This window comes from Mauremys mutica, chromosome 20, assembly GCF_020497125.1.
Source record: "Mauremys mutica isolate MM-2020 ecotype Southern chromosome 20, ASM2049712v1, whole genome shotgun sequence".
NCBI lineage: Eukaryota > Metazoa > Chordata > Testudines > Geoemydidae > Mauremys > Mauremys mutica.
In genome coordinates, this window is record NC_059091.1 from 641,125 (window position 1) to 707,319 (window position 66,195).

General features: G+C 67.5%; 3 protein-coding genes across 8 annotated transcripts; 1 reads left to right on the forward strand and 2 right to left on the reverse strand.

Moving 5' to 3' along the window:
• Positions 1 to 1,104: 1,104 nt before the first annotated feature.
• On the reverse strand, positions 1,105 to 14,583 carry LOC123353353 (ral guanine nucleotide dissociation stimulator-like 3). Of its 6 annotated transcripts, none has more exons than XM_044994369.1 (17): positions 14,494 to 14,583; positions 13,209 to 13,420; positions 11,760 to 11,971; positions 11,088 to 11,329; positions 9,964 to 11,057; positions 9,226 to 9,432; positions 8,904 to 9,007; positions 7,312 to 7,396; positions 6,866 to 6,958; positions 5,976 to 6,062; positions 5,712 to 5,744; positions 4,372 to 4,493; positions 3,924 to 4,013; positions 3,083 to 3,227; positions 2,521 to 2,682; positions 2,236 to 2,350; positions 1,105 to 1,898 (listed from the first exon to the last, which is right to left on the reverse strand). In XM_044994369.1, the coding sequence occupies exons 2-17, from the start codon at positions 13,341 to 13,343 to the stop codon at positions 1,594 to 1,596; spliced, it is 3,231 nt and encodes a 1,076-aa protein (XP_044850304.1). In that variant the 5' UTR covers positions 13,344 to 13,420; positions 14,494 to 14,583; the 3' UTR covers positions 1,105 to 1,593. The 6 variants fall into 6 exon arrangements, with proteins under 6 accessions (XP_044850304.1, XP_044850309.1, XP_044850305.1 ...); XM_044994374.1 differs by having other exon boundaries at positions 13,251 to 13,316; positions 14,494 to 14,575; XM_044994370.1 differs by having other exon boundaries at positions 13,209 to 13,316; positions 14,494 to 14,575.
• Positions 14,584 to 17,394: 2,811 nt separating this feature from the next.
• Positions 17,395 to 33,976, reverse strand: LOC123353585 (outer dynein arm-docking complex subunit 3-like). Its single transcript, XM_044994799.1, has 13 exons — positions 33,252 to 33,976; positions 32,749 to 32,870; positions 30,009 to 30,086; positions 29,078 to 29,257; positions 27,695 to 27,796; positions 27,308 to 27,433; positions 24,597 to 24,719; positions 22,531 to 22,692; positions 21,225 to 21,385; positions 20,488 to 20,644; positions 19,966 to 20,121; positions 19,745 to 19,829; positions 17,395 to 17,715 (listed from the first exon to the last, which is right to left on the reverse strand). The coding sequence occupies exons 1-13, from the start codon at positions 33,334 to 33,336 to the stop codon at positions 17,588 to 17,590; spliced, it is 1,665 nt and encodes a 554-aa protein (XP_044850734.1). The 5' UTR covers positions 33,337 to 33,976; the 3' UTR covers positions 17,395 to 17,587.
• A 419-nt stretch (positions 33,977 to 34,395) lies between these two features.
• LOC123353587 (glucosidase 2 subunit beta-like) lies at positions 34,396 to 58,211 on the forward strand. Its single transcript, XM_044994804.1, has 18 exons — positions 34,396 to 34,479; positions 35,045 to 35,157; positions 35,853 to 35,969; positions 36,725 to 36,820; positions 36,916 to 36,973; positions 37,741 to 37,858; positions 39,098 to 39,227; positions 40,105 to 40,189; positions 40,794 to 40,872; positions 42,119 to 42,205; positions 42,823 to 42,966; positions 43,674 to 43,770; positions 49,853 to 49,922; positions 54,310 to 54,399; positions 55,814 to 55,888; positions 56,396 to 56,495; positions 57,245 to 57,402; positions 57,688 to 58,211. Exons 2-17 carry the CDS (start codon positions 35,070 to 35,072, stop codon positions 57,383 to 57,385), a joined length of 1,575 nt encoding a protein of 524 aa, XP_044850739.1. The 5' UTR covers positions 34,396 to 34,479; positions 35,045 to 35,069; the 3' UTR covers positions 57,386 to 57,402; positions 57,688 to 58,211.
• The last annotated feature ends 7,984 nt before the right edge of the window (positions 58,212 to 66,195 follow it).

Below are 66,195 nucleotides of genomic sequence, written 5' to 3' on the forward strand. Positions count from 1 at the left end.
GTTCATCCCTTCCCACCCCCACCCACCCCCATGCCCCCAATCCATCCCTACCCACCCCCACCCAGCCCCATGCCCCCAATCCATCCCTACCCACCCCCTACCTGCCCCCATTCCTCCATCCATCCCTCCCCATCTGTCCCTCCCCATGGGCATCTGTCCCTCCCCATGGGCACCCGCCTGCCCCATTCCCCCTCTGTTCATCCCTTCCCCCCCCACCTGCCCCATGTCCCCCACCTGCCCCCATTCCCCCCATCCATCCCTACCCACCCCCCACCTGCCTCATACCCCCTCTATCCACCCCTCCCCATCCCCCACCCGGCCCGATGCCCTCCTCTATCCATCCCTTCCCACCCCCCACCTGCCCCAGGTCCCCCCTCTATCTATCCGGTGCCCGCTGCTGGCAGACCTGGGGCAGGGCGGGGGGTGGCTGCGGGACCCTGGGGATCTCTGGGGTCAGACTCCCAGATGGGGTCCGTCGCCCCCTCCTAGCCCCGTGCTCCTCCCCCCCACAGTGGCCTGGGGGCGAGCCCAGCGTCAGCCGTAGCGAGGGGGACGTGGGACCCCAGGAGCCGACCCCCCAAGATCCGATCCTGCTGCAGCTCCAGGCCCCGGCCTGCTGGTGGGGGGTGACTGAGGGCCCAATTCTGGGCTGGGGGGGCTGAAGACACCTTGATCCTGGGGTTGCAAAGGGCCTGATCCTGCAGTGGGGACCCCCCCACCCACCAACACACAAAGCTGCGGAGGGGAATGAGACCCCGATGCCCCCTCCCTGCCCCCGTCTGGGGGCTTCTGGCAGCCCCCACCCCACACCCAGAGCGAGGCTCATCTCCCCAGCATTGTCACGGCAACCAGGGGGTGGGGCTGAAAACACAGCAGCACCCAGCCTAGAGCCCCACCAGCTCCCCAGCCGGGCCCCCCCCCAAGGGAGCCAGGGCCAGGGCCAGCTGCTGCCACCTAGTGGCCACTGGAGGGGGGCTCAACCAGCTGCAAAATCACTGGCCCCCCATTTCCACCCCCTGCAAAAACTGGCCTGCCCCAGATCCCCCCCGGGGGGGGGCAGAACAAACCACCAGACCACGGTTTGCTCTGCTCAGGGGGGTTTATTGGAAAATCCAGGATTCAGAGCCCCCCCCCCCCCGGCTGATTGCTGGGGAGCAGCGAGGGGGGAACCCCCAGCACAGACCCCACCCCTCAGCGGGGACCTCTCCCAGGAGCGCTGGCCCCTCCAGGCCCCCGTGGATCGCCTGCCCCCCAAACCCCTCTTCCTGGGAGCAGGGCAGCCCCCAGCACAGCCGATCCTAGCGTCTCCGGTGCCCCACGGCACGCGCCGCGCTCCTGGCTGCAGGGGGGGACGGGGGGCAGGCTGAGGGGGGTGGCCCCATACCCAGGGACTGACTGGGGGGGGTGGGAATTGGGGGAGCCCAGCTGAGGCTTGTTTCCCCGATGGCGGGGTGGGGTGGTGTAGATCCCCAGGGTCCTGGCGACTTGGGGAGGGGCCAACAGCGGGTGCAGGGAGGAGCTGGACCTGCAGCCGGGGTGGGGGTGGGGTGGGGGTGGGGGCTGGGGAATGAAGCAGGGGGCTCTGGGTGGAGATCAGGGGGGAGAGGCCGGGGGAGGCTGCCGGGGGGAGGTGCTAGGGGCTGGGAGGGAGGAGAGGGGGGAGCATGGGGGGGTGCCCGGCCTGCGCGGTGCTGGGGGCGAAAAGGGCCCTGGGGGGGAGGGGAGTGGGGGCTCCGTGGTTAGGGCTGGGCTGGGGGGGAGGGGAGGGGGGGTTTTGTGGGCAGTGGTGGGTCGGGGGAGGCGGGGGCTGGGGGGGCCCTTCCGGCGCAGGACGAAGTCGAAGTTGGCGGCTGGATTCATGGCGTAGAAGGCGTTGGCCCCATCAGGGATCAGCAGCTCTGGGGGGGTCGGAGGAGAGTGTGAGGGGGGCACAATGGTACTGAAGCCCCCCCCGCTGGTCCTCGTCTCCCCCTGCCCCTCCCCCAACACCTCCCCTCCCCCCATGCCCTGATACCCCCCCACCTTTCCCCCACCTGTGACACCTCCCCTCCCCCATACCCTGATACCCCCCGTGTGCTCCCCCCACCTGGTCCTCTGCTCCAGCAACACCCCCTGCTCCTCCCCCAACACCTCCCCTCCCCCCATGCCCTCACCCCCCCACCTTCTCCCCACCTGTGACACCTCCCCTCCCCCCACCTTGCCCTCTGCTCCCCGTCCCAGCCGGGCCCCCCTCACCTCTGCCGCCCCCCAGCAGCTGCAGGAGCTGGAAGGCTCCGGGCGGGGTCCCGTCCAGGCCGTGTTTCTGGAGGCCGCGCAGCACCACGGCCGGGGTCTTGTCCTGGCTGGTCAGCTGGGGGGCCGGAGGGGGGCACAGGATCAGGGTGGGGGAGGGGGCAGCACAAGCAGGGGTGGGGGCGGGGGAGCATGCAGGATGGGGAGGGTACAGGGCAGCAATGGGGATGGGGCGGGGCCAGCATCAGCCCCGCCCCCCACAGGCAGGACCCCCCCAGCCCCCCTCACCAGGATGCTCCTGTAGAGGTTGCCGTGGGCGTTGTCCACGCTGACCCGCACGATGCACGAGTCCGCCCCCTGCTGGTTGTACAGGGGCGAGCCGGGGCAGCGGGCGAGGGGGGAGGGCGGCTCCTCGGGGGGGCAGGTGCTCACCGGCAGCTCCAGCAGGCTCTGGGCACGGGGGGCGGGGAATGGGAGCTGGTGAGCAAGCAGGGAGAGAACCCAGGAGCCCCCACCAGCTCTAACCACTGCACCCCACTCCCCTCCCAAAGCAGGGATAGAACCCAGGAGTCCGGGCTCCCAGCCCCGCCCTCCCTGCCAGCTCTAACCACTGCACCCCACTCCCAAAGCAGGGATAGAACCCAGGAGTCCAGGCTCCCAGACCCCCTCTCCCCCCCAGCTCTAACCACTGCACCCCACTCCCCTCCCAGAGCGGGGAGAGAACCCAGGAGTCCGGGGTTCCCCCCTCCCCCTGCTCTAATCACTGGAGCCCAGTGGACACTGGCCTTTGCACTGGCCCAGCTCAGCCCACCCCCAGCTACCCCGGCAGCCCCCCGGCATCCCACGGTACCTTGCCAAGGGGCCCCCCCACCTCCGGGAAGCAGGGGGCACTGGGCCCCTCATCGGCTTCGCAGCTGCTGCCGGTGCCCGCGGGCGAGATGCTGCCCTTGGCGGAGGGCAGACGGGGGGGCAGGGCCTCGGCCCCCAGCAGGAGCCTGAGGGGAGATGGGGGTGAATGGGCAAGAAAGGGGGGGGGAAGGGCTGGGGGGGCAACAAGAGAACCTGCCCCCCAGACATCTCCATCCCTCTCCAGACGCCAATTCCACCCTCCCAGAGCGAGACGCCCCCCAACACCCACCTCCTCCCCCCAGTACCCACGGACCCCCTGCCCCTCCCCCACATGAATGTGGGAAACCTGGTAATAGTTTTATGACCACTAGGCGTGCCTCAGTTTCCCCACTGATTCTGCCTGACCAGCCGCTAGTGCCAGGGGAATGACCCCCAGAGGAGAGGGGAGTGAGGCCTGGCCTAGGGCTGCCCCATGGCGCCCCCAGGATCGACCCCTCTGAGCAGGGGATGCGGGAAGCCGACGGGACCCCCCATGGGAAACTGAGGCAGGCTGGGCACAGGCAGCGCCATCCCCACGCCCCCCAGGCAGGGCTCCCGGCTCCCGGGGGGGCTGCTCACAGGCAGACGGACGCCGCGGCTGGACAGACCATTGGGATCGTCCCGTCCGGCCTTTCGGAGAGCCCAGGTCCCCCGGCCGCGGCACGGCGCTGATGGGGGCTCCCAGCTGCAGGGGGGCCGGGGGGGGCAGGGTAACTCCCGAGCTGGGGGGGCGACTGCCGAGCTGGGGGGGCCGGGGTAACTCCCGAGCTGGGGGGGCGACTGCCGAGCTGGGGGCGACTTACGAGCTGAAGCGTTTGCTGAGGCTGCGTTTGACGCGGGGTGAGTTGGGGCAGGAGTCGGCTGGGGGCTCAATGAGCCGCGAGACCCGGTAGCTGGGGGGGGAGGGGATGGGGGGGGTTAGCGAGTGTCCGTCCTGCCCCCCCCCTTCTGCGGCTACTTCGCTCCTTCCATCGTGGAGGGGGAGGCTCCAGGCAGCTCCCCACGTGATGCCCCACTGCCCCCCCACTGACCCCCAGCCTCTCTCCTACCCCCCTCCCCCACCTCCCTACTGCCCCCCTCACTGCCCCCCGGCCTCTCTCCTGCCCCCCTCAGTGTCCTCTTCCCCGCCTCTCTCCTGCCCCCCCTCACCACCGGCCCCCTCTAGCCCCTCCTCTGCCCCCCACTGCACTCCCTGCTCACTGACCACCTCCCACCTGCCCCGCCACTGCGACCCCCGAGCCCCCCGGGTACCTCTGCTCCTCGGCGAGCCGGCCGTGGCGCTGGAAGGCGGCCAGCACGGGGGGGTTGGGGCGCAGGGCGTAGCCCCGGCACGACGCCTGCAGCTGCTGGATCCGCAGCAGGATCTCGGCCTCCTGGGCCCAGAGACGGGGTTCAGGGCCCCGCTCCCGCCCCCCCCCATCCTCCCGCCCCCCCAGCTCCCGTCCCCGCCATCCTCCTCCTGCCCCCCCAGCTCCCGTCCCCGCCATCCTCCTCCTGCCCCCCCAGCTCCCGTCCCCACCCATCCTCCCGCCCCCCAGCTCCCATCCCCCCCATCCTCCCGCCCCACAGCTCCCGTCCCCGCCAACCGCCTCCTGCCCCCCCAGCTCCCGTCCCCGCCAACCGCCTCCTGCCCCCCCAGCTCCCGTCCCCCCAATCCTCCCGCCCCCCAGCTCCCGTCCCCCCAATCCTCCCGCCCCACAGCTCCCATCCCCCCCAATCCTCCCGCCCCACAGCTCCCATCCCCGCCATCCGCCTCCTGTCCCCCCAACTCCCGTCCCCCCCAATCCTCCCGCCCCATAGCTCCCGGCCCCCCCAATCCTCCCGCCCCACAGCTCCCGTCCCCCCCAATCCTCCTGCCCCCACAGCTCCCGCCCCCCCCCCCACCTCCCGGCCCCCCAGCTCCCGTCCCCCCCGCATCATCCCTCCACCCCAGCTGCCGTCCCCCCCGCATCCTCCCGCCCCACAGCTCCCGTCCCCCCATATCCTCCCGCCCCACAGCTCCCGTCCCCGCCATCCGCCTCCTGCCCCCCCAGCCTCCCGCCTCCCCAGCTCCTGTCCCCACAGCTCCAGTCCTCCCCGCCCCCCACATTCTCCCGCCCCACAGCTCCCGTCCCCCCAATCCTCCCACCCCACAGCTCCCATCCCCGCCATCCGCCTCCTGTCCCCCAGCCTCCCGCCCCGCCACAGCCTCCCATCCACTCCCCGTGCCCCCCAGCTCCCATCCCCGCCGTCCGCCTCCTGTCCCCCAGCCTCCCGCCCCCCCAGACCCCTCATCCTGTCACCCCCCACCTCCCATCCCCCCCGCCTCCCATCCACTCCCCGTGCCCCCCAGCTCCCATCCCGCCACCGCAGGCCTCCTGTCCTCCATCCCCCCCAGCTCCCATCCCCGCCATCCACCCCCCCCAGCTTCCTGTCCCCCACCCGCCCCAGCCCCCTTCCCATCCCCCCCCAGCTCCCATCCCCTGACCCTCCCCCCCAATTTCTCCCACCAACAGATCAGAGATCTCAGGAGTCCTGACTCCCAGCCCCTCCCCCACCCACTCCCCTCTGCTCTCCCAGGGTCCCGGCCAGCCCCCCTCCCCCCCACTCACCTTCCGCCTCTTTTCAAAGTTGATGAGCCCACCCTGGGGGGGAATCAGAGAGAGAACGTGAGGGGGTTGGGCCCCCCAGTGGTTACCCCAGGAAGGGGCTGGCACTGGGGGAGGGGTCCCGGCCCCCGGGGGCAGGATGTGCACAAGAGCCTCTGGGGGTCTCGGGGGAAGAGGCAGCTCGGCCCTAGGGGGCCCCTGAGATGGGCGCTGGGGGGGTGGCACAGCGAGGGTGTGAGCCTGGGACCCCCAGCCCCCTCGACTCACCTCCAGGAAATCCGGCAGCGCCGTGTCCAGCATCACCAGATCCGTCAGGAAGGTGCCAAGGTACGGGACAGTGCCCGGGGGGGGCGCCTGGGGTGGGAGGGTCCGGGTCACCCACACGGCTCTGCCGGTGCCCCTCACTCCCGACTCGCAGCCCCCCCGTTATCCCTCCCCACCCCCCACCCTGAGCTCTGCCGGTGCCCCTCACTCCCGACTCGCAGCCCCCCCGTTATCCCTCCCCTCCCCCCACCCTGAGCTCTGCCAGTGCCCCTCACTCCCGCCTCGCAGCCCCCCGTTATCCCTCCTCACCCCCCACCCTGAGCTCTGCCAGTGCCCCTCACTCCCGACTCGCAGCCCCCCCGTTATCCCTCCTGACCCCCACCCTGAGCTCTGCCGGTGCCCCTCACTCCCGACTCGCAGCCCCCCCGTTATCCCTCCCCACCCCCCACCCTGAGCTCTGCCGGTGCCCCTCACTCCCGACTCACAGCCCCCCCGGTATCCCTCCTGACCCCCACCCTGAGCTCTGCCGGTGCCCCTCACTCCCGACTCGCAGCCCCCCCGTTATCCCTCCTCACCCCCCACCCCAAGTTCTGCCAGTGCCCCTCACTCCCGACTCGCAGCCCCCCCGTTATCCCTCCCCACCCCCCACCCCCAGGTCTGCCCGTGCCCCTCACTCCCGACTCGCAGCCCCCCATTATCCCTCCTCTCCCCCCACCCCAAGTTCTGCCAGTGCCCCTCACTCCCGACTCGCAGCCCCCCCGTTATCCCTCCCCACCCCCCACGCCGAGCTCTGCCAGTGGCCCCCAGTCCCCACCCGCAGCCCAGCAGGTGCCCCTCACTCCCGACCCGCAGCCCTGCAAGGCCCTAGACCCTGGCCGGGTCCCATCGCTCACCGCTGGCTTCTCCGGGGGATTCAGTTTCTGAGTCGCTTTGCGGGCGACGCGGGGGCTGGGAGCTCCCTCGGGGACGCCCTGGGCAGCATCTCCCTGTGCAGAGGGACGGGACCGGCAGGGCCCAGCGCAAAGAAATCATTGATGGGAGCCTGCGGTACATGGAGTGAAATCCCACTTCCGGGGGCACGGTGCCCCCCCGGTGCCCCCCCATCCCCTGCAGCACAATATCCCCCGGTGCCCCCTGCCCTACACCCCTGGTAAGCCCCCCACCCTGCCCCCACAGCATGGCACCCCCAGCAAGCCCCCTGCTCACCAAGGCCCCCCACCCCCTGCTGAGCCCCCTGCCCCCAAAGCATGGCACCCCCCCAGCAAGCCCCCCACCTTTCACCGAGCCCCCTCACTCCCTGGGGCACAGCACCCCATAGCATGGCCCCAGCGCCAGGTACCTGCAGCAGGATTTCCCGGCAGCTCAGGTGATTCTTGTCATCGGAGAAGATCTGCGAGAGCTTCCGGAAGATGCCCATGGTGTCCCTGGGGGCAGGACAGGACCGAGCTCTGTCCATGCATGCACCCCTAATCCCCATCCCTGCACCCCCAATCCCCACCCCCACCCAGCCCGGTACCCCCAATCCCCATCCCCACCCGCCCCGGCACCCCCAATCCTCAGCCCCTGATCCTCATCCCCATCGGCCCCGCATCCTCAACCCTCAGCCCCCGATCCCTGCCCCCACCCGCCCCGGCACCCCCAATCCTCAGCCCCTGTCATAAACATAAAGGGAAGGGTAACAGCCCTCCTGTGTACAATACTATAAAATCCCTCCTGGCCAGAGGCACAAAATCCTTTTACCTGTAAAGGGTTAAGAAGCTCAGGTAACTTGGCTGACACCTGACCCAAAAGGACCAATAAGGGGACAAGATACTTTCAAATGAGAGGGGGGCCGGGGGGGGGGGTTGTTTTGTGTGTCTGTTCTGTGTGTTTGCGGAGACAGATCAAGAGAAATCCAACCCCTCTCGAGTTAGCAGGTATTTAGCAAGGAAACGCCTTAGATTAGCTTTTGTTTTGGCTTGTGATTTTCTCTGTGCCGAGAGGGAGGTTTAGCCCCGTTTTCTCATTTTGTAACTTTAAAGTTTTGCCCAGAGGGAAACCCTCTGCTGATCGCCTGTGAGGTTCCCTTCCAGTCCAGTCGTCCAGAGATGCTCCAGTCACCGTTTTTCTTTCTAATAAAGTTCTGGTTTTTTAATAATCTGACTGGGTTTTTTAGTGTCCGAAAAACCCAGGGCTGATCTGGGCTTGTTTATTCTCCAGCCTCCCCAGGAAAGGGGGTGAAGGGGCTTGGGGGATATTTTGGGGAAATCGGACTCCAAGTCGTCCTTTCGCTGATTCTTTCTTTGAATCGCTTGGTGGTGGCAGCAGTTACCTAATCTGAGGACAAGGGAAGGATTTGTGCCTTGGGGAGTTTTTAACCTAAGCTGGTAGAAATAAGCGTAGGGGGTCTTTCATGTGGGTCCCCACATCTGTACCCCAGAGTTCAGAGTGGGGAGGGAACCCTGATAACCCCCAATCCCCACCCCTATCTCCCCCAAACCTCAACTCCCAATCCCCACCCCCAGCACCTCCAATCCTCAGTCCCCAATCCCGGCACCCACCTATCCCTGGTTCCTGCACCCTCCTGACACTATCCCCACCCCGGCACCCTGATCCTCTCACCACCCTATTCCTGTCCCACCCACCCCCACCCACTGAACCCCATCCTGGCAGCCTCCCCAGCATGTCCTGACCCCTCCAGGGTCACCGGGACCCTCTGGACCCCACTCCCCACTGTGAGCTCCAACCCAAGAGCACTGGCTCTTGGGGGCAAGTCCCGCCCTCTGGAAGGCGGGACTTCCTGGATTAGCCCTGGCCATCCCAGCCATGCCTTCGGGGGGCACTGGTCAGATTGCATGGAGCCAAACTCACCCCCAAGCTCCGCCCGCCAAGCCAAAGGGGGGCAGGGTGTGAGACAGCCCCCGCCCCCTCCATTCAGCCCCCAGCTCTCACCGGCTGACGGCAGCCCAGGTCCTCTTGAGCCGGTGCACGGGGCTGGACTGCAGGGCGGAGATCACGGCTCGCAGGGAGGAGAAGTTACGCAGAACGCAGCAGTGCTGGGGGGGAGGAGAGTCAGTGGGATCCAGCTTCCCCCCCCCTGAGATCTACGCCGCAACCCTCCACAAGTCCAGTTACTACTGGACTCCCTCCCCCAACCCCTGCTGGCCTGGATCCCCCCAACCTCCCATAAGTGCCCCTCACCTTCCCCCACACCTCACTGGGCCCCCTCGGCCCTGCCCCCCACCCCACCCCCTCAGCTGTCCCCTGCCCCCACCTGGGCGATGGCCACCCACTTCTCCAGCAGCCGGGCTCTCTGCGGCGCACGGAGCTGCACGTCACCCAGCACCGAGGCGACGACGCAGCTGGTGACGGCGTTGAACTGGGCCACGGTGGCGCGGACGCTGGGCGCTGCCCCCTCGCGGTCCCGCTGCGACCACACGCAGCCCAGGCAGTGGAAGGGCCGCACCTGCATGAACAGCTCCTGGGGGGGAAGAGGGAGTGTGGGAGGGCCCATGCTCTATGCCCGGACACAGCAAAGGAACAGAACTCAGGAGTCCTGGCTCCCAACCCTCCCGCTCTAGCCACTAGACCCCACTCCCCTCCCAGAGCTGGGGAGAGAACCCAGGAGTCCTGGCTCCCAACCCTCCCGCTCTAGCCAGTAGACACCACTCCCCTCCCAGAGCTGGGGAGAGAACCCAGGAGTCCTGGCTCCCAGCCCCTCCCTGCTCTAACCACTAGACCCCACTCCCCTCCCAGAGCTGGGGAGAGAACCCAGGAGTCCTGGCTCCCAACCCTCTTGCTCTAGCCACTAGACCCCACTCCCCTCCCAGAGCTGGGGAGAGAACCCAGGAGTCCTGGCTCCCAGCCCCTCCCTGCTCTAACCACTAGACCCCACTCCCCTCCCAGAGCTGGGGAGAGAACCCAGGATTCCTGCCCCTCGGGCCCCCTGCCCTAACCACCGGGCTATGCTCTCTTGGGTGATCTGGCCCCGCTCCCCCAGCCCCCCACTTACTATATCCATTAGCGTCAGCTGCTCGGCCACTTCCTCCACACTGAACGACAGGAGATCGGGGGACTCCCCGCAGCCCTCTGGCCCCCCCTCGCCCCCCAACACCAGCGGACCATCCCCAGGGGATTCACAGCCTGCAGGGGAGACAGCGCAGGGCATCAGATCCGCCGGCTGCACAGAGGCCTGCGAGGGGGACAGGCGCTGAGGGGTTCCAGCCAAGGGATGGGCGGAGGAGGGGCTAAGATGGACAGGCAGAGGAGGGGCTGTAGCCAGGGGACTGGTGGTGGTGGTGGAAGAGCCAGGAGGGGGACAGATGCTGGGGGGTTGTAGCTGGGGGACAGGTGGAGGTGGGGGTTGTAGCTGGGGGTGAGGGGGACAGGCGGAGGGCGGGAATTGTAGCCAGGGGACAGGCAGAGACGAAAGTTGTAGCCAGGGGACAGGCGGAGGCAGAGGACAGGTGGAGGCGGGGGTTGTAGCCAGGGGACAGGTGGAGGCAGGGGTTGTGGCCAGGGGACAGGTGGAGGCAGGGGACAGGCGGAGACGGTGGTTGTAGCCAGGGGACAGGCGGAGGCAGGGGACAGGCGGAGGTGGGGGTTGTAGCCAGGGGTCAGGCAGAGGAAGAGGACAGGTGGAGGTGGAAGTTGTAGCCAGGGGACAGGCGGAGGCAGGGGACAGGCGGAGGTGGTGGTTGTAGCCAGGGGACAGGCAGAGGCAGGGGACAGGCGGAGGCGGTGGTTGTAGCCAGGGGACAGGCGGAGGCGGTGGTTGTAGCCAGGGGACAGGCAGAGGCAGGGGACAGGCGGAGGCGGGGGTTGTAGCCAGAGGACAGGCGGAGGCAGGGGACAGGCGGAGGTGGGGATTGTGGCCAGGGGACAGGTGGCAGTGGGGGTTGTGGCCAGGGGACAGGTGGAGGCAGGGGACAGGTGGAGGCAGGGGTTGTAGCCAGGGGACAGGCAGAGGTGGGGGTTGTGGCCAGGGGACAGGCGGAGGCAGGGGACAGGCGGAGGTGGGGGTTGTAGCCAGGGGACAGGCAGAGGCAGAGGACAGGTGGAGCTGGAAGTTGTAGCCAGGGGACAGGCGGAGGCAGGGGTTGTAGCTAGGGGACAGGCGGAGGCAGGGGTTGTAGCCAGGGGACAGGCGGCAGCGGGGGGTTGTAGCCCAGAGTCTCTTACTCTCAGGCTCCGCCTGTTCATCTCCCGGCTCCTCCTGGAAGCTCTGCAGTAGCCCTTCGGCCCGCGCACACCCCTCTGAGCCCGGGGCTGCCTGGCGCAGGTAGCCATGGAGCTGGCGCAGGCTGGGGTGCTGGGGGGGCTCCCGGAAATCCTCGGGGTGATCACGCAGCCAGAGCTCCAGCACCTGCAGCACAGCGCTGGGGGGGTGGGGGAGGGTCAGTCCTGGCAAGACCGGACTTCAGGGTTCTCACCCCGCAGCTTCCCCAGAGACCAGCCCCCAGGGCTCCCCTGTTGGGGGTGGGGGGATCCGAGCGTGTCCCCCGGGCTCACCTGTCAGGGGAGGGGGGATCCCAGCACCCCCCAGGGCTCCCCTGTCGGGGGTGGGGGGAGCCCAGCACCCCCCCCCCGGGCTCACCTGTCAGGGGAGGGGGGATCCCAGCACCCCCCAGGGCTCCCCTGTCGGGGGTGGGGGGAGCCCAGCACCCCCCCCCGGGCTCACCTGTCAGGGGAGGGGGGATCCCAGCACCCCCCCCCGGACTCACCTGTCGGGGGTGGGGGAATCCCAGCGCCCCCCCGGGCTCACCTGTCGGGGGAGGGGGAATCCCAGCGCCCCCCCCCCCGGCTCACCTGTCGGGGCCCAGCGGCAGCAGCAGCTCCAGCACGCGGCCGGGGGTGGCGAAGGCGCGGTAGGTGGCCAGGAAGCTGGGGAGGTAGCCAGGGTCGCTCTCTGCACTGGCCGAGACCAGGCCTCTCACCAGCTGGGGCAGGGTCCCGGCGCGCAGCCGGCGCAGCTTGCAGGTGCGGTACTGCACGAAGGGGCAGGGGGGGCCGGCTCCGGCCTGCGGGGGGGGAGATGGATGGAGTGAGAGAGAGAGAGAGAGAGAGCGGGTGGATGGGGATAGATAGAGGGGGGGTGGATGGGGATAGATAGATAGAGGGGGGGGTAGATGGGGATAGACAAGTATGGAGAGATTGAGACAGAGGGAATAGAAGGAATAATTACATCACCCCAGCCTCTTCCCCTCCTTCAGGACCCCAAAAGGGTCCACTGGCCTGAGATGCAGCCACCTCTGGGGTGGAGCCCAGGGGCTGTTTATACAGAGACCCCTCACCCGGCACTGAGCTGCAGCCACCTCTGGGGTGGGGCCAGGGGCTGTTTATACAGAGACCCCTCGCCCGGCGCTGAGCTGCAGCCACCTCTGGGGTGGAGCACAGGGGCTGTTTATACAGAGACCCCTCGCCCGGCGCTGAGATGCAGCCACCTCTGGGGTGGGGCTGGGGGCTGTTTATACAGAGACCCCTCGCCCGGCGCTGAGATGCAGCCACCTCTGGGGTGGAGCACAGGGGCTGTTTATACAGAGACCCCTCGCCCGGCGCTGAGATGAAGCCACCTCTGGGGTGGAGCACAGGGGCTGTTTATACAGGAACCCCTCACCCAGCACTGAGATGCAGCCACCTCTGGGGCGGAGCCCAGGGGCTGTTTATACAGAGACCCCTGGCCCGGCACTGAGCTGCAGCCACCTCTGGGGCGGAGCCCAGGGGCTGTTTATACAGAGACCCCTCGCCCGGCGCTGAGATGCAGCCACCTCTGGGGCGGAGCCCAGGGGCTGTTTATACAGAGACCCCTCGCCCGGCGCTGAGATGAAGCCACCTCTGGGGTGGAGCACAGGGGCTGTTTATACAGAGACCCCTCGCCCGGCGCTGTGCTGCAGCCACCTCTGGGGCGGAGCCCAGGGGCTGTTTATACAGAGACCCCTCGCCCGGCGCTGTGCTGCAGCCACCTCTGGGGCGGAGCCCAGGGGCTGTTTATACAGAGACCCCTCGCCCGGCGCTGAGCTGCAGCCACCTCTGGGGCAGAGCCCAGGGCTGTTTATAACAACGCTGGCAGCAGATTAGGTCTGGAGGTGAAGAATTCCAGCTCGGAGAGAAAATGAGCCAAAGTCCCAGCACAGCGCCCCCTGCTGGCCCCCGCCCCGCTCCCTGCAGCACCAGGTACCCTCCCCCAGGCAGGCGCTGGCTGGGTCCAGCCCCCTTGGCTCAGGCGAGCTGACGGGCCCCTGGCGGAGCCCCCCGTACCAGCGGGCAGGGTCCCCCGTGGGCCGCAGGCTCCGCCCTCACCCGCTGCAGGGTGACGCTGTAGATGGCCCCGTCCTCCACCTCTTCACCCCACTGCTGGAGGGGCTCCTGCGGGGGGAGAACAGACCAGGCCATGGGCCCGGCCAGCCCCCAACACCCAGCGATGGGGCTGGGGCGCTGGGAGCCGGGCCTCCTGGGCTCTGTCCCCAGTTCTGGGAGGACAGTGGGATCTAGTGGTTAGAGGGGGCGGGGCTGGGAGCCGGGACTCCTGGGTTCTCTCCCCGGCTCTGCCACAGATGGGTTTCCCCTGGGGGGGGGGTGAGGATTAAGGGGGCCCCTCACCCCACCCCCGGTGCAGCCATCAGCCTGGGGTGCTGGCAGCTCTGGGGCTGAAGGATGGTGCTGCAGTGCGGCTCCCTCCCTGCAGGCAGCCCCCGGCACGCCACCGCCCCCTACAGGCGGGTGCTGAATCCACATCCCTAGAGAACGGAGGGAGAAACTGAGGCACGAAGCTGCTTTGGAAGAGACTAGAACTCAGGAGTCCGGACTCCCAGCCCCCTGCTAAAGGGGGGAGGAGCAGGGGCCACCCACCCCCACGGGGGGGGGAGAAGCGGGCGTGGCATGTGGGGGGGGGGAGAGCACTCTGCGGCTCCGGCTACCCTGAACAACCCCCCATTTAAGGAGCCGGAGCGGAGCCGCCCAACCGGTCCAGCAGGGTCGGCCTCCCCCAGCCCCACCTCCACAAGGGGCCCTGCTGCCCCCCCGCCCCAGCTGGGGGGGGGGGCTGCCATCCCAGTAGCCGCAAGTCGGGTTCTCCCCCCCAGCTCGGGGATGTGGGGCTGGCGTCCGGCACCCTGATCCCCATGGGCCGCGGCCGCCTGGGAAGGGGGGTGAGGTCCCCAATCCCCCCGAGCTGCCCCCACCCCACCATGCCCGTTCGGTGCCCCTCGTTCGCGGTGAGCTGGGGGGTCTCGACCCAGGCCCCAGCAGGGGAGGTGCCCCCCGGACACAAAGCGCCCCCCCCCGGGCACCCGGCGTCCCCTCCTCCCCCCCGGGCACCCAGCGCCCCCTCCACTCCCCCGGGCACCCGGCGCCCCCTCCTCCCCCCCGGGCACAAAGCGCCCCCCTCCCCCCCGGGCACCCAGCGCCCCCTTCCCACCCACCCCCGGGCACCCAGCGCCCCCCGGGCAGCCATGTGCCCCTCGCTCGCAGCCCAGCCGAGGGGCCGCCCCCCAGGGCCGATGTCTCTGCCGGGCGGGGGTTCGGGCCCCGGGCGCGGCGTTACCATCGGGCGCTCCGGCGCCGGGGCTGGATCGCGGTGTCCGCCCTTGACTCGGCGGCGCCGGGAAGGTCTCTCGGCTGCAGCCCCGGGGGAGGGGCCAGGCCGCCGGGGGGGCCGCGCAGCTGGGGCACAAGGGGCCCCTCCCCCATCCAAGGGGTGGGGGCGGGAGGGCGGCGCAGGGCGCGCCTGGGACATGGAGTCCCGGCCTGAGACCCAGCCGCCCCCGGGGAGGGGACGTGGGGCGCTCAGTGGGGAGGCTCAGCCCCCTGGAGGGGGCCAGGAGTGGGGCAGCCGGGGGGACTGAGAGCTGGGGGAGGACAGGCTGCAGGGCAAAGTCTAGTAGTTGGGGGGGGGAGTGCGGGGAGCCAGGACTCCTGGGTTCTCTCTGTGGGCGCAGCAGGGGCTGGGGCAGGACGCGGGCAGGTCTCCCCTGGTCAGAACTCGGGGGCACCTGAAACCCCACTGGCCCCATCTCGCCTTCCTCCGCCTCCAGGCAGGGGAGCAGGGGCTGCGGGTCGGGAGTGAGGGGCACCGGCAGGGCTGAGGTGGGGGTCCCAGGGGTAGCCAGCAGGGGCTGCGGGTCGGGAGTGAGGGGCACTGGCAGGGCTGAGGTGGGGGTCCCAGGGGTAGCCAGCAGGGGCTGCGGGTCAGGAGTGAGGGGCACCGGCAGGGCTGAGGTGGGGGTCCCAGGGGTAGCCAGCAGGGGCTGCGGGTCGGGAGTGAGGGGCACCGGCAGGGCTGGGGGGGCCCCAGGGGTGGGCAGCAGGGGCTGCGGGTCGGGAGTGAGGGGCACCGGCAGGGCTGAGGTGGGGGTCCCAGGGGTGGGCAGCAGGGGCTGCGGGTCAGGAGTGAGGGGCACCAGCAGGGCTGAGGTGGGGGTCCCAGGGGTGGCCAGCAGGGGGCTGCGGGTCGGGAGTGAGGGGCACCGGCAGGGCTGAGGTGGGGCAGCAGGGGCTGCGGGTCAGGAGTGAGGGGCACCGGCAGGGCTGAGGTGGGGGTCCCAGGGGTGGGCAGCAGGGGGCTGCGGGTCGGGAGTGAGGGGCACCGGCAGGGCTGAGGTGGGGCAGCAGGGGCTGCGGGTCGGGAGTGAGGGGCACCGGCAGGGCTGCGGTGGGGGGCCCAGGGGTGGCCAGCAGGGGGCTGCGGGTGGGGCGTGAGGGGCACCGGCAGGGCTGAGGTGGGGCAGCAGGGGCTGCGGGTCAGGAGTGAGGGGCACCGGCAGGGCTGAGGTGGGGGTCCCAGGGGTGGGCAGCAGGGGCTGCGGGTCGGGAGTGAGGGGCACCGGCAGAGCTGGGGGGTCCCAGGGGTGGGCAGCAGGGGCTGCGGGTCGGGAGTGAGGGGCACCGGCGGAGCTGAGGTGGGGGGAGCCCAGAGCTGCAATCTGTGGTTGACACTGAATGGGGGGGGGGGGGAGGAGCTTGGCCGAGGCTGGGGGAGCGGCCGGGAGCAGATGCCCCCTGGGGGTCACAGCTCTGGCAATCGGGGCGGGGGGCAGGACACGGGCTGAGGGGGGCATGTCCCAGTGGGCCCCGCGCCCCAGGGCCGCTCGCTGCCCGGCAGGGCCCCACTCCCGTCCCCACTTCGCCACAGCTGATCCCCCTGGCCAGCCTCTCCTGAGGGGCAGGGGGTGATTTGGGGGTACAGCCGCCTGGCCCCCCAGTTCCCTTCCAGCCTGGCCTCCTCTCTCTGGCTGTGCCCCCGCCAGTGCTGCCCCGGGGCTGGGCTCACGCTGGGCGTGGGACACTCCTGCCCCCGCTCCCAGGGGCACTCGCCCGGCAGCACGGAGCCGGGGGCAGAGCCGCCACGAGCCCCCCTTGCTGACAGGGGAAACTGAGGCGCGGGGGGGGGAGCTGGGCACACGGGCTCTCAGATCAGAGCCTGGGGCCAGGCTCAGGCGGGTGGAGGCTCCTGGGGCCGGGGTGAAGCAGAGCCCGGGGGGGGTCAAATCTTTGCTGCTGGCGCTGCCCCCCCCCCGGGCCAAGCAGGGGCTGCAGCCAAGAGAGGGCGGCCCTTGGTCTCTGCAGCCAGCCCCAGGGGGCGCTAGGGGGCGCTGGGCTGTGGGGCAGGGGCTCAGCAGGGGGCGCTGGGCTATGGGGCGGGGGCTCAGCGGGGGGCTCTCCCCGGCAGTCAGCACTGGCCCCAGGGGGCGCTAGGGGGCGCTGGGCTGTGGGGCGGGGGTTCAGTGGGGGGCGCTCTCCCCGGCAGTCAGCGCTGGCCCCTGGGCGGCACTAGGGGGCGCTGGGCTGTGGGGCAGGGGCTCAGCAGGGGGCGCTCTCCCCGGCAGTCAGCGCTGGCCCCTGGGCGGCACTAGGGGGCGCTGGGCTGTGGGGCAGGGGCTCAGCAGGGGGCGCTCTCCCCGGCAGTCAGCGCTGGCCCCAGGGCGGCGCTAGGGGGCGCTGGGCTGTGCTGTGGGGGCTCAGCAGGGGGCGCTCTCAGCGCTGGCCCCAGGGGGCGCTAGTCACGCCCAATGCCCCGTGCCGCCCCCTGCCTCGCGGGGGAGGGGATGCCCATCACACTGCACCAAGCCAGGGGCTGCTCCGCCCGAGGGGCTTTATTGAATCACACGCGGCACACGGGGGTCAGCGCGGGGGGGAGGTTGGGGGTCCCAGCGCGGACGCGGGAAGCTCTGGGGCAGCGCTCAAGGCAGCAGGGAGCGCGAGAGGCCCAGGCCGGGGGGCACGATTCACCCACTGCCTGCGGGGGAGGGGAGGGGAGGGGCCCGGGCTCTGGGGCGCCAGGTGTGGTGCTCCCCGGCCTGAGGGGTCGCTGTGGGGCAGCTCCCCCTCCTCCACGACCGGCTCGGGCCCCTGGCTAGGCCACGGGGAGCCCTGACCTTCACACTGCCCCCCCCAGCCGAGGGGCAGGAGCTCTGTGGGGCGGGGGCTGCCACCCCACTAACCCTGGGCCCCCGCCCCACAGAGGGGCTAGAGCGGCCGCGTGGGGGGTTGCTGGGATCGGGGCGCTGTAGGGGGCACGGCTCCGAGGGGAGGGCCCTGGGCTGGAGCCGGCTGGGCTTTAACCCGCGAGCCCCCCAGGGCGCCCCCCGGCCTGGCGGCTACGGCTACGGCTACGGCTACGGCTACGGCTACGGCTACGGCTACGGCTTCCCCTCCTTCTTCCTGGGGCGGCCGCGGCGCTTGGTCTTGGCTTCAATGAGCTGCTGGGACTGGCGCTTGAGCGCGGCCCGAGTCACCACGTCGCCCTCGTCGCCGCTGGCGTCCTCGTCTGGGGGCAGAGACGGGGGGCGCGGGCTGGCGGGGGGCAGAGCGATGCTGCGCCCCCCCCACCCGCCTGGCACTGCCAGCCGGCCTCGCCCCCCCATCCCCGCCCCCCTCACCCCCACAGAGCCACCCCACCTCGCCCCCCAGCCCCACTCCCAGCCCCCCACCCTGCCAGCTCCCCTCACCCCCACAGAGCCACCCCACCTCGCCCCCCAGCCCCCCACTCCACCTCGCCCCCCTCACCCCCACAGAGCCACCCCACCTCTCCCCCAGCCCCCCACTCCACCTCACCCCCCACCCTGCCAGCTCCCCTCACCCCCACAGAGCCACCCCACCTCGCCCCCCAGCCCACTCCCAGCCCCCCACCCTGCCAGCTCCCCTCACCCCCACAGAGCCACCCCACCTCGCCCCCCAGCCCACTCCCAGCCCCCCACCCTGCCAGCTCTCCTCACCCCCACAGAGCCACCCCACCTCGCCCCCAGCCCCCCACTCCACCTCACCCCCCACCGTGCCAGCTCCCCTCACCCCCACAGAGCCACCCCACCTCTCCCCCAGCCCCCACGCCACCTCACCCCCCACCCTGCCAGCTCCCCTCACCCCCACAGAGCCACCCCACCTCTCCCCCCAGCCCCACTCCCAGCCCCCCACCCTGCCAGCTCCCCTCACCCCCACAGAGCCACCCCACCTCTCCCCCAGCCCCCCACTCCACCTCACCCCCCACCCTGCCAGCTCCCCTCACCCCCACAGAGCCACCCCACCTCTCCCCCCAGCCCCACTCCCAGCCCCCCACCCTGCCAGCTCTCCTCACCCCCACAGAGCCACCCCACCTCTCCCCCCAGCCCCACACCAACCCCCCCACCCTGCCTGCTCCCCTCACCCCCACAGAGCCACCCCACCTCGCCCCCAGCCCCCCACTCCACCTCTCCCCCCAACCCCGCCCCCCTCACCCCCAGAGCCACCCCACCTCGCCCCCCAGCCCCGCACCCCTCACCCCCACAGAGCCACCCCACCTCGCCCCCCAGCCCCACTCCCAGCCCCCCACCCTGCCAGCTCCCCTCACCCCCACAGAGCCACCCCACCTCGCCCCCCAGCCCCACTCCCATCCCCCCCCCCTGCCAGCTCCCCTCACCCACACAGTTGCTCCCCACCTCTCCCGCCGCCCCCCACTCCTCCTACCCCCCCACCCTGCCAGCTCCCCTCACGCGCTCTGTGCGACCCCTCCTCTCCCCCCTGCGCCAGTCCGAGCCCCCGACCCTGCCTGCTCCCCTCACCCCCACAGAGCCACCCCACCTCGCCCCCCAGCCCCACTCCCAGCCCCCCACCCTGCCAGCTCCCCTCACCCCCACAGAGCCACCCGACCTCTCCCCCAGCCCCCCACTCCACCTCACCCCCCACCCTGCCAGCTCCCCTCACCCCCACAGAGCCACCCCACCTCTCCCCCCAGCCCCACTCCCAGCCCCCCACCCTGCCAGCTCCCCTCACCCCCACAGAGCCACCCCACCTCTCCCCCAGCCCCCACGCCACCTCACCCCCCACCCTGCCAGCTCCCCTCACCCCCACATAGCCTCCCCACCTCTCCGCCAAGAGCCACTCCCAGCCCCCCACCCTGCCAGCTCCCCTCACCCCCACAGAGCCACCCCACCTCGCCCCCCAGCCCCACTCCCAGACACCCACCCTGCCAGCTCCCCTCACCCCCACAGAGCCACCCCACCTCTCCCCCCAGCCCCACTCCCAGCCCCCCACCCTGCCAGCTCCCCTCACCCCCACAGAGCCACCCCACCTCTCCCCCAGCCCCCCACTACTCCTATCCCCCCACCCTTCATGCTCCCCTCACCCCCACATAGCCACCCCACCTCTCCCCCAGCCCCCCACTCCACCTCACCCCCACCCTGCCAGCTCCCCTCACCCCCACAGAGCCACCCCACCTCTCCCCCCAGCCCCACTCCCAGCCCCCCACCCCACCTCACCCCCCAGCCCAGGTGCACCTTTGCCTCCTCCAACCCGGAACTGACCCGCCCCCGCCCCCCACTCACCGTAGTACATGTCCTGCTTCTGGGCGAGGGGCAGCTTCACCCGGACGTTGGCACTGGGCAGACGCCCCTCCAGGTTCGCGTGGAACTGCAGGAGAGGGCAGCGTGAGTGCGGCCGGGGGGCGCCTGGCCCAGCCCGGGGGGGGGGGCTGGATGGGCCCGGGGGCAGCTCCAGCGAGGTGGGGCTGGCGGGGGGGGGGAGGGGAGCCCTGTCCCGAGCCCACCTCCTCCTCGGCGATTTTCTGCAGCAGCTCCCTCTGGTCCTGGTCGCTCAGCTCGGCCTGCACCTTGAGCAGCTTCTCCTCCGTCTCCGCCAGCAGCTCCAGCACGTAGTCGCCGGCGGCCTTGTCCGGCGGGGCCCCAGCAAAGCGCCCGCTCTCCTGGGGGGACAACAGGGCCCACCGCACGGGGAAACTGAGGCACGAGTGCAGGCAGGGACTAGCCCAAGGTCAGAGGCTATGGCAGTGGCAGAGCTGGGGATAGGACCCAGGAGTCCTGCTCCCCAATCCCAGCAGTGCTCATGGCGGCTTGCGACTCACCAACCCCCTCCCCTGCGTTTAGCCCAGGGCGTGGTCAAGGGGCCCCCTGGTGGCGATACCAGGCAGCGCAGGGTCGGTCTGTATCCGCCAGCCCCTTCCTCCCGCAGCCCGGCCTGGCCCCGGCCGCCTGCAGGGGGCGCTGTGCCAGGGGCGGCGCTGTGCCAGGGGGCGGCGCTGTGCCAGGGGGCTGCCCTCCTGCTCACTCACCAGCTGGATGTGCTGCACCTTGCTGGCCAGGTGCTCCACGCCCGCCTTCGCCACCAGCAGCACCCGCGTCACCTTGTCCAGCTGCCGCTTGGCCACGTCGCGCTGCGTCTCCTCCTGGCGCAGGTGAGCTCGCAGCTCCTCCAGCAGGCGCTGGGCCCTGGGCAGGGGGGCATCAGGGCCGTGGGTACTGCCTACCCCGGGGCAGGGCAGGGCAGGGCCGGGCCGGGCCAGAGAGCTCCTGCCCTTAGCTCCGGCGAACACAGGGAGAGCTCTTGCTCCCAGCCTCCCCCCCCACTCTAACCACTGGCCCCCACTCCCCTCCCAGAGCAGGGGACGGAACCCAGGAGTCCTGCCACCCAGCCCCCCCCACTCTAACCACTGGCCCCCACTCCCCTCCCAGAGCAGGGGACGGAACCCAGGAGTCCTGCCACCCAGCCCCCCCCACTCTAACCACTGGCCCCCACTCCCCTCCCAGAGCAGGGGACGGAACCCAGGAGTCCTGCCACCCAGCCCCCCCACTCTAACCACTGGCCCCCACTTCCCTCCCAGAGCTGGGGACAGAAGCCAGGAGTCCGGCTCCCAGCCCCCCAACCCCACTCTAACCACTGGCCCCCACTCCCCTCTGGCAGCTGAGAACTGACTCCCAAAGAGCCCTTCCCCCCACGTACTGAAGGGCTGGGGGGGGGGGACTCCTGCCTCTACACACCAGCGCGGTGGGGGGGGGGTTGGCAGCTCACCCCGTCACCCGGGCCTCCCCCGAGTAGGTGAGGCCCTGCAGCTCGGCCTGCAGCGCCTCCTCCTCCTCCCGCAGCCGCACCAGGGTCTCCTCGTTCTGCGTCGTCAGCTGCTCCAGCTGCTGGAAAGTGTCTCCTTGGGCCAGGAACCGTCTCACCACATCCTGCCGGGGGGGGGTAGGGGGGTGTTAGAGCCCCCCAGGGCCACGGCCAGGCCCCTTCCAAAACACAGCCATCTCTGGGGAGGGTGGGAGGGGGCCTGGGAGGCAGGACTCCTGGGTTCTCTCCCCAGCTCTGGGAAGGGAGTGGGGTCTGGTGGTTAGAGCAGGGAGGGGCTGGGAGCCAGGACTCCTGGGTTCTCTCCCCAGCTCTGGGAGGGGAGTGACGTCTAGTGGGTAGAGCAGGGAGGGGCTGGGAGCCAGGACTCCTGGGTTCTCTCCCTAGGTCTGGGAGGGGAGTGGGGTCTGGTGGTTAGAGCAGAGAGGGGCTGGGAGCTAGGACTCCTGGGTTCTCTCCCCAGCTCTGCGAGGGGAGTGGGATCTAGTGGCTAGAGCGAGAGTGGGAGGGCTGTGCTGTCCCACCCCCAAAGAGAATCAGTGTGTAGGGCGAGACAAGGGCACTTCGGTGCCCGGCTGGCAGGGACAGCCAGGGGCCTGGCACCCATGGCCACCCGACTGCTCGCTGTCCCCGGCAGGGGGCCGGCGCCCGCGGCTCGTCCCGCTCCGGCTCTGGCCCCCGAGAGAGCTTGGCTGTCAGCCCGCCGTCGCCATGGCAGCGGCTCCGGGTGAGCGGCGTGGGCCGGGCGTGAAGGAGACCTGCCTGCTGGCACCGCCCGGCTCCCCAAGGACCTTGGGAGGTGGCACTGCCCCTCCTCCCCGGAGACAGGGAGCTGGGGGGTGGGGCCCCGCTGGCCACAGGCCCCAGGTCAAAGCCTCCTGGGTTGGGGGGCGATTTCTGAGTGCCCCCCCCCCGCTGCCAGGGGGAGCTGGCGCGTGACTGGCGGGCAGGTCATTTGGCTCGTGGGGGCACAGGCTGGAGGAGGTAATGAGACTGGCCAGAGGGCCCCCCCTCGCTACCCCGGATCGGGACCAAGGCCTATGCCGGGGGGGGGGGGTTTAGAGCCAGGACTCCTGGGTTCTGTTCATGGCTCGGGGAGGTAGTGGCGTCCAATGGTTAGAGCAGGGGGCTAGGAGCCAGGACTCTGGGAGGGGAGCGGGTCCTAGCGGTTAGAGCCTGCGGTGGTTTCGGCTGGGCAGTGCCGGGGACCAGGGGGGCGCTGACGGGGGCAGAGCCCTCCTCAGCCTCTCACCCTGGAGTTGGTGACGCCGGTGGCCACTCTGATCTTCTCGAAGGTCTCCTCCACCGCCGCCGCCGTGCCCAGCAGCTGCTTGGCGCGGGGGCCGGTGCCCTTGCTGCGCTGGGCGTCGCTCAGCAGCTCCTCCGTCTGCAGGGGCAGGCGCTCCCGCAGGGCCTGGGGAGAGACGCGGCGCTCAGAGCCCCCCGCAGGCAGGCCCGGGCCAGGTCGCGGCCCTCACCAGGGCCTGGGTTCAAATCCCGCCCCGGGCTGCAGCGGCTTGGCTGACACCCTGTCCCCTGCTGGCCGTGCGGGGGGGATGCTGACCGCGCCCCCCTGCCGGCCATGTGGGGGGGATGCTGACCGCGCCCCCCCTGCCCCCTGCTGCCCGTGCGGGCGGGATGCTGACCGCGCCGCCCCCTGCTAGCCGTGCGGGGGGGGGATGCTGACCGTGCCCCCCCTGCCCCCTGCCGGCCGTGCGGGGGGGATGCTGACCGCGCCCCCCCTGCCCCCTGCTGGCCGTGCGGGGGGGATGCTGACCGGGCCCCCCCTGCCCCCTGCCGGCCGTGCTGGGGGGATGCTGACCGCGCCCCCCCTGCCCCCTCCTGGCCATGCGGGGGGGATGCTGACCGCGCTCCCCCCGCCCCCTGCTGCCCGTGCGGGCGGGATGCTGACCGCGCCCCCCCCGCCCCCTGCTCGCCGTGCGGGGGGGGATGCTGACCGTGCCCCCCCTGCCCCCTGCCGGCCGTGCGGGGGGGATGCTGACCGCGCCCCCCCTGCCCCCTGCTGGCCGTGCGGGGGGGATGCTGACCGCGCCCCCCCTGCCCCCTGCCGGCCGTGCGGGGGGGATGCTGACCGCGCCCCCCCGGCCCCCTGCTGCCCGTGCGGGGGGGGGAAGCTGACCGCGCCCCCCCGGCCCCCTCCGGGCCGTGCGGGGGGGATGCTGACCGCGCCCCCCCCCGCCCCCTGCTGGCCGTGCGGGGGGGATGCTGACCGCGCCCCCCCTGCCCCCTGCCGGCCGTGCAGGGGGTGATGCTGACCACGCCCCCCCTGCCCCCTGCCGGTCGTCCGGGGGGGCTGCTGACCGAGCTCCCCCTGCCCCCTGCTGGCCGTGCGGGGGGATGCTGACCGCGCCCCCCCTGCCCCCTGCTGGCCGTGCGGGGGGGGGGATGCTGACCGCGCCCCCCCTGCCCCCTGCTGGCCGTGCGGGGGGGGGATGCTGACCGCGCCCCCCCCTGCGCCCTAGTGGCCGTGCGGGGGGGATGCTGACCTGCCCCCCCTGCCCCCTGTCGGCCGTGCGGGGGGGATGCTGACCGCGCCCCCCTGCCCCCTACTGGCCGTGCGGGGGGGATACTGACCTGCCCCCCCTGCCCCCTGCCGGCCGTGCGGGGGGGATGCTGACCGCGCCCCCCCGCCCCCTGCCGGCCGTGCGGGGGGGATGCTGACCGCGCCCCCCCGCCCCCGGCCGGCCGTGCGGGGGGGGGGGGGGATGCTGGCCGTGCGGGGATGCTGACCTGCCCCCCCTGTCCCCTGCCGGCCGTGCGGGGGGGATGCTGACCTGCCCCCCCTGTCCCCTGCCGGCCGTGCAGGGGGGATGCTGACCTGCCCCGCCTGCCCCCTGCCGGCCGTGCGGGGGGGATGCTGACCTGCCCCCCCTGTCCCCTGCCGGCCGTGCGGGGGGGGGATGCTGACCGCGCCCCCCCTGCTGGCCGTGCAGGGGGGATGCTGACCGCGGTGAGTGGAAGCCCGGATTGCCGACTGCGGCGCCATTCGTGGGACAGGCCTGGATGGTCTCACGTGAACCCCTGTGGGTGGCCCCGGATCCAAGGCAGAAGGTGTCTCCCCCCATCCCCCCCTACCTGCAGCTGAGCAGACACACGGGGAGGGGGGGCTGGCATGATGCACCGCTATGGTGGGAGCGGAGTGGGGGCTAGTGGCCAGAGCAGGGGGCTGGGAGCCAGGACACCTGGGTTCTCTCCCAGCTCGGGGAGGCAAGTGGGGGTAACAGTTATGAGCTGGGGTTGCTCTGCTGGGGAGCTACTGCTGTCCTGGGTGGGTGCCATGTACCCCCCCAGCCTTACCCGTCTCTCCGCCCGCTCATTCTGTGCCCTCCTCTCCTCTGCCTGCTTCTTCAGCTCCGTCAGCTTCAGCTCCCGCATGTACCTGTCCTGGTAGATGCTCTCTTCTTGGAGCTGGAGCTGCTCCTGGACGGGGGGCAGTTAACGCTGGGTCAGCCCCCAGGGAAAAGCCGGGGTGCAGGGCAAAGATCAGTACAGCACACGCTGCTGGTCACAAGGCCACAGGTGGGTACCGGGCGGGACGGGCGCCTGGGTCTGAGCTGGGACGGAGCGGGTGGGTACCGGGCGGGACGGACCCCTGGGTCCGAGTGGGGACGGAGCGGGTGGGTGCCGGGCGGGACGGGCCCCCGGGTCTGAGCGGGGACGGAGCGCGAGGGTGCCGGGCGGGACGGGTGCCCGGGTCTGAGCGGGGACGGAGCGGGTGGGTACCGGGCGGGACGGGCCCCCGGGTCTGAGCGGGGACGGAGCGGGTGGGTCCCGGGCGGGACGGGCGCCCGGGTCCGAGCGGGGACGGAGCGGGGGGGTGCCGGGCGGGACGGGCCCCCGGGTCTGAGCTGGGACGGAGCGGGTGGGTGCCGGGCGGGACGGGCCCCCGGGTCTGAGCTGGGACGGAGCGGGTGGGTGCCGGGCGGGACGGGCGCCCGGGTCTGAGCGGGGACGGAGCGGGTGGGTGCCGGGCGGGACGGGCCCCCGGGTCCGAGCGGGGACGGAGCGGGTGGGTGCCGGGCGGGACGGGCGCCCGGGTCCGAGCTGGGACGGAGCGGGTGGGTGCCGGGCGGGACGGGCGCCCGGGTCCGAGCTGGGACGGAGCGGGTGGGTGCCGGGCGGGACGGGCCCCCGGGTCCGAGCTGGGACGGAGCGGGTGGGTGCCGGCCGGGACGGGCCCCTGGGTCTGAGCGGGGACGGAGCGGGTGGGTGCCGGCCGGGACGGGCGCCCGGGTCCGAGCTGGGACGGAGCGGGTGGGTGCCGGGCGGGACGGGCCCCTGGGTCTGAGCGGGGACGGAGCGGGTGGGTGCCGGGCGGGACGGGCCCCTGGGTCTGAGCGGGGACGGAGCGGGTGGGTGCTGGGCGGGACGGGCCCCCGGGTCTGAGCTGGGACGGAGCGGGTGGGTGCCGGGCGGGACGGGCGCCCGGGTCCAAGCTGGGACGGAGCGGGTGGGTACCGGGCGGGACGGGCCCCTGGGTCTGAGCTGGGACGGAGCGGGTGGGTACCGGGCGGGACGGGCCCCCGGGTCCGAGCTGGGACGGAGCGGGTGGGTGCCGGGCGGGACGGGCGCCCGGGTCCGAGCTGGGACGGAGCGGGTGGGTGCCGGGCGGGACGGGCCCCTGGGTCTGAGCGGGGACGGAGCGGGTGGGTGCCGGGCGGGACGGGCGCCGGGGTCTGAGCGGGGACGGAGCGGGTGGGTACCGGGCGGGACGGAACCCTGCGTCTGAGCTGGGACGGAGCGGGTGGGTCCCGGGCGGGACGGGCGCCCGGGTCCGAGCTGGGACGGAGCGGGTGGGTGCCGGGCGGGACGGGCCCCCGGGTCCGAGCTGGGACGGAGCGGGTGGGTGCCGGGCGGGACAGGCCCCCAGGTCCGAGCTGGGACGGAGCGGGTGGGTACCGGGCGGGACGGGCCCCTGGGTCTGAGCTGGGACGGAGCGGGGGGGTGCCGGCCGGGAGGGGCCCCTGGGTCTGAGCGGGGACGGAGCGGGTGGGTACCGGGCGGGACGGGCCCCCGGGTCCGAGCTGGGACGGAGCGGGTGGGTACCGGGCGGAACGGGCCCCCGGGTCTGAGCTGGGACGGAGCGGGTGGGTACCGGGCGGAACGGGCCCCCGGGTCTGAGCTGGGACGGAGCGGGTGGGTACCGGGCGGGACGGGCGCCGGGTCTGAGCAGGGACGGAGCGGGTGGGTGCCGGCCAAGAGGGGCCCCCGGGTCTGAGCTGGGACGGAGCGGGTGGGTGCCGGCCGGGAGGGGCCCCCGGGTCTGAGCTGGGACGGAGCGGGTGGGTGCCGGGCGGGACGGGCGCCCGGGTCTGAGCTGGGACGGAGCGGGTGGGTGCCGGGCGGGACGGGCGCCGGGGTCCGAGCTGGGACAGAGCGGGTGGGTGCCGGCCGGGAGGGGCCCCCGGGTCTAAGCTGGGACGGAGCGGGTGGGTGCCGGGCGGGACGGGCCCCCGGGTCTAAGCTGGGACGGAGCGGGTGGGTGCCGGGCGGGACGGGCGCCCGGGTCTGAGCTGGGACGGAGCGGGTGGGTGCCGGGCGGGACGGGCGCCCGGGTCCGAGCTGGGACGGAGCGGGTGGGTGCCGGGCGGGACGGGCGCCGGGGTCCGAGCTGGGACAGAGCGGGTGGGTGCCGGCCGGGAGGGGCCCCCGGGTCTAAGCTGGGACGGAGCGGGTGGGTGCCGGGCGGGACGGGAGCCCGGGTCCGAGCTGGGACGGAGCGGGTGGGTGCCGGGCGGGACGGGCGCCCGGGTCTGAGCTGGGACGTAGTGGGTGTGTGGGTACCAGGTGCGATAGGCCCATGGGTCTGACCTGGGTACTGGGCTAGAATGACCCAGTGGCCTGACCTGCTGCAGGATGGAGGAATCCCCATCTCGATGCCCCAGGGGTCTCATCTGCCCTGGTGGCCCCCATCCCTGCGTTTCCCCCAAGCCCTGACGGCCCCCCAATGGTCCATCTCCTGGCAGCTCCCCGCCCACACCCTGGTGCCCCCCGTCCCCTGCCCATACCCTGGCAGCATCCCGCGTGGCCTGTGCCTCCGTGTTCATCGCTTGCAGGCCATGGAGCTCATGGTGCAGTCGCAGGATCTCAGCTTCCAGCGCATCCAGCTGGGTCTGGGCTGTCAAGCTCTCCTCCTGGGGGGGGGAGACAGTGTCAGCTCCCCCCGCGCCCCCCCCCACTGTGCTCCCGAGGGCAGGGACATGCTTGGATTGCAGCCAACCCCTGGGCACCTGGACCCAACCCTGCGGGTCCCCGGGGGGGGGGAGGGGCTCGGCTGGGATCCCACCGCTCCGGATCCACAAGCTGGAGGTGTGTGGGGGGAGCAGGCCCTGACCCCAGAAGCTCAGGGGATGGGGGGGGATTTCTCTGTCTAGCCCATGCCCGGCGGCCCCCACCTGCATGTGAGCTTTGAGCTGGCGGTACAGGCCGGTGACATGCTCTGCCTCCTCCACCTTCAGCCGGGCTTTCTCCAGCCGGTTCTCCAGCCGGCGCAGGGTCTGGGCGGGGAGACGAACGGCGCTGAATGAGCCGCCCGCACACAGCGGGGCACCGATCCCCGCGGGAGCCAGGCCCAGGGGCTCCCCGGCTTTGGATCAGGCTGCGGGGAGCCCCCCCTTGCCCTCCCCAGGCGGCTGAGGGACCCCTTGCCCCCAGAGCGGGTTGAACCGAACCCTCGGACTGGGGCATGCCGGGAGCGGCGGTGCTGCAAACGACCCCGGCTCTTACGGCCCCGGCAGGCTGCAGGGCCAGCCGGCTGGGAGGAGCCGGTGCCCATCCCGGAGCCCAGGGCACCCTCCCGTCACGCCCTCTTGGCCTGCTGCAGGGCAACCCCGGGCGCCAGGGCCGCTTTGATCCCCAAATACCCCCCACCCACCCTGTGTTTTAGAAACAGCCGCATCTGCCGTTTCTTTAGCAAACGGAGAAGCCGTGATCTCGCCAGACTCCAGGCAACCTGGGGCAGGGCGGGCAGCTCTCAGCACTGCAGGAGGGGCAGGTTATGCCCCCTCCCTGCTGCCCGTGCCGACTCCCGGCAGCAAATGTCTCGTGCTTGCATGGGGGGCGGGGGGGTGGCTTCTCTTGTCCCTCCCAGAGGCTCATGGGAAGGAGGCTCTGGTCCGGGATTCCAGAGACCAGGGTTCTAGTCCCAGCTCAGCCACAGCCCCGCTCCGTGCCTCAGTTTCCCCACCCGTGAAACAGGGCCAGAGATTCTGACCCTGAGAACTGGGGCGGGCCCATGGGAGCAGCGAGGGGCTCTGTCTCCCTCCAGTGGCTGGTCTGTGTCACAGGTTTAGGAGTTTGCTGCAGCCGCCAGGCTCAGACAGGAGAGCTGCCTAACCACTAGGCCACGCTGCCCCCGGTATCACACGAGAGAAATGGGCGGGGGGGGAGACAAGGGGAGCCCAAGGACACAGTGAGAGGTTAGCGGCCAGCAGGATGGGCGGTGCCCAGCCAACAAAGTGGCCAATGGTTTGCGACTTCCCCGGGCTGATCCGCCTCCCGCACCCAATGGGGCAGCAGCTGGTTCCCGAGCCTCCCCGCCCTCCTTGCCCCCACACTCTGAGCATGAGCCAGGCCAGAGATCCCGTAATACACCTACTATTAGTGCACAGCGCCTGGCACAGGGGGATCCTGGGCACTATCGTAATACACCTAATAAATCACATTCAGCCCAGACACGAAACTCCCCCTCCAGCTAAAGCGCTGGGTGCTGAGAGGGTGAGTGCCGTGCTGGGGTCGGTGTGAGCCCCCCCAGCCCCCACCCGAACCCCCCCTCTCACCTTGGCTGCCTCCGCATCCCCTTCCTCCACCGCCTGGGAGCCCCGGGCCTCCTGCACCTTGGAGTCGTACTGCAGCTGCAGCTCCTCCAGCCGCCGCTTCCTCACCTCCACCTGGTGCTTCAGGTCGTTGAGCCGGTTGATCTTCTCGCAGAGCCGGTGGTTGATGACCTCGATGGCGCCCTCGGGAGGAGGGAAAGGGCAAATCGTACAGGGCGGGGTGTTCTCAGCTCCCGCTGAAATCACCCTACCAATCCGTCGCCCTCAACTGGGCTCAGAGCTTCCCACCCATAGCCCCCTGCTAGCCCAGCCCTGCCCCCCAGCTCTGCCAGTGCCCCTCACTCCCGACCCGCAGCCCCCTGCTAGCCCAGCCCTGCCCCCCAGCTCTGCCAATGCCCCTCAATCCCGACCCACAGCCCCCTGCTATCCCAGCCCTGCCCCCCAGCTCTGCCAGTGCCCCTCAATCCCGACCAACAGCCCCCTGCTAGCCCAGCCCTGCCCCCCAGCTCTGCCAGTGCCCCTCACTCCCGACCCGCAGCCCCCTGCTATCCCAGCCCTGCCCCCCAGCTCTGCCAGTGCCCCTCAATCCCGACCCGCAGCCCCCTACTATCCCAGCCCTGCCCCCCAGCTCTGCCAGCCCCCCTCAATCCCGACCCGCAGCCCCCTGCTATCCCAGCCCTGCCCCCCAGCTCTGCCAGTGCCCCTCGATCCCACCCACAGCCCCCTGCTATCCCAGCCCTGCCCCCACAGCTCTGCCAGCCCCCCTCACTCCTGACCCACAGCCCCCTGCCATCCCAGCCCTGCACTCCTCTGCTGATGCCCAATTTCTCTCTTTTTCCCTCCTAGAAACGTGGGCCAGGTGACTGCTCATCCATAGCCTTGACCAGCTGGGCTGGCAGCCTGGCACGAAGGACGGCATAAAGCACCCACATACCTCTCCACTTTTATTTTTCAGCGAGGCCTTTTCGGCAGCCCGGTCCCGGAACACCTCTTTGATGATTTGTGCATCTCCCTGCAGACAAAGAGACAGTGGCCGTCACCCTCAGAGCTCCTCGGGCAACGTCACCCCTCCCAGGTGACTCTTCCAGTCCTGGCACATGGATCTGCAAAACAGAGCTCCCGATTCCTGGACACGTCGCCCCCACTGTCCCTCAGTCCGGTGACAAGCAGACAAGGTGGGTGGCAACGTGGTAGCAGCCTGGCAACACAATCATGGGCCAGGGCTCCATTGTGCTGAGCACTGGACTTTATATTAGATGTATCACGGTAGCACCTAGGCAACCAAGGCATGGGCCAGGACCCCATTGTGCTAAATGCTGTATGTTATTTATTAGGTGTATTACGGCAGTGTTTAGGCACCCCAGTCATGGCGCAGGACCCATTGTGCCAGGCGCTGTATCTTATTTACTAGGTATATTACGGTAGCGTTTAGGAGCCGGTTGTGCCGGACGCTGTATGTTGTTTATTAGGTGTATTACGGTAGCGTTTAGGAGCCGGTTGTGCCGGGCGCTGTATGTTGTTTATTAGGTGTATTACGGTAGCGTTTAGGAGCCGTTGTGCCAGGCGCTGTATGTTGTTTATTAGGTGTATTACGGTAGTGTTTAGGAGCCCGTTGTGCCAGGTGCTGTATGTTGTTTATTAGGTGTATTACGGTAGCGTTTAGGAGCCGGTTGTGCCGGGCGCTGGATGTTGTTTATTAGGTATATTACGGTAGTGTTTAGGAGCCGGTTGTGCCGGGCGCTGTATGTTGTTTATTAGGTGTATTACGGTAGCGTTTAGGAGCTGGTTGTGCCGGGCGCTGTATGTTGTTTATTAGGTGTATTACGGTAGCGTTTAGGAGCCAGTTGTGCCAGGTGCTGTACAGGCACAGAGCACAAAGCCAGTCCCGGCCCCCGAGAGTTTATCTAGGTCACTGGGGGAGGGCTCAGAGAAGAGCGCCGAGACGGATGAAAGGATTAGCCATCCTGCCTGATAGCCGCAGACCCCAGGAGCTCCATCGGGGCCGTTTCACAAAGCGCCGGTGCAGGGGCGGTGGGATCCCGATTTCGAGGTGCCTGCGTGGGGAACAGCAACAGGATCATAGGAGCTCCCCGGGCCAGAGCCAATGGCTGGAAGCTGCAGCTAGCCCGACACAGACTGGAAATAGGTAGCACATTTGTAACCCCATGGGAGCAATTCGCCAGGGGCCGCGGGGGGCTCTTTTTTCTAGCTCTACCCGGAGTTAACTCAGGGCCGTTCTGCGGCCGCCGTTCTCCAGAGCTCGGCCTAGACAATCGCCATCGTCCCCTGGCCCTGGCGTGAGGGCACTGAGTACGCCAGGAGACGGCCGCTCAGAGAGCCGGGCAGCGAGACGGTGCCGGCCAGCGGGCTCAGCTCACCGGCTGCTAGCTCGCGGGTGGAACACTTTGCTCCAGGAGGCAGATCTCAGGCAGATCCTGCTGAAGCGGATATTTGGTTTCCCCTTTTGTCACCCACAGCCTGGTGGGGCGAGGGAAGGAGGAGGGGGGGTGCCACCAACGCTGCTCTGGAAAATCCTTGACAACAGATAGGTGGCAGGTGAGCTGAGGCCATGGCCCATCGTGCTGACCAAAGCTGTCGGTTTGCTTCCGCCGCCCCACCTGCCTGCCTGTCGCCACCTGTCGTCTCCTGTCTTATAGTTAGATAGGGAGCTCTCTGGGGCAGGGCTGGTCTCTCTGTTCTGTGTTCATGCAGCGCCTGGCACAACGGGGTCCTGGGCCATGGCTGGGGCACCTCATCAATACTGTAATACACCTAATAAATAACGTACAGCGCCTGGCACAACGGGGTCCTGGGCCATGGCTGGGGCACCTCATCAATACTGTAATACACCTAATAAATAACGTACAGCGCCTGGCACAACGGGGTCCTGGGCCATGGCTGGGGCACCTCATCAATACTGTAATACACCTAATAAATAACATACAGCGCCTGACACAACGGGATCCTGGGCCATGGCTGGGGCACCTCATCAATACTGTAATACACCTAATAAATAACGTACAGCGCCTGGCAAACAGGGTCCTGGGCCACAGCTGAGGCACCTCGTCAATACTGTAATACACCTAATAAATAACGTACAGCGCCTGGCACAACGGGCTCCTGGGAACAGCTGCAATACACCTAATAACATACAGTACCTGATACACCCTCCACCTTCACACATATTCCCCAGCTTCACATCCCTGTACACTCCCCTGCACCCTCATACATCCCACCCCCATAGACCCTCACATCCCACACACCCTCAAAATAACCCCCACACACTCACATCCCCAAAATAATCCCCACCCACCCCCACCGACCCTCATGCTCACGTCCTCTACCCATCCCCCCAAAATAACCCCCACCCACCCCCATAGACCCTCACCCCCACTTATACCCCCCACATACTCCCCACCTGCACACACACACACACCCGCACGACCCTACGTCTTCCGCACCCGCACACCCTATGACGCTCTGCCACACCCTCCTAAACCTCCCGCCCGCCCAACCCCACGCAAATCCCTCAACACTGGACCACATCACGAGCTGAAAGAAGCCTCTGAGTGGGGGGCTGCTGCTCTCCCGCTCCCGGGCAAGCGAAGCACCCCCTGAAGGGAGCCGTCGTGCCGCAGGCTCTGAGCGCCCTGCCACCCCCGGGGGCTGCTCACCGCCAGGATGGCTGCCAGCTTCTTGTGCAGCTTTTTGTTCTCCTGCCGCAGCGACTGGATGGACTCCCTGTTCTTCTTGATGGTCCACTGGGAGTTCTCGTAGAAAGCTTTCCGGTCGCCCTCTACCGAGGGTGCAAAACAACCCCAAGCGGGGAGTTACCAACAAGTCCCGGCAGCCGGGCCACTGCCCGTCAGCCCCGCGGCTCTCCCAAGCTAAGCATGGCCCGGCAGGGTGACCAGACAGCAGGTGTGAACAATCGGGATGGGGGTGGGGGGTAATAGGAGCCTATATAAGAAAAAGACCCCAAAATCTGGACTGTCCCTATAAAATCAGGACGTCTGGTCACCCAATGAGTTGAGAAGGAAGCACTGATGCAGATGGAGAGTCACACGTGGGGACCTCTCCCCCATCTGAATGCTGACACCCGCCCTGCCCCCCCCAGGACAGACACCCCCACCCTCACCCCCCAGTGCGTGCAAGCTGCTGCGGAACAGCTACGTACCTAGGAGCTGTATCTTATTCTGCAGCTCTGAGATCTGCTCGTGGACTGGGGGCTTCACGCCCGCAGGGCTCAGCGTTGCAGGCATGGTGATTGCAGCCCCCTGGCACTAGGGAGGTGCTGGAGAGCAGGGTGGCGAGGCACAGAGGCACGCTAGGGCGGTCAGAGGAGCACCCTGGGCAGGGAGGGGGGCACCCTAGAGCAGATGGGGAGCACCCTAGGGCAGATGGGGGGCACCCTGGGCAGGGAGAGGGGACACCCTAGAGCAGATGGGGGTACCCAGGGCAGGGAGAGGGGGCACCCTAGGACAGATGGGGGCACCCTAGAGAAGATGCAGGCACCCTAGGACAGATGGGGGCACCCCAGAGTAGGTGGGGGCACCCCAGGGCAGATGGGGCACCCCAGGGTAGGTGGGGGCACCCTAGGCAGGGAGAGGGGCACCCCAGGGTAGGTGGGGGCACCCTGGAGCAGATGGGGGGCACCCCGGGGCAGATGGGGGCACCCCAGGGCAGGTGGGGGCACCCCAGGGCAGATGGGGGGCACCCTGGAGCAGATGGGGGGCACCCCAGGGCAGGTGGGGGCACCCCAGCGGGTGGCTCCACTCCTCTCAGTGCCCCGAGCTTCCCCGCCCCACAAGCCCCGCCGGGTCCCGCCCTGCTCCCCTGCAGCCGCCTCTGTGCCCCTCCAAGGCCCTGCTCCCCATTCAACATCCTCCGCCCAGCTCGCCATGGCAACCAACTCTGATACAAAGCCTCCCATTGGCCGCCAGGGCGCGGGTCCGGCGGGGCATGACGGGAAGAAGGTCACCGGGCTCTGACCCGGCCTCTGAGTGGGCGCTAGGTAAGCGGGCTGTCCCATCCGCCGCCATCCAGTGGGGCAGGGGGAGACTGGGAGACATCCTCCTCCCCCACCTGCCCGGTCCCCCTTGCGATTATTGGCTGGACCACTTCCGCCACATTCAAGGTGGCCGCCAAACCGCGGCGCATTCAACACCATCATGGTTAGGAGGGGAAGGGTCAGGTACTTCCGCCACATCCAAAATGGCCGCCCGCCAGTGGGCCAGGGCGAGCACTGCCACTCTCAACATGGCGGCCCGAACACGCCGTTTCCTTTGTCTCTCCCGCCTCCAGCCTTCTGCGGGCGCCCAAGCGGATGTGAGCCGCCGCTGACTTCCGGTTTCTCTGGCGTGGACCCTGGACCCTTCTCCACGGGGATTCCGCCCCCTCCTCGGGTACCGGGGGGCTGGCCCGGTGGGGGCGGGGCTGGAGCGGTGGGGGCCACTGGCGGGAGGGGCGAGCCTGGGTCTATAGGGGCCCTGGTGGGGGCTGAGTTCCATTCCATAGGGGCCTCCATGGGGCAGAGGGGAGCTGGATCCATGGGGGCCGCAGTGGGGCTCTATAGGGGCCGCAGTGGGAGGGGCTGGGTTTCTATAGGGGCCGGGTCTATAGGGGTCTCTGGGGGATGGATGGGGCCGGGCTGCATCTATGGGGCCGCAGTGAGGGGTGGGATCTATCGGGGCCCCGATGGGGGGGGCGAGCTCAGTTCTATAGGGGCCTCCATGGGTGAGAGAGCGGAGCTGGGTCTATAGGGGCCTCAGCGGGAGTGGGGCTGCTATGGGGCTGCGGACTGTGCCCCTGGGTGGGGAAGGAGCTGGGGAGGGCGCTGCAGGCACTGGGCTGCCCAGGGGCGTGTTCCTACAGGGGCCTCTATGGGATTTGAGCCCCACCCCCACCCCCGGGAATGGTGCAGAGGAAACAACGGGCTACGCGGACTCTCTCTTCTCCCCTCCCCACCAGGATCTGCTGCCTCTGCCTGTGGATCATGCTGCTGCTGCCGCTGCTGCTGCCCGCGCTGAGCGCCCTGGCCTCTGCCGTGGAGGTGAAGCGACCCCGGGGTGTCTCTTTGACCAGTAAGTCACCAGGAGCTGCCACACAGTCCCATACTGAATTGGGTCCCTGGCCCTTTAAAAAGTGCGTGGGGGCGGGGCTAGTTAAAGGAAATGCCCCTTTGTGGGCAGAGCTGCTGCATCCACCCGTGCACCTCCACCATTGGCCAGCGGCTCTGAGTTTCATGGATGTTCCGGGCCCCATAATCCCCCTCCAAGGCAGACGGTATTTAACTAGATGGGGAAACTGAGGCACGGAGCTTACCCCCAAGGTATTCTGGGAAATCGGGGTCCGAGCCAGGACTAGAGCCCAGGAGTCCTGAATTACCACCCCTGCTTTAATCACTAGACCCCCCAAGCCCCTCCCAGAGCTGGGAATAGAACCCAGGGGTCCTGACTCCCAGCCCCCCTGCTCTAACTACTAGCCCGCAGCTCCCACCTGTGAGGCCTGGGGGACCGCAGCAGTCGAGTTGCTTTCTGTTTGGCAAGCGAGGGTGGCAGAGTAAAAGCTCTGCAACCTGGTCGTTAACATCGGGGCGTTCTTAATGAGCCGACCCTCCTCTCTTGACTGCGGGCGCCGTGGTGGTGGCGGGGCTGGTGGGTGACAGCTTGTCCTAGTACTGGTCTGGAGGAAGCGCAGGCCCCGAGAGGGAGGGGTTGTGGGTGCATCTCCACAGATTCCCCCTTCCCTGTCACGTCTCCGGTTCTCTCCCTCCCAGACCATCACTTCTACGAGGAATCGAAGCCGTTCACCTGCCTGGACGGGTCCTCGACCATCGCCTTCGAGTGGGTCAATGACGATTACTGCGACTGCCAGGACGGCTCGGACGAGCCAGGTGGGTGACGGGCCGGAGAGCCCCACTGCCGGTAAGGCAGCAGCGTGCCCCGCCCTGGCGCTCGCTGCTGCGTTGGTGTGGGGCTGTGCCCGCCAAGGCAGGTCCTGCCTGAAAGAGCAGGGGGCACATGGGGGAGTTGGGGGGAGAGGACACGAGGCAGCTGCGGGGGGCATGATGGGAGGCACGAAGCAGGGAGGAGAAGAGGGGACTGAGGGGGTGTCGCTCACTCCCCTCAAGCGTGGCTCAGCACGCCTCATCTAGTCAATTCCCTGCCATCGTGGGGGCCCCGGGGACACCTCGGCCTCTCCTGGTCTCTGCCCGTGGCACAGCTTAGGCCTGAAATCACGTCCTGGGGGACGGTCCCCGGCCTGTGCTGGCCAGGAGGACAGGCCAGGTGACCCCTTCTGGCGTTCGATGCGCTGAAATAAGCCTCGCGTTGCTCTGTCCTCGCTACCGCTGCGCTCGGAGGCTGCACTAAGCGTGCCCCGTGGCTGAGCCGCGCGGTGGGTGCTGTCCCAGGGAACTGGGGGAGAATCTGCCCTGGGGGGGTGGGGAGACGTTGGAGGCCTGTCAGCCCCCTGCAGCCACGCTGCAGACTGCTTGGGCTGGCAGGCTACGCCAGCGGGGGGGTGGGGTGTAGACAGGACTCAGGCTACGTCTGCTGTGAAGCCCGGCCCTGAGGGCGAGGAGACTGGGCAGCTGCCCGCTGCGGGTCTGTGCTCTGCCAACCAGCAGGGCTGTTGTGTGTCTTTCAGGGACCTCGGCTTGCCCCAACGGCCGGTTTCACTGCACCAACGCCGGCTACCGGCCGCAGTACATCCCCTCCTCCCGCGTCAATGACGGCGTCTGCGGTAAGCTGAGCCGCTGCTGCTCGGGGGCCGGGGGGTGGCGCTCTGCCTGGGGGCGCAGGGTGGGGCCCTGACAGCCGCTCTTCTCTCGCTTTCAGATTGCTGCGACGCCACGGACGAGTACAACAGCGGCTTCGTGTGCGAGAACACCTGCAAGTAAGAGCAGCCCGCAGGCTGGGGATCAGAGTCGGCTGGGGGGACTGGATGGCTCGGGGGACGTGGGGCCTTTCCCCTCTAGGGGGCACCAGCTCCAGTCTGGCCCCGGAGGTGGAGATTGGGACACGGGGCCGTTCCCCTCTAGGGGGCGCCGGCTGTGATCTGGCCCGAGGCCGGGGAAGTGGCTGGCTGGCTCAGGGCCCCTCGAGGGCTCCGTTTCCCACTGAGTTGCTCCCCTGTGTTTAGTGCCTTGTCCCGGGGGGTTCAGTCCAGTACCCAGCACGTGGATGTCGGCCCACAGAAATCGCCACCCGAGCTGGCACCCCCCGTCTCAGCAAAGCAGCCAGGGGTCGGTGGGGCCCTGGGGTGGGTGACTCCTCCAACCCAGGGCTAAGCTGGTGCGGGGTGGGGGAGCCGAGCAGGGACGTGGCTTTTTACCCCGTCAGCTCCTGGGGGAAGCTTAAGCTTCGGCTCCTATCGCGGACAGTAAAATCGACCGGGGAAGGCTCGTCCCTGCTCAGCTGGCCCGTCCCTGCGCCAGCCCAGTAGCCAGCTGCCGCCTGGGGCGTCCCACCTCCGCTGCACCTGCTCACACAGCCCGTGACCACACGGTGCCCCTCTCTAGGGGCCGCACCCGTACGGGTGTGAGGCCCAGCCCCGGGGGCTCTCCCTCCGGCAGCAGAGCTCACGCCCTTAGATCCAGCGCTCCCAGGCTTGGCCCCTGGCGCCGCTGGCTCACGCGGGGGCCTCTCCCCCGCCCCGTGCAGAGAGATGGGCCGGAAGGAGCGGGAGGCGCTGGCGCAGATGGCAGAAGTGGCCAGGGAAGGCTTCCAGCTCAAGCAGGTGCTGATTGAAGAAGCGAGCAAGGGCAGGGAAGACAAGCAGGTGAGGAGATCGGGGAGCTGGGCGGGTCCCTGCCCTGGTGAGACCAGCCGGGTCGTGGGCATGGAGCCGCCCCCGGGGCCCGGCTGCCGAGGAGGGAGCTGAGAGCAGCATCGGGAGCGCGTCAGCGTCACGTGCTTGGGTCCGTTGATGCCGCAGCCCCGTGGCAGTGTGAGCTGTGAACCCGCCCCGGACGCGGTTCCTAGGCCGTGCCGGGCCCGCCTGGCTCTGCAGCGTGGCTGTAGCCGTGGTGAGGGAGCGTGGCCCAGGGGAGAGGCCGGTTCTGCTCCCAGCCGCGGGGGAGGGGGCGGTGTAGGCTTCAGTCCGGGAGGGGGATGGACGGGGGATCAGGACTCCTGGGTTCAGTTCCCAGCTCTGCTGCTGGGCGACCTTGGGCCAGTCGCTGCATCCCCCCGGTCCCCTGCCTGTGGAACAGATGATCCCCACAGCGGGTGATGAGGGTAAATCCGGGGCAGGAGGGTGGAGCTGCGGCCTGAGGGCCTGAGCCCCCTAGCTGGGCAGGGGCCACTGCTTGGTGACTGCTGAGCGGGGCGGGCCCGGCCTGCTCCCCGCCCCCCACGCTGAGCGGGACGGGCCCGGCCTGCTCCCCGCCCCCCACGCTGAGCGGGGCGGGCCCGGCCTGCTCCCCGCCCCCCACGCTGAGCGGGGCGGGCCCGGCCTGCTCCCCGCCCCCCACGCTGAGCGGGGCGGGCCCGGCCTGCTCCCCAACCCCCCCACGCTGAGCGGGGCGGGCCCGGCCTGCTCCCCAACCCCCCCACGCTGAGCGGGGCGGGCCCGGCCGGCTCCCCCACCCCCCCACGCTGGGCGGGGCGGGCCCGGCCTGCTCCCCAACCCCCCCACGCTGAGCGGGGCGGGCCCGGCCTGCTCCCCAACCCCCCCACGCTGAGCGGGGCGGGCCCGGCCTGCTCCCCAACCCCCCCACGCTGAGCGGGGCGGGCCCGGCCTGCTCCCCAACCCCCCCACGCTGAGCGGGGCGGGCCCGGCCTGCTCCCCAACCCCCCACGCTGAGCGGGGCGGGCCCGGCCTGCTCCCCAACCCCCCCCGCTGAGCGGGGCGGGCCCGGCCTGCTCCCCAACCCCCCACGCTGAGCGGGGCGGGCCCGGCCTGCTCCCTAACACCCCCACGCTGAGCGGGGCGGGCCCGGCCTGCTTCCCCAACCCCCCACGCTGAGCGGGGCGGGCCCGGCCTGCTCCCTAACACCCCCACCCGCCCCCTGTGCAGAGGACACTGGCGGAGTTACAGGAGGGGAGGAAGTCTCTGGAGGAGCAAGTGGAGACGCTGAGATCGGTGAAGGAGGCAGCAGAGAAGCCAGAAAAGGAAGCCAAGGAGATTCACCAGAAGAAGTGGGAGGGTGAGGGCAGTGCCTGCTGTGGGGCAGGGCGAGGGCTCTGGGGGAGAGGGAGGGTGATGCCTGCTCCGTGGGGCTCTCGGGGAGGGGGAGGGCTCTGGGGGAGAGGGAGGGCGGTGCCTGCTCCGTGGGGCTCTCGGGGAGGGGGAGGGCTCTGAGGGAGAGGGAGGGCGATGCCTGCTCCGTGGGGCTCTCGGGGAGGGGGAGGGCTCTGGGGGAGAGGGAGGGCGGTGCCTGCTCCGTGGGGCTCTCGGGGAGCGGGAGGGCTCTGGGGGAGAGGGAGGGCGATGCCTGCTCCGTGGGGCTCTCGGGGAGGGGGAGGGCTCTGAGGGAGAGGGAGGGCGGTGCCCGCTCTGTGGGGCACTGGGGGGCGGGAGGGTGCCCGGCTGGCTGTGTGGGGCTGGGAGCATTGCCGTGAAAGGCAGCAGGGCCCAGTGGGCAGAGCACCGGGGCGGGAGTCGGGCTCCCCTCTCCCAGGGAGTGCAGCAGACTGGTTAGGTCAGGGAACGGGGCGCCAGGCCCCCTGGTTCGGTGCCTTCCTCCGGGAGAGGAGCAGGGACTAGTGGGGAGATGGGGGGTCCGGGAGCTGTCGGGGGGCTTTGCAGGCTCCGTCCCCGTCCCCCTGTCCCTCTCGCAGGGACTCCTGCCGCCTGTTAGCAAACCCGGCTCCGGGCCCTTCCCAGCTGGGGCCACGCGGCTGAGCCCTGGGCTGGGACTTGGGGAGCCGGGTTCCAATCTCGGCTCCGACAAGTCACTGGCTCCCTCGGGGCCGCAGCTCCCTGGCGTCAGTGCGGTGCCCAGCGTGGGGGCGCCCCCCAGGGGGACGCAGGGGCAGGGGGCGCCGCGCCCTAACCGCAGCTCTGTGGCTGGTCTCACACAGAACAGAAGGCGGCCGAGAAGGCGGCGCAGGAGCAGGCCCGAGCCAGCGACGCCTTCCAGGAGCTGGACGATGACGGGGACGGCCTGTGAGTCTGGATCTGGGGGTGGGGGGGTGAGCAGTGCCCCCTGCCTGTGTGTGCTCTGTGCCCCCCCGGCCCCCCAGCAGTGTGTACCCCGGAGCAGGGCCTGGCCTGGCGGGTGCCTGTGCCCCTCACAGAAGTGGGTGAGGCTGAGACCAGACCCCCCTGCAGATGCCCGTGAACTCTGCCTTCGATCCCTGCTGCCATCTCCCCTCCGCCAGTCTCCCCCCGGGCCAGCACAAGACCCCCGGTGCTGCTGGGATAACCTGCCCCAGGCCAAGATCCCCCCTGCCCGGCAGAGCTCGGGCGATGCCTGGGGAGCTCGGTTCAGCAGGCGGCCTGGGGCTCGTTGCTGGGCCAGGCCAGCGCTGGAGAGAGGTGGGGGGAGCCGGGCGCACTGAGCAGCCGGGCGAGGGGCGCGGGTCAGAGGTGACCCACCCGTGTGGGTCGGTGAGGTGCCAGCAAGTCCCAAAGGAGATTGGCAGATGGGCATCTGGGGCAGGCGCCTCTCCAGCTCCTTGGCCCCTCGCCAGCCGGAGGCCCTCAGACCCACGTTGCCTCCGCATAGAGGGCACCGGCTCACGCGTCCTCCCGCTTCTCCTGGCCGCAGGGTGTCAGTGGCCGAGCTCCAGACCCACGTGGAGCTGGATGTGGATGGAGACGGGACCCTCTCGGAAACGGAAGCCCAGGTACGGAGGGGATGGCGTCCCGGGGGGGGGCGGGGCGAGGCATTCCCGGGGGGCGGGGTGGGGGCGACGTTCCCAGGACAGAGGCACAGTGATGTGCCAAACAGTTCTTAGCACGTCTCACGTTAACCCTCCAGGTGGGGTCGTCCTCCAGTCACCAACAGGGAAACTGAGGCAGGGAAGGGCCTTGACTAAGTTTGCAGGGTCGGTGGCACGACACAGCACGCTCACAGGGCTGGGAAAAGAGCCCCAGGAGTCCTGAATCCCAGCCCCGCCCCCTGCTCTAACCACTGACCTCACTCCCCTCCCAGAGCTGGGGATAGAACCCAGGAGTCCTGACTCCCAGCCCCCCTGCTCTAACCAGCTAGACCCCGCTCCCCTCCAGATAGAATCCCATGCTCGGCTGATTTGTAAACTCTACCTAGGAATCGCTTCACCTCGCACCGAAATGCAGCCACCTCTGGGGTAGGAAGCAGCCGCTGCTTAACAGCTCCCACTACCATCATGTAACAGTGCTCCGTTTGCGTGGGGTGAGACCCTGTCCCACAAAGCCCCCCCCCGCCCCATTTGCAGTGAAATCCCACTGATCCCGTTACAAAGGCAGAGCTCCGCCCAGCTCGCGGAAACCCTCCCGCACTTGGGCTGCCGTGTTTGCTTCTGTGGCCGCAGTGAAACCTGCAGCAATTCAGCTCGGTCCCTCCTGGCCCCCAACCCACCAAAACCCAATTCCACTGCCCCCCAGGGACCAGAGCCACCAGTGTCCGTTCCCCCTGTTCTCCAGCAGGTGGCAGTAAGGGCTCACAGGCAGGCGTCCTTGCTGCTCCGATCCTGAGGGTGTTTTGGGGCGGGGGTCCCCCCTTCAGCCCTGTTTTCTCTGGGGACTGAGTAGCTTCCTCTCCCGCCCGGTGCTCTGGGTCGCGGGTTGAGTCGACTGCAGCACAGATCTGAGAGACCCCAATGAGCGAGGCACAGCACAGACCCCTAGGGGGAGACGGAAAAGGAAGGATGGTTGTCCCCACTTTAGAGATGGGGAAACCGAGGCGCAGAGAGATTCAGGAGTCAGCCAGGGAGACAGTGGCTGAGCCCGGAGTCCCAGCTGGGTGCTTTAACCACTGGCCCAGCCTGCCTCTCTGCTAGCCCCGGCTCCTCTCAGCTGCCCTCCTCTTGGCCTCATCTGCATCCGGTGGCAGAGTCCCCCACAGGCTTTGCTGTGCCCTGCTGTACTCAAGCCTCAGTGCGTCTCTTCCAGACTCTTCTGGGGAACGCCCTGCAGGCCGACGCCTCCAGCTTCCGGGACGCCGTGTGGGCTGCAATCAAGGAAAACTACAAGCCCGAGGTCAGCGCTGTGGGGCCGGCCCTCCTCCGAGGGGGCCTCTGCATCCATCCAAGTCTGGAATAACATAGCGAGCCCCCGGCAGCATTGTCCAGTGGATAGAGCATGGACTGAAACCTGCGTTCTGCTCCTGGGTGCCTCAGTTTCCCTAGCTCTTACAGCACTAACGTGGTGTCACCAGCGTCACCAGTGACTGGGTGTGAAGCCCCCTGGCAGTGTGCAGCGTGAAGGGATGATCGGTGGCTGTGCCGCCAGTGGCGAGTCACTTCCCCTATCGGTGCCTCGGTTTCCCCAGCTCTTCTCTCGTGCTTTTCATCTGTGGAGCTCAAAGTGCTTCACAAAGGAGCTGAGGATCGTTGTCCCCATTGTGCAGGTGGGGAAACTGAGGCACGGTGTGGGGCAGTGACACTCCCACAGCAGGGTGTTGGCCCTGTAGGCTGATCACTGCCCCCTGCTCGGTCCCCAGGCTGGGGCCAGGAAGGAGCCCAGGAGTCCAGCCCCCCTGCGCATTGCCTCATCCGCTGGCCGGCCCCCCCTCTCCCCTGGGACCCTGCTTGGCAGCGTCAGGGAGCAGCCGGGTGCTGCGCTGACGCTGGCCTGTGGCTGCTGTGTGCTTCCAGGGCCTGCCTGACGCCGCTCCCCTGCCCGAGGCCCCGGAGCCCCAGCCGGACCTGCCCTTGGAGCAGCCGGCCCCCGAGGACGACTACGATGAGGAAGAGGAGGAGGAGGGCGACGATGACGAGAGCAACGAAGAGGAGCCGAAGGTAGCGCGGGGGAGGGGCTGTGACCTGGCCCTCGCAGATCCGGGCCAGCTGGGGCAGAGATCGGAGCCCCCGGGATCTCTCCGGAGCCCCCAGTCCTTGCAGCCATCTCCCCACGAGGGATGCCTCCTGCTTGCCCCCGGCACTCAGTTTAATCCCAGCTGCTTCCTGCGAGCCTGCCGGAGACTCCCCAGCCCCTGTGGGAATTAGGGGCACGAGAAAGCTGATAGGATTCAGGCTTCTGAATCCCTGCAGCACCCCCCAGTGTCTACCCCGTCCCCCAGGGCACATGCAAGTGACCCCACAGGAGCATTGGGATCGCTGGACCGGGACACGCCCATCTAGCCCGGCATCCCGTCTCCAGTAAGCCGGGGCCAGGTGCCTCCGCGGAAGGAGGTGGGATAACCAGCCCCCAGGGACAGGCTCCTCCGAGCTCAGCCCCTGTCCCAAAGGGGAGGGGGAGGGGTGGTTCTAACCCTCCCGAACCCTTGGTCATTCCCCCTCTGGATAATCTCATTCTCCGTCTAAAGGCCCAGCCCCTCCTGCTGAGCTCGTGCCCTCATGTGGCAGTGAGTTCCGCCGGCTCATTGCATAGAACGAGAGGGTTGCACGCCCCCAGCCTGGGCTCCGTGCATCCTTCCATTCAGGGACTCTCCCGCCCCGCCCGCAGCGAGCCAGGGGTCCAATCCAAATTCCCTTTGCCCCTTCAGGTCCCCCCGCCCAAGCAGCCGGCCGACAAGACAGCGGAGGAGGACGAGGCGGAGAAGATGCCCCCTTACGATGAAGCAACACAGGCCCTCATTGACGGTAAGGCTTTAAATCGGGGCCAGAACCTGCCCACGGGGGGGGGGGGGGAATTCTCCCCCAGCGGGCTCCTGAATGTGCTGAATAACTCGACTTGTGGTTGCCAGTGTCCCTGTACCGACATCCCAGCCCCAGCAGGGGGAGCTCCGTGTATGTAGCGGGCAGCAGGGGGGGGACCCCAGATCCCTTAGCCGGGCCCAGAATTCAAACTGGGGTCGCCCCTCGTGGCCGCGTGACTCTGCCAGCCCGTGTCCCGGAGCCTGGTCCGAATGCCAGCAGCCGCGTGAGCGTCGGCGTCGGCACCTTCTCTTGGCTCAGGAGTCGCTCCGTGACCGACCGAAGTCAACGCGCGGTTACCGGCGTCCCTCCCTGGCGGCTGGGCTCCCAGCCCAGGGGTGCCGAAGCCCCCAGCGGCGGGTTCCTTGCCACGGCCTCGCGTTTGGTGCAAACCTGAACAGCTCCTGGTATTCTCTGTAAATCCCGTCGCCCAGAGGCTTCTGGGCTTACCGCAGGCTGAACGTGCCGCCTGAGCGCCAAACAAACGCCATTGGCTCTAAGAGGGCTGGAGCGCGTGCCGGCTGCTCGGGCGTGGGCGGGAGGAGCCGAGCCGGTTTGTGTCTTCGAGTGAGTCAGAGCGTTGCCAAGAACTCACCAGTTCCTCTCGACTCCGGGCTCAAGGGCTTTGCCGCCGGTTCCCTTCCAGAGCCGGTCGCCCTGCCCAAGACGGGCCCGGAGCGTCAAAGCTACGTAGGTGCCTAACTCCCTTTGGTTCTGAGGGGAATTGGGCACCTCAGTACCTTCAAGGGTCTGGGCCAGAGGCAGACTATGAGGATGGGTCATGACTCGTGCTCAGTCCCAAGGAGCGTGGGAACTGGGCAGCCACCTCTGAGGGGCGGCACGGCAGCTGACTGGGGGTGCACGGCAGCGCTGCCGAGTGCCGGGGAGGGGTTCGAGGCTGGCGAAGTATCAGCAGCTCGAATCGCAAGGAGCGGGAAATGGCAGTTGCCAGCAATACCCGGTTTCTCTGGCCCCTGTCGCCTGGGCGCCTCGCAACCTTTAGCGTAGTTCTCAGGCAGGACAGTGGCGTTATCCCCATGTCCTAGATGGGGAAACTGAGGCACGGAGATGGAGGGACTTGCTGTCACGGCGTCACCGGGCGATGCTCTGGAACGACTCCATACGAAGCCGGTCGGGACTCTGGGGGCGCCTCCTCTCTGGGAGCAGACTGTCTCCAGGGCAAGAAGCTTCCACAGCTTCCACCTTCCTGGGTCTGAGCTTGGCCCATTCAGCATCCCCTGCCCCACCGTGCGCTTCCTGCAGCGAGTCTGCACAGGCGGGGTCCTGGGGAAGCCAGAGGGCCCCGCACCCCAACTCCGCAGGCAGACGTGACTGTCAGCCAGAAGGTTTATTAGCCGACAGGATCACAGTCCAACCCAGAGTTTGTGGATACAGGAAACAACCCCTGAGTCAGGTCCATCTTGGGGCCAGGGAGGCCAGGGCCCCGTCTGGCCCCCCTCCATTTCCCCAGCCAGCTCCAAACGGAAACGCCCCAGCCCCTCCTCTGGCCTTTGTCTCTTTCCTGGGCCAGGAGGTCACCTGCTCGCTTTGTTCTCCCACACCTTCAGTTGGCACCTTTGCAGAGGAGGAGCCCAGGCCGTCAGTTACCAGGAGACAGGGTGTGGGCCATTCTCTGTGCAGTGCTGTCACACTGGCCCTCTCTCACACCCCCTTATCCCACCACCTAGATACTGAAGAAATGCATAGGGGAAACTGAGGCACCCACACAGTATTCTGGGAAAACATTAAGAACATTCCCACTTCGTCACCTGGACCCCAGGTTGGACAGGCTATTGCTCTAACCACTGGTCCATCCTTCCTCTAGCCAGAATTCGCTTCACCTCCTAGCTTCGCGGCCGGTGCACCTTTATTTCCCCACGGGCAGAGCGAGCGCCATTCCCTGGATGGTATCTGTCCAGCCAGACCGCCTTGGGGTCCATCCCACCGTGCCCTGGCCAGGGCTCCCGCTCTGCCCACACGACCCGGAGGCACCTTTCGTCGGGCCCGACGCTGGGGGAACAGTGGAATTCTCCAGCCTGCAACCCAGGAGCCAGCCAAGCCGATCTCACATCTTGGGATCTCGGGATCCTCCTGCCTCTGGGCGCAGAATCCTGAGATGGGGCCGACTCAGGGAACGGCCGGAGCTCGGCACTTCCAGCGAGCCAGCCCCGGGGCGCGTGCCCTGTCCGGGACCTCCCACCCGTCACAGGACGGAGCAAACCAGCCCCCCGCGCCAAACCAAAAGCTCGCTCCCCTCCCCCCGCCTTATAGCTCCTGCCGCAGCCTGCGCCGGTGGCGACCCTCTGCCGTCTCTCGGGCGTTGAAAGCCCCCGTTTCATGGCAGCGCCCCTGCCAGCCCCCATTTCCCCATCTGTTCCGGCAGCGAGGGAGAGGAGGGCGGGGGAAGCTGACTCATCGCCTCCTTGTAATGAACTCTGCGAAGAGCCGTGGGGGGGGGGGGGCGGCTGGCTTTGAGGCAGCGCTGGCGGGGCCATGAGGATCTGTCCAGCCCCCTCCCAAAACCCCCCAGTGAAGGTTGTCCCTGGTCCTACTGTTCTTACAGTCAGGAAGGTTTCCCGGCGACTGAACCGAAATCTGCTCTGCCGTAGTTTGAACCCGTTGCCCCTTGTCCTGCGCTCTGGCAAGAGAGAGCAGCTTTTCGCCGGCTATTTCATGGCAGCCGTTCAAGTATTTGAAGACCACTGTCAAGTCCCCCCTCAATCTCCTCTTTTCCAAGCTCCGCGGCCCCGGTTCCTTCGCTCGCGTGGCTGGCGTCCCCCCCGTTGAGCATCTGGGTCGCTCGCCTCTGGGTCCTTTCCAGCTTCGCTCCATCCAAACCTGGGCACCGTCCTCGGGCTGAGGCCCAGCCAGCGCTGAGCAGAGCGGGACTCGCCTCCCGTGACTTGCACGCTGGGCCTCTGTCAGTGCAACCTAAAATTGCATTTGCTTTTCCCTGCAACAGCAGCGTGTTGCTGACTCACGGCCTGGCTGGGATGCGCCACAAATCCCAGAGGCTTCTCAGCAGGGCTGCTGCCAAGCCGGTTCTCCCCCGGCCTGTCATTGTGCAGTTGGTTTTTCTTCCCTGAGGGCAGCACCTTAGGTTTGTCATTTTGTGGTGTGGAGCCCAGTCCTCCCTCTGAACCGTAGCTCTGTCCTCCAAAGTGTTGGCGCCCGCCCTCGCTGCGTGTTGTCAGCTCTCTGTTGCCACAGGGTCTGAGCGCCTCAGGATCGTTAACTTCCGACCTGCCTCAGTTTCCCCCAGCTGCCCGTGGGGTTAACCGCACCTCTAGCTGGGGTGCTTTGGGCTCAAGCCAGCTGGGCCCGCCGGAGCTAGTCCTGCCTCGGGGCGCTGGCTCCTCTGGCACGGGCAGGTCACTCTGCAGCCCGCAGGGGGATTGGCAGCTGGGCAGCTCTCGCTGGAGCGCAGAGACGAGCCCGGAGGGTCTGCCCGCACCCCACAGCTAACCCCCTGCCCCGGGTTTGTTGGTGCTGTAAGCCCCGGGGCAGGGGTGACGTCGGAGCCAGGGTTCCGCTTTCAGGCTGGCTGGAACCCGCCCGCCTTGCGGCGCGGACACAGGCTGAATCGCTCACGGGCTCCTAGTCCTCCTGGGCCCTTCCCACAATGCCCCTGAGGGGCAGACAAGTTTCCCCCAGCTGGTTGGGAAAGCACCCCTGAGCGGCTCAGCGCGGGCTGCTGCAGGACGCATCCGGGTAGGGCCCTTGCTCGGCTCCGGCTCTGCCGTCGGGACGCTCACAGCCAGGCAAGGCTGCCCCGGGCCGATCCCCCGGGGCGACGATGCGGCGAGGGGACCCCGCCGGGCAGGGGCTCAAAGCCGGGGCTGTCCGGTCCTGGGGGCTCCGCCTCCCCTCTGCCGTGCTGCCGTTACAGTACAGCCGCGTGTTGCCGTTTCTCCGCCGGGCTGTGTCTGGCCCCGTCTCTGCCCCTTGGGGGCTTGGCTGCTGGCACCACGCAGCCCGCCGGGCCAGGGCTCACCCCAAGCTGCCTCAAGCATTTGTTACGTGCAGCAATAACTGAGGCCTGTGGGGATTGTCTCAAACCGGGGGGGGGCCATCTACCCTGGCATCCTGTCTGCGACAGCGGCCGGACCCCAGCGAATCCAGCTCCTGGGCCCCATTCAACGCATGAAGAGATACGAGCCCTGTTTCTGCCAAGTTACTATTACACAGGCGGCCTACGCAGCTCGCTGGGCTAGGATTCAAACCCAGATCTCCGGAATCCCGGTCCGGTGCCTTAACTGCAACCCCTGCCTGGGTGTCAGGCTGGTTACAGCTCCCGAAGAGAGGGGGAGTTCTGGAAGGGGCCCCCCCAGCCGCCTCGCTGCCGATGTCATCACGGCTTCCAACCCGAGCTGTCAACACTTCAATGCAGAGTCCAGTGAAATGTACCAGACGGACGCCTGGGCTCTTGACTGCCGCAGTATAACCGCAGGACCAGCCCCAGAGGCGCCTGGATTCTGTGGCCGGGGAGCGGGCGTCTCCCCGGGAACGCAGCCTCGTCAGCGTCTGCCCGGCTAAGTGCAGCTGCCTCTCTCCGGGCAGCCGCTCGATACCCGAGGCTGCTCCGCTGAGCCGAAATGGCCCAACGCCGCCCTCGGGAGTGGGGCTCCGGTGCCTGGCTCTGGCCCAGATTCGCTGCCTTGAGCTGAGTGTGCAGAGCTGGGGAGGCCGGATGGCACCATTAGTTCGTCTTCCCCGAGCCCGGGAAGGTGTGTGTGATCGAAGCACCTTGAGCTGAAACCATCAGGAGATAGACGCTGCCGTGTCCCGTGTCCCCCCAAGAACCCCAAACCCTCTGTCTCGCTGGGGGATCCCGGCAAAGACCAGCCTCATTGCTGGGTGAGGTCAAGCCAGAGAGGGGGCATGGCGGCCAGGATAGCTACTGATGGGGAACCGATGAGGGTGGGGGGGGGATAACTAACCCCTCCCGGATCACCTACTTAGCAGTAATTAGCCAAAGTAACCCCCGACCCAGCTCCCTAGTGCCGCCGGCCTGCTGGGCGACCTTGGGCAAGTCACTTTCCCACCCCCGTGCCTCAGTTTCCCCATCTGAAAACGGGGTGACGTTTTGGGCCCTCCTAGAACGGCCAGTAGCTGCTGCTCTCTGCTTGCTCCGGCTAGTTCAGATCATTGTGTCGAGCCCAGTGGGCCAGGGCGGGCTCTGTCTCCAGGCCGGGCAGTGCCACCCCTGCAGGCTCGTCTGCGGGGGCGTTAATCCCGAATACGCTGGCGTGTGAATTCAGAGCGCGGTAGCCTCCACCCGGGGGCGCTGTGCTGGACTCGCTTGTGCCTGGGCCACCCGGTCTCTGCCCCCCTCCCTGTTAAATGGGTCTGAGTGGAGTCACGGCAGGGGGATGGGGGGCACCCGGAGATGGGCGGCAGAATGACCCTCTCTGCCTGTCCCGCGGGAGCAGTAGGTTGTTTACCGCACACCTTTCTCTCCGCAGGCTAAGGGGGTGGTGCTGCTGTGGGGCGGCCTGGGGAGCAGAGCCCCCGCTGGCTTCAAGGCAGGAGCAGCGCGTGGCCACCCGCCGCGGCCTCTGGCAAGTCCTGCTGGTTGCCACGGAGGGCACCTGCCTGCCACAGCTAAACCATCTCCCGAACCAGCCCCACGGCGAGCTGGATCCTCTCCCCGCATTGGGGGAGGGGCTCTCCGGCAGGATCTGGGCTGCCAAGGGGGCGGCTCTGCAGGCAGGTCAGGAAGCAGCCGGCTGTTGGGCCTGCGTGAAGGCAGCTCGGCAAGTCCCGCGCCGGCTCCTAACAGGCCGCACAAACTTGCCTCTGCCCCCGACGGGGCAGCCGGGGATCGAATGGGCCGCGGCGTCTGTCCCTCGAGTTTCCTGCAGGGGGCGCTCCAGGCGGCTGCGCCCCGAGGACACCATAGGCAAAGCGGCCTGCCCCCGGCCTCCCCTCCCTGCCCCCCCCCGGCCTCCCCTCCCTGCCCCCCCGGCCTCCCCTCCCTGGCCTCCCCTCCCTGCCCCCGGCCTCACCTCCCTGCCCTCTCTTCCAGCCGCCCAGAAAGCCCGGGAGCAGTTTGAAGAAGCCGAAAAGTCCCTGAAGGAAATGGAGGATTCCATCCAGTAAGGGGGCAAGCGGAGGGGGGCGGTTAAGGGGTGTGGCAGGAGTGCAGGCTCGGCATTGGGGCCCCCCTTCCATGTCGTCCTGGCCCCCCACCCCCCGGCCTGCCCCGAACAAAATTAACTGGGGAAACTCAGATGCCTGGAAATGTGACGAAGCCTCTTGCTAGAGGGTGGGAGACTTTATGGTTAAAGCATGAGATGGGCAGGCAGGACTCCTGGGTTCTGTGCCCGGCTCGGGGGTGGGGGTTGGGCAGAGCTGGGCAGGCAGGACTCCTGGGTTCTGTGGCCCGCTCTGGGGTGGGCGGTGGGCAGAGCTGGGCAGGCAGGACTCCTGGGTTCTGTGCCCCGCCCTGGGGTGGGCGGTGGGCAGAGCTGGGCAGGCAGGACTCCTGGGTTCTGTGCCCCGCCCTGGGGTGGGCGGTGGGCAGAGCTGGGCAGGCAGGACTCCTGGGTTCTGTGCCCTGCCCTGGGGTGGGCGGTGGGCAGAGCTGGGCCTGCAGGACTCCTGGGTTCTGTGCCCCGCCCTGGGGTGGGCGGTGGGCAGAGCTGGGCAGGCAGGACTCCTGGGTTCTGTGCCCCGCTCTGGGGTGGGGATAGAGCTGGGCCTGCAGGACTCCTGGGTTCTGTGCCCCGCTCTGGGATGGGGGGTGGGCAGAGCTGGGCCTGCAGGACTCCTGGGTTCTGTGCCCCGCTCTGGGATGGGGGGTGGGCAGAGCTGGGCAGGCAGGACTCCTGGGTTCTGTGCCCCGCCCTGGCAGAGGACTGTGGTCTAGTGGGTAGCGCAGGTGTGCGATAAACGGCAGAGGCATCAGGCTGCAGAGCCCGGACAGTGAAAGTGCCCAGCCGTGTACGGCGGCCGGGATCGGAGATGAACTGCAGCTAGGGCCAGAAGCCAATTAGCTTTCCCCAATTAAGCTGTTAATGAGGATTGGGGATTTCTGACAATCCCTTCTTGACAAGGCTCCTTGCTCTCCGCTGCTCTCCCGCGTCACAGCCTGGCTGGTGCACTGCAGTGTTGCTGCTCTGGGGTGGGGGGGTTGTTTAATAGAGACACCCGCCCCCCCCAGGGGACCACCTGTCCCCTCAGTGCTGTTTATTTGGAGCAGTAAATCAGCTCCCCCCCCCCCCCCCCCCGCAGCCCCAACACCTCCCAGGAGATCACAGTAAGATGGAAGCTGACTATAAAAACAAAAACTGCCCAACCCCCAAGCTGTCTCCTATTGATCGCGCCCCACCCCCCCCGAACTCCGGGCCTGCCCCTGTCCCGGCCCCGGCCCCAGCCGGGGGCTGCAGCACCCTTAGCGGAGAGACCCGTGGGGGCAGACGCTGCAGGGCGGACCCACCGGGCTGCCTTGCTGGGGTTTTCTGGTCCAACCCCACCTCTCACCCAGCGTACGTGGGGGCTCCCGTAGGGGGCACCAGTTCCTGCAGGTCCAGTAAGGTGCTTCAGCACCCGAGTGGACCCCCCCCCCCCCCGCCCGTGCTGGGAGATCTCTCCCGACTCGATACCGTCCCGAACTGGGCTCTGGTGTCTGCGCAGCAGCCAGGCACCCCGTAGAGACACACTAAGAGCTGCATTCACCCGGCTCTAACCCACCAGCCCCCACGCTCCTCCCAGAGCCGGGGAGAGAACCCCGGAGTCCGGCTCCCAGCCCCTCCCTGCCCTAACCACTCCCCTCCCAAAGCGGGGAATCAAACCCCGGAGCCCTGGCTCCCTCTCTGCTCCTGCTCTAACCACTAGCTCTCCCTGCTGAAGCTGGGGATAGAACCCAGGAGTCCTGAGTCCCAGTATACACACTGCTCTAACCACTAGACCCCATTCTCCTCTCAGTGCTGGGGATAGAACCCAGGAGTCCTGGCTCTCAGCACCCCCTTCTAAATCCCACTCCCCTCTCAGGGCTGGGGATAGAACCCAGGAGTCCTGAGTCCCAGTATACACACTGCTCTAACCACTAGACCCCACTCTCCTCTCAGTGCTGGGGATAGAACCCCGGAGTCCGGCTCCCAGCCCCTCCCTGCTCTAACCACTCCCCTCCCCTCCCCGAATGGGGAATTCCGGGGTCCTGGCTCCCAGCCCCTCCAAATGCAAGAGCGAGCTGCAGGCTGTAACTCATTTCCGGGGGCGTTGGGGGATGGGCTCTAAAGACCCTTCTCCTGGTGGGACCCTGCCCCCCCCCCGTGTGGGGTAGACGGCGCCCCCTGGAGTTCCAGCCGGGCAGCCTGTTCCGATCGAGGTCAGTTCCCCCCCTTAAAACCGCAGCAGGTGCCAGACTGGGCCTGTAAGTGGAGCCCCTCTTCCAAATCCCCCCCTCCAGCCACGTGACGCCGTCCCTGGGGGGGCGCTGGTCTGAGCCACCAGCCAGCCCGGAGGGAGGGGTTAGCTACGGGGGGGGGTGGGGGGGGCGATTGGTCTGAGCCACCAGCCAGCCCGGAGGGAGGGGTTAGCTACGGGGGGGTGTGGGGGGGGCGATTGGTCTGAGCCACCAGCCAGCCCGGAGGGAGGGGATAGCTACGGGGGGGGTGTGGGGGGGGGGCGATTGGTCTGAGCCACCAGCCAGCCCGGAGGGAGGGGTTAGCTACGGGGGGGGGGCGGGAATTGGTCTGAGCCGCCAGCCAGCCTGGAGGGAGGGGTTAGCTCCGGGTGGGGCGGGGGGATTGGTCTGAGCCACCAGCCAGCCCGGAGGGAGGGGTTAGCTACGGGGGGGGGGGTGTGGGGGGGGCGATTGGTCTGAGCCACCAGCCAGCCCGGAGGGAGGGGTTAGCTCCGGGACCCGCGACCGGCCCGGGGGGGTGGCTGCGAGAGCTGGCGAGCGCACAGGTGTAAGGACCCAGGGGTCCTGACTCCCAGCCCCCAGCTCTAACCACTAGCCCCCACTCCCCTCCCGGGGCTGGAAGCTCAGCTGCCAGCTCTCAATTAAGCTCGAGCTCGACAGTTTGGCCAAGGCATCTGGTCCCCTCCCCCCTTCTCCGGCTGACTGCAGCAGCCTGCCCCAGAGAGGCCAGTAATTGGCAGTAGCCTTGGCTACCAGTACTGGGGAGGTAACCCGGACGGCCCCCCCTTGCTGACGGCAGGTGCCCGAGTCCCCTGGGGTCCAGCCTGTGGCAGCTGGCGAGTGTGGCAGGAGCAAAGTGGGGCCGGGAAGTTTATCCCCCTCCCCTCCAATATCCCATCTCTGCCCCTCCCAGGGCTGGTACCCCCCCCCAAAAAACCCACCCCCCCTCCTCCCATGAGCTAGGCCAGGGGGCTGATGGCAGGGACGGCCCATTGCAAGCGGGAGATGACTTGAGATCTGAGAAGTCCTGTTTGGCACAAAGTGAACCCTGGGAGCCAGGACTCCTGGGTTCTATCCCCAGCTCTGGGAGGGGCGTGGGGTCTAGTGGTTAGAGCAGGGGAGCTGGGAGCCAGGACTCCTGGGTTCTATCCCTGGCTCTGGGAGAGGCGTGGGGTCTAGTGGTTAGAGCAGGGGAGCTGGGAGCCAGGACTCCTGGGTTCTATCCCTGGCTCTGGGAGGGGCGTGGGGTCTAGTGGTTAGAGCAGGGGAGCTGGGAGCCAGGACTCCTGGGTTCTATCCCTGGCTCTGGGAGGGGCGTGGGGTCTAGTGGTTAGAGCAGGGGAGCTGGGAGCCAGGACTCCTGGGTTCTATCCCTGGCTCTGGGAGGGGCGTGGGGTCTAGTGGTTAGAGCAGGGGAGCTGGGAGCCAGGACTCCTGGGTTCTATCCCTGGCTCTGGGACGGGAGTGGGGTCCAGTGGCTTGAGTGGTGGATTCTGTTCCTCCCTCAGGCCCTGACACCCCCCCCCCCACATACTATCACTTTTTTTTGCCTCAGTTTCCCCATTCTAAAATGAGGCGAGTAACGTTCCCCTGCCTGAGGGGGGGAGACGCCATGTCTGCTGGGCGGCTTTGAAAATGAAAAGTGCTGGGGGCGGGGGGGGGGAGCGGTCACCAGCCCCCCTTGTTATGCCAGGGGGATGGGCATGAGGGAAGAACCAAGTCTGTAATGCCACTGGGAGGAGCAGGACCCCGTGACTCAGGAGCCAAGGGTGCCGGGGAGTCGCTGCCGTACGGGGTGAATGGAGGCAGGGCCACTGGGGGCAGAGGGCTGGCTTCCCAGTGGACCCAGACAGCAGGAAATCATGTGGTCCAGGTGGCTCAGAGAGCAAAGCAGGGGCCATGGGGGTGGCGTCCCTGCTCTCTCGCTTGAGCACGTCACTGAGCTGCTCCGTGCCTCAGTTTCCCCAGCAGTACACTGTCCTTCGCAAGGGGATTGGGAGGGGCCCGGACACTCTGGCAATGGGGGGTGTACGTACCTGAGAGCCCTGACCAGGGGTCGGGAAGGAGCTGAACCGCGGGGCTGACCTCTTCCCCCCGCCCCCGTGTCGTTCCAGGAGCCTGGAGAAGGAGATCTCCTTTGATTTTGGCCCCCAGGGGGAGTTCGCGTATCTCTACAGCCAGTGCTACGAGCTCAGCACCACCGAGTAGGTGCCGGTGATCGGATTGATTCCCCCCCTCCCGCCCTCAAACCGCAAACTTTCACTGGGGCGGCCTGGGACTGACCCAGCTCCAGGATCTCCGAGCCAGCCCGAGGTTTTCGGCCGGACTCCGGCTCTGCCTCGGGGGTAACGCCCAGAGGACGCCCAGCATCACGGTGCTCCGCTAACCTCGAGCGATGCACTGAGCGCGCTGCTCGCGTGGGATGGTGTCATCAGGACGCCTGGGTTCTCTTCCCAGCTCCACCACCGGCCTGCTGGATGACGATGGGCAAGTCACTTTCCCGCTCGGTGCCTCAGTTTCCCCTCCCACTCAGCTCTCCGTCGGGGGTCCGGGCAGCGCCTGGAGCCCGCTCGGTCGGGGGGCTGGGTGCCAGGGTACCGGACAGCATTAATTAGATCCTTGTGTATGGATGTGGTAACTGAGGCACGGACAAGGGGAGTGGCCCCGGTGTCACAGTATGCCAGTGGCAGAGCCAGGAATAGAACCCAGGAGTCCTGACCCTGTCAGGCTCCTGCTCTAACCACTAGCCCCCACTCCCCTGCCAGGCCTGGGAGCAGAGCCCTGACTCAGCCTGGCACCTCTCCACACCGTCCCCTGTGAGTTCCCAGCAGCGCTGGGGCTGCCGATTTGTTCCAACCCACCTCAGCTGGGTGCCCGACCCGCCTTCGGGCGCCAGTGGGGGGGCGGCAGGAACCGAGCCGCCCCCTTGGCATCCAGTCATCGGACACGGGGTGAGCGGCGCTGGGCACGGCCCCTCCCTCTGCCTCGTGTCCCCCCGTTATTCCCTTGGCTGCAGATGGAGGCGCTCGCTAACGAGTTGTTTTTTCCTGGTAGCTATTTAGGGCTAATTTCCCCAGAGTCACAGAGCAGCTCCCAAATGCCGCCCTGTCTCTTTAAGGCAGCCCCCCCCCCCCCAAATCATTTCCCAGGTGATGGGGGGGGGTCAGCTGGGAAATGGAGAGGGAGGGGGTGGGGAGGGGGGAGCGGGGTGGGGGCTGGGGAATGGAGGGGGAGGGGGTAGGAAGGGGGGTGGGGGGTGGGGGCTGGGGAATGGAGGGGGAGGGGTAGGAAGGGGGGAGCGGGGTGGGGGCTGGGGAATGGAGGGGGAGGGGTAGGAAGGGGGGAGCGGGGTGGGGGCTGGGGAATGGAGGGGGAGGGGGTCGGAAGGGGGGTGGGGGGTGGGGGCTGGGGAATGGAGGGGGAGGGGGTAGGAAGGGGGGAGCGGGGTGGGGGCTGGGGAATGGAGGGGGAGGGGGTAGGAAGGGGGGTGGGGGGTGGGGAATGGGGGGGAACATGGGGGGCCCCCAGCCCCAAGGGGGCGCTTGGCCTCTGCCTGCTTCTGGGGCGCTGCTGAGGCGGGGGGGTCAGTCCTTCACCGCGCTCTCACTCCCCCCCCAGGTACGTTTACCGGCTCTGCCCCTTCAACAGAGTGTCCCAGAAACCCAAAAACGGCGGCGCCGAGACCAACCTGGGGTAAGACAGAGCCTGAGCCCCCCTCCCCCGAGCTGCGCCCCCCCCCGAGCTGCGCCCCCCGGGCCACCAGCCCCCCACCCTGTGCCGGAGCCGCAGCCCCCCTCCCACCCCGCGGAGCCACGGCCCCCGGGCCGCCGCCCCCCTGCCCCCCACCCTGCGCCAGAGCCGCGCCCCCCGGGCCACAGCCCCCCCTCACCCCTGCTGAGCTGCGCCCCCCGGGCCACCAGCCCCCCACCCTGCACCAGAATCGTGCTCCCCGGGCCACAGCCCCCCTGCCCCCCACTCTGCACTGGAGCCGCGCCCCCAGTGGGGAAAGGCCCCAGGTCCCCCCGAGCCAGCCAGTCCCCACCCTGGGGTGGGATCAGAGCCAGCGCCCCTAGAGGGGAAAGGCCCCAGGATCCATTCACAAGCTCCCCCCCCCCCCCAGCTGACATGGCCCTTGCACAGGCTGGGGGTCGGCGGTGGCGTCTGTGGGGTGCTGACCTTTGACCCCCCCCCCCTTTGCAGCACGTGGGGTTCGTGGGCCGGCCCGGAGGAGAACAAGTTCAGTGTCATGAAGTACGAACACGGGACGGGCTGCTGGCAGGGCCCCAACCGCTCCACCACCGTGAGTGTCCCGGCCTGACCCCCTCCCTGCCCCCCTGCCCTCCCCGACCCGGCCTGCCCCACGGGGCCCCCTGCCCTGAGCCGGCCTGCCGTCCCCCCCCCCCCCCCGTCCCCCTGCCCTGAGCCGGCCTGCCACTCCCGCCCTCTGCCCCCTGCCCTCCTCACTCCTGAGCCAGCCTACCACCTCCGCCCCCTGCCTCCCATGACCTGGCCTGCCACCCCCGCCCTCTGCCCCCTACCCATCCTCCCATGGGGGGCATGAGCCCAGACAGCGCTGTGCCCATAGATATACCCCTGTGGCAGCTGCCAGTAGTGGGGGCAGGCCCTGCCTCCCCCTTAACTCTGCCCCCCTGGCATTGGGTCCCCCTTAGCTCTACTCCCCACCCCAGTGCTGCATTCCCCCTTAACTCTGCCCCCCAGGCACTGGGTCCCCCTTAGCTCTACCCCCCACCCCAGTGCTGCATTCCCCTTAACTCTGCCCCCCAGGCACTGGGTCCCCCTTAGCTCTACCCCCCACCCCACCCAGGGTGTTGAAGCCTGCAGGTGCACGGTGAGCCCCTGTGTACAGCAGGCCAAAGCCGCTCCCCCCCGGCCCCCCACCCCAGCCATTCCTGTCTGAGGCCCGGCTGGCTGGCACGGGCAGGCGCATTGCAATGGAAATCGCCCTGGGGGCTTTACCGGTGGTGCCCCAGGGCGTGGCTGGGGGCCTCTCCCTGCGCCCCAGGCTGACCGTCGCCCTCCGGCCCCCAGGTGAAGCTGACGTGCGGCAAAGAGACCGTGGTCACGTCCACCACGGAGCCGAGCCGCTGCGAGTACCTGATGGAGCTGGTGACGCCGTCCGCCTGCCAGGAGCCCCGCGACCCTGGCGCCGCCGACCACGACGAGCTGTGAGGGGCCGGGAGAGCCAGGTATGTGCCCCCCCCCCGGCGCTGGGGGGACCAATCCTGGTTCGGGGGAGCAGGGATGGAGCCTGGAGCAGGGATGGGACCGGCCCTGTGTCCTTAGCCCAGGCCGGGCGTGCCTCAGTTTCCCCCTGCCCCCGGGGTGGGGATGGGCTTGGCATGCCTCAGTTTGCCCATCTGTCAGTGATCCTTGCTGCTCTTCGGGGGCATTAGCAGGGCTGTCACCTGCCCGGTGCCCCCCATCTCACGGGGCACCTCCTCTCTCTCTCTCTCTCTCTCTCTCTCTCTCAGAGTCTCTCTCCTGCAGCCCCACTTCCCAGCCAGGCCATTCCAGGGGGTGGCTGAGTGACTCTCCTCCCCCCGCCCCGATCCGGACCTCACCACTGCCCACGGCTGTGCCCGCCCCCCGCTGCCCCCGCCGGGCTCTCCCAGCTGCCCAGAAAGACGCCCACGACCCGCCAGCTGCCTTCTCGACACCAGAATGTGAGTCGTGCCCCGTGCCCGCCGGGCAGCTGCCAGGCTGCCTCCACTGGATTCCCCGTCAGCCTGGCACCGGTCCCTGGCAGTGCCCCCGACGCCCTGGGTGATCTTCCGTGAGCAGCTCTGCGGGGGGCACTGCCCGTGTGCCCAGCGACTCGGGGGTCCGGTCACCGGCAGAGGGTCCCGAGGCCAAGAACTTCCATGCCATGAGGGCGCCCCCCCTTCACCCCAGGAGCTGCCCCCCGCCCCCAGCCCCTGCATCGACTGAGCCAAGCAGGGAGGCCGGGGGCGGGGAGGCACTCAGGGGTCGCGACCCCCGGCCAGCGCCGAGGGAGCGAGCGTCAAGGATTCCCATCCCAATAAAGGACGTTTCTCCCCAGAGCCGCGTCTGTCCTGAACCCATCACCAGCGGGGCTGGGGGAGCAGGGGGCCGCGGGGCGGGAGCGAGGGGCGCCGGCGGAGCGGGGGGCCGCGGGCTGGGAGCGAGGGGCGCCGGCGGAGCGGGGGGCCGCGGGGCGGGAGCGAGGGGCGTCGGCGGAGGGGGGGCCGCGGGGCGGGAGCGAGGGGGGCCGGCGCAGCGGGGGGCCGCGGGGCGGGAGCGAGGGGGGCCGGCGCAGCGGGGGGCCGCGGGGCGGGAGCGAGGGGGGCCGGCGCAGCGGGGGGCCGCGGGTTGGGAGCGAGGGGCGCCGGCGGAGCGGGGGGCCGCGGGTTGGGAGCGAGGGGCGCCGGCGGAGCGGGGGGCCGCGGGTTGGGAGCGAGGGGCGCCGGCGGAGCGGGGGCTGCGGGTTGGGAGCGAGGGGCGCCGGCGGAGCGGGGGCTGCGGGTTGGGAGCGAGGGGCGCCGGCGGAGCGGGGGCTGCGGGTTGGGAGCGAGGGGCGCCGGCGGGGCGGGGGGGCCGCGGGGCGGGAGCGAGGGGTGCCGGCGGAGCGGGGGCTGCGGGGCGGGAGCGAGGGGCGCCGGCGGAGCAGGGGGTCTGCGGGCAGGAGTGAGGGGCGCCGGCGGAGCGGGGGCTGCGGGGCGGGAGCGAGGGGCGCCGGCGGAGCAGGGGGTCTGCGGGCAGGAGTGAGGGGCGCCGGCGGAGCGGGGGGCTGCGGGTTGGGAGTGAGGGGCGCCGACAGGGCTGGGGGGGGGGAGCGACCCTCCCCGCCGTGCCCACCCCAGGGCCCCTCCCGCTGTGGCCGGCTCTGGGCTCTGGGCTCTGGGCACTAAGGGGGGGGCCTTTGCTGCCGTTCCTCTGCTCCCTCCTGTTGCTGCCCCCACCCCATTTCCATAACAGAGGGGCCTCCCTGCCCCCGTTCCCAGCTGGGCCCCCAGGTGCCCCGGGGGGGGGTGCAGCAAGGGGGCAGCTGCACTAAGCTGGTGTCTTGCGGGGGAGGGGAGACCTCGCTGGCCTTTTGTGCCCCAGCTGCTCAGCCCCAGCTCCCCTCCTGCCCCCCCATTGGAGGCGGCTGGGGGAGGGGGAGGCCCAGGCGGGGGAGGGGGAGGCCGCGGGCAGTGCCCAGCCCAGCTGCCCAGTCTGCACCGTTCCCCTGGTGCCTGGCAAGGCGGCGCAGAGCTGCACTCTGGGCCCTGGGTCTGTTCTGCCGGGGGGGGCTGATCGACCCCAGTTTGCGCCCCCCCATTTCCCCCCCCCCGGCCGCCCCAGCCGTGGCTCCCTGCCTTGCGGGGCCGGATCGGAACCGGCTCTGGTGCCCACCCCAGGGCACGGAGACGCCCGCCGGGGCCAGCGGGGCACTGGGACGGGGGCTGGAGATCCCAGGTGCTTCGGCGGTTTGCAGTGAAACCAGCGGGTGCCGGGTGCCTACGTACTGCCAAGGAGCCGCGCCTTTGTCTTGCTCTGTGCCTCAGTTTCCCCCTCTGCGTCTCGCTCAGAAAGCCCTGGCTGCCAGAGTCCCGGGCAGCTCGGCCAGCCTAGCCGAGGAAACGCTCCCACGGTAGAGGAAGGCTCCGTTTCCAAACAGTTGGTGACGGTCAGTCGGGGGGTTAATGGGCAGGGGTGAGAGTGCAGATTTGGGCCTCTGGAGCCCTGGCTTCTAGCCCCGCCTCTGCCTGACCTGGGGCGAGTCACGGCCTCGCCCTCTGCCTCAGTTTCCCCACCTGTTTGGACTGTGCTGCGAGCTTGGCCGACGACCAGCTCTCTGGGGGTGATTTAGCGACGCGGCTTAACGCCCCCGGAGCACCTCCCACTCCTGCGCTTCTCGCCAGCGGCTCGGGCCTGCCGTGCTCAGAACGCGTCCCGTCCCCCCGCCCCTTGGAAGTGACGTCTGAGGAGCGTGACCCCAAGAGGGTCACAACAGGGAACAAAAAGCCCTCCGCGTGTCCACACGGGAACACGCATGTGAACATGCGTGTGAACACGTGTGCTTGTTAAAAATCCCATGAGTTCTGAGCCGCGCTCAGGATTTTGAAGGCCTCAGGGGCGACTGCGGTTGGAAAAGCTGCGGCCTGGGGAGGGTTGAACGCCCGCCCCTCTAATGCCAGGCCCCCACGCACCCATGCCCCCCCCCAGGCGCCTACCCACGCCCCCCTGCACGCACATCCAGCCCCGCACGCACAAACGCACACGCCTGGGTGTCGCCCCCACACACGCAGCAGGGAGACGCGTAAGATTCTGAACTTTTTAATTTTCTGGCATGAAAAGTACAAATAATTCAACAAGTCCATGTAAAAGTTCCTTACAGTCGCTGTGCCGGAAATCCCAGTAATAAATTAACGAAATGCAAAGTGTCCTTGAAATCAGCTTTGCTCTGTGTTCTGTTTTCCCACAGTTTTTTGTTCTTTTTTTCCTCTAAGACCCTTTCCTCTCGGCCCCTCGCTCGCCCTGCCTGGCTTCCAAACCCTTCCAAATAAATGAACCGTATGAAACGACGGAGCCGGGGGCGGGGAGGGAGATACGCAGTCTCCAGCAACCCACTTTGCCCCCCCACTAAACCCACAACAAGGTAGGTGGAGGGGGGGGGGAGAGAGGTTAGGAGCATGTCCCCAGGTTATGAAACCCACCGGCCCATTTCTCGGAAGCAAATTGTCCCAGCGACTGGCAAAGGAAGTCGGAGTCGTCTCCTCCGCGGCCGGCTCGGCCGTTCGCTTCAATAACCCGACAGTGCTTATTGCTACTAGAAGAAATATCGGGAGCGACGGGTTGACCTGATCAGCTATGGAGAGAGCTTCTTCCTTTCCACGGCTACGAGCTCGTCTGCAACTGCAGGCGGCGCATTGGATGCCAAGGACAGTTGAGTGGGGGGGGGAGGGCTTGAAAGAAACCGGATCTTGGTTATCCAGCCCCATCCAGCCGGCGTTCTCGCCTGCAATGCCCAGCGGTGCCAGGTCAGCTCTTCTCCACCGGCCCTGATTCAGCAACGTTCTGTACGCGGCCTGGCTGTGGAGGGGCCTGTGGGTAGGGTGAGGGACTGGGAGTCACCTCTCTCTGCTGTGTGACCTGGGGCAAGTCGCTGCCCAGGGCCGGGCCTCAGTTTCCCCTCCCAGCCTTTGTGTATTTAGCTCTTTGGGACAGGGACCTTCTCTCACTCTGTGCCTGGGCCCCATGACGGGGCCCTGATCTCGGGTGGGGTCTGGGCGGCGCCCGGCGCGACGGGGCCCTGATCTCGGGCGGGGTCTGGGCGGCGCCCGGCGCGACGGGGCCCTGATCTCGGGCGGGGTCTGGGCGGCGCCCGGCCCGACGGGGCCCTGATCTCGGGCGGGGTCTGGGCGGCGCCCGGCGCGACGGGGCCCTGATCTCGGGCGGGGTCTGGGCGGCGCCCGGCCCGACGGGACCCTGATCTCGGGCGGGGTCTGGGCGGCGCCCGGCCCGACGGGACCCAGATCTCGTGCGGGGTATGGTCGGCGCCCGGCCCGACGGGGCCCTGATCTCGGGCGGGGTCTGGGCGGCGCCCGGCCCGACGGGACCCTGATCTCGGGCGGGGTCTGGGCGGCGCCCGGCCCGACGGGACCCTGATCTCGGGCGGGGTCTGGGCGGCGCCCGGCGCGACGGGGCCCTGATCTCGGGCGGGGTCTGGGCGGCGCCCGGCCCGACGGGGCCCTGATCTCGGGCGGGGTCTGGGCGGCGCCCGGCCCGACGGGGCCCTGATCTCGGGTGGGGTCTGGGCGGCGCCCGGCCCGACGGGGCCCTGATCTCGGGCGGGGTCTGGGCGGCGCCCGGCACAATGTGGGGCTCTGATCTCAGTCGGGGTCTGGGCGGCGCCCGGCACGGTAATCCCCCCCGATCGTAGTTAGCTCTGTAATCCTGCTCACATGCTTAAATCCGTTGCTGAATCAGGTCCAGAGAGAAATGCAATTTGTCCCTTTACGTGCACAATATCGGCTTCACGGGAGGCTCTTTTTAAAAGAAAAAAAAACTGAAATAAAAGGAAATCCATCACCGGACTGAAATCGATCCTTGGTTTTACCTGGGGGGGGGGTGCTTGAGTGCTGAGGGCTGTGTTATGTAGGGGACAAGGGGCTAATCCTTACACCCAAGAAAAAGAAATAGATCAAACAACAAGCTAGAAATTCAAGTCCCTTAACCTGCTCGTAGAATGAAGAGCAGAAACAGGCCTGTGATTTCCCCCACACGACAAAAGTAATTGATGTCACATTGATTCCCACAGACACGCTTTGATCGATAATTGAGCTGTACGCGTTTCTTTACATCGTCCCCCTTAACTTAAGTCCGTGCACTTCGCCTCGATCGGAGCATCACTCCTTAAATGGTTTTATTATGATGATTTGAGTTTTCTGTTCCCTTTTCCTTTAATAAATAAATTAGGTAAAACCACGTCTCAGCAAATTAAAAAATAGTTCCTCTGTAACTTGCAGATCGGATGAGATAACATAAATATACACAAATGTACTCATACAAGGCAGTAATAATAAATAGTTAAGTTAACAATAAGTTAAAACTACAAGAAGCTAAAATCCGCAAAAAGATACAAGTTAATGGTGCCAGTTAATTTTTTTTTGTCGTTTTTTCTATGTTTTTTCGCAAACAGAAGCTCTCACAGATTCTTACGAACACAGAACACGTTTATCTTCAAAACTCAAGAAATCCTAAACTAACTTCTAAATCATTTAAACAATTAAAACTCAACTAATGCTAAAAGGTTTCATTAGCGTCACGTTCTCTTTTTTACGTTGTTGTTTTTTCCCGTTTGTTTTCTAAAGTGAAGGAATTGGTCTCGTTTTTGTCAAACCAAAACTTGAAAATCAAATTAAAAAAACAAAAACAAAAAAACCTAAACCAAAAAGTAGCGGATGTGTGTGGTTTGGGATGGGCGTTGTAATGTGAATCGCCATGACAGACCTTGGCTAAGGCAAGAGCAATTGAGTTTCCCCCTCTTTAAGGTTGGGGATTTAGTTTCAATCAGCGTAATTTCTGCTCACTCTTGGAGGGGCGGACGAGAAAAGAAAATCAGACAGGTGAGTTAGTAACACCTCTCTGGGGATAGTTCCCTTCCATTACCACAGTCGCTCTACGCTGCAACAAACGAAAGAAGCCTACAGAGCAAGAAGAGTGAGTGTTTAAAAAGTCTGTCAGGACTCCTGAAAGGTTTATTCTCTGTAGATTTTGGCTTAGACATGAGACACTGGAAGATATTTTCTCAGGAACGGCTGGACTTCAAGGAGTTGAAAGTGGTTTTTCAACAGAAATCCAGGAAAAAAACTGCCCCTTTAAACTCCTTGAAATGAAACATCCTTCAAAGAAATTAACCAAGGGTAGAGCTCTGCTACAAGCCATCAGCACTGGGGGAAATTGGCTCCCATCGCAGGCAGTGGTTACATTAGAGCTGGTGGGAGAAAAGGGGGTTTCTTGTTCCCCCTGTTGGAAAATGTAGATTTTTAGTTGGAAACCCAAAAACCTTGAGTATTTGGCAGCAGAAAACTGAAAAATGGTGGCTGAAAATTACCAAAAAACGACATTTATATTGGCCAAATTTTTTGAAAACTGACAATAAAATGGACAAACACTGTTAAGTGGCCAAAAACTTCCCCCAAATAAGGGGGAAATGGCTGAAAATTGATGAAAATGGGAAAAATTGACTAAAACCCCATGAAAATGGGAAAAAATTGGTCAAAAAAATCTCAAAACTGGGGATTGGGGGGTTAACAACTGGTAAATTTTTAACCAAAAATTTAAAAAAACTGGCTGAAAATTGCTGAAGACTGGGGGGGGAACTGATGAAAATGGGAAAAAATGACCCAAATTTTCCAAAATATTATAGCCCAAATCTCCCTAACGCTGGTAAATTTTGGGCCAAATATTGCCCCAAACTGGAAAAATCTGGCCCAAAACCTAGAAAATTTCCTGCAGAAAACTGAAACATCAACAAAATTCTGCCAGTGACTAGAAATTTGTTAGCCAAATATTGGCCAAAAAAACCAAGACATTTTTAGCTGAATATATTAAAACTCCAGTTTTTGGCCCAACATTTTCAGTTTTCCAATGCAAGAGCTGGACATCTGGGGGAAAAAAATCTGATTTTCAAAAATCTGATGTTCCCAGTAATTTTTTTGACTAAAATGTTTCATGCGGGGTTCGGTAAAGCTCCAGAGACCTTCCTGAGAGCAGAGGAGAGCCGACACTGGCCAGTTTTAAGTTCTACCCCCAGCTGTAAGGCTGGGAATCGGGGTAGTTGACCAGGGTGGCTACAGGTGGCAGGACAATGACGTCTTAAACAAAAAATCCCCCATGATTATCCTATGGCTTGAAATAAAGTAGCACCTCCCCATCAAGGAGAGGGTTGGTGCAAAGCTGTGGGTCTCCTGGGTGGATCAGTTTCGTAGCATGGCCGTGGGTGTGGTGGTGGGTACACAGGGCTTGGCTTCTCTTGATGAGGCACCGCTGGGGCCTCCGTTTCAGAGGAGGAGACATGAGTTATGAAGGAGGAGGCTATGGGTATTGTGTTTCCATGCGAGCTCACAGCCAGGGCATCATGGTAGGCCATGCTACGGGCACGGTGCTACCATCTGTCCTCATGGTATTAGAGAGACAGGGCAGGTGAGGTCCTGTCTTTTAGCTGGAGCCTGGGCTCTCATGCTAGGGGCACTGGGGTGGAACCTGCAGCTTGCCACCACGATGGCTTCTGCATTTCTCTGTTGGAAAAACGGGGGCAGGTTCAGAGAAGGGATCTCAGAGCAGTTTTGGGCTCTGGACTCTTTGCCTTTAGGCGCGGCCATGGGAAGGCTCAAATCAATTTTGCTGATGGACGAGAAGCTTAGGCAGCAGTTTGAGCACCGCCGGTCAGTCCCCGACGCTGGGGAACGAGGGCTGATGCCACAGGGCAAAGGGAGATCCAGCTTCCAAGGCAGACAAGTCCGGCGTGGAAATAGCAGAGCCGAGTTTGCCCAGCGAGAGGGGTGAACCACTGGAGCAGCCTCCCGCGGAGCAAGACAGGCTGTGCAGCAGCTTGGCGATTTCACAGCCAGATGGGGGAGTTGTCTTTCTAAATGTGCCGCGCCAGCTCAACCACAGGCTACGGGCTGGCTCGGCGAAGCACCAGGTGGAGTTCTCTGGCCTGGTCTGTGCAGCCGGTGGGACTAGAGCAGGGGGGGTCTCAAACGTCATTGCACCACAACCCCCTTCTGACAATAAAAATGCCTGAGCCTGCCCGGGCCCCACGGACCCAGGTCGGGGAGGGACGGGACAGCAGGACAAAGCTGAAGTCCCAGGTGGGGAGACTGTAACCTCAGTCCCAACACGCCGGGCTGAAACCCTCAGGCTCGGCCTCGGGTGGTGGCACTCGGACTTTGGCCAGTCTAAGCCAGCCCTGGCGACCCCATTAAAATGGGGTTGCAACCCACTTTTGGGTCCCGACCCCTAGTTTGAGAACCACTGGACTCGATGATCCAATGGGCTCTGAAACTTTATGAATCTCTCAAGGCCTGTGAACCGATGAGCACATGAGATGCCCCGAAACTGATCCTCCTCTCGACCCAGTCAAATGCTTTTCTGCGCCAATAAGTGAATCGCGCCTGTATTTCTGGTCAGGGTTGGGGTTTGTATTCACCACCCTCCCCTGGGATCCTCAGAAATGCTTTTGTGCCACTTCCATCGACTGGTTTCTCATGTGTGTCGTGCCTTGCGCAACGAGACTGAGCCAAGCCTGGAGCTCCCAGGCACGACTATGGTACGGACAATAAATCAATAAGGAACGTTCACACGCTGCCAAAGTTTTTCACCCTAAAACCGAGGGGAAGGAGGAACTCACGGCTCTTTTTCAAAACTATGGAATTGGGTGTAAATGGAAGTAATGGCAAGATGAAGCATGTTTCCCTGGATAAAATCAGTTGTGTTTCCGGTTAGTTTGGGGTGTTTTTTAAATCCTC

What these genes read in the sequence shown, in the direction of transcription:
- LOC123353353 (XM_044994369.1), bottom strand. Translation starts at nt 13,343, where the DNA reads ATGGCCTGGTCTGTTCTCCCCCCGCAGGAGCCCCTCCAGCAGTGGGGT. An exon ending in CCGCTGCCGCCTGTCCCCTG is followed by an intron (nt 11,058 to 11,087) that starts GCTACAACCCCT and finishes GCCTGTCCCCTA; the next exon opens with GCTACAACCCCTGCCTCCGC. An exon ending in GCCGGGAAATCCTGCTGCAG is followed by an intron (nt 6,959 to 7,311) that starts GTACCTGGCGCT and finishes CCCTCTGCACAG; the next exon opens with GGAGATGCTGCCCAGGGCGT.
- LOC123353585 (XM_044994799.1), bottom strand. Translation starts at nt 33,336, where the DNA reads ATGCCTGCAACGCTGAGCCCTGCGGGCGTGAAGCCCCCAGTCCACGAG. An exon ending in AGCTGGCAGCCATCCTGGCG is followed by an intron (nt 30,087 to 32,748) that starts GTGAGCAGCCCC and finishes CTTTGTCTGCAG; the next exon opens with GGAGATGCACAAATCATCAA. An exon ending in GAAGCAGGACATGTACTACG is followed by an intron (nt 17,716 to 19,744) that starts GTGAGTGGGGGG and finishes CTCTGCCCCCAG; the next exon opens with ACGAGGACGCCAGCGGCGAC.
- LOC123353587 (XM_044994804.1), top strand. Translation starts at nt 35,070, where the DNA reads ATGCTGCTGCTGCCGCTGCTGCTGCCCGCGCTGAGCGCCCTGGCCTCT. An exon ending in TCTCGGAAACGGAAGCCCAG is followed by an intron (nt 40,873 to 42,118) that starts GTACGGAGGGGA and finishes CGTCTCTTCCAG; the next exon opens with ACTCTTCTGGGGAACGCCCT. An exon ending in GGCGCCGAGACCAACCTGGG is followed by an intron (nt 55,889 to 56,395) that starts GTAAGACAGAGC and finishes CCCCCTTTGCAG; the next exon opens with CACGTGGGGTTCGTGGGCCG.